The 72089-nt window shown below is 39.1% G+C and overlaps 4 protein-coding genes across 6 annotated transcripts; 3 read left to right on the forward strand and 1 right to left on the reverse strand.

The window, feature by feature from the left end:
* Nucleotides 1–18989: 18989 nt before the first annotated feature.
* Nucleotides 18990–29279, forward strand: cfap73 (cilia and flagella associated protein 73). Its single transcript, XM_035435855.1, has 8 exons — nucleotides 18990–19130; nucleotides 19390–19492; nucleotides 19773–19877; nucleotides 23217–23417; nucleotides 25577–25798; nucleotides 27176–27334; nucleotides 27719–27810; nucleotides 27929–29279. Exons 1-7 carry the CDS (start codon nucleotides 19075–19077, stop codon nucleotides 27806–27808), a joined length of 936 nt encoding a protein of 311 aa, XP_035291746.1. The 5' UTR covers nucleotides 18990–19074; the 3' UTR covers nucleotides 27809–27810; nucleotides 27929–29279.
* A 4869-nt stretch (nucleotides 29280–34148) lies between these two features.
* On the forward strand, nucleotides 34149–47744 carry LOC118206474 (taperin-like). Its single transcript, XM_035379247.1, has 4 exons — nucleotides 34149–36574; nucleotides 44157–44343; nucleotides 44732–44859; nucleotides 45640–47744. The coding sequence occupies exons 1-4, from the start codon at nucleotides 34442–34444 to the stop codon at nucleotides 45700–45702; spliced, it is 2511 nt and encodes an 836-aa protein (XP_035235138.1). The 5' UTR covers nucleotides 34149–34441; the 3' UTR covers nucleotides 45703–47744.
* Nucleotides 47745–49648: 1904 nt separating this feature from the next.
* LOC118206475 (Sjoegren syndrome nuclear autoantigen 1-like) lies at nucleotides 49649–56796 on the reverse strand. The gene is made up of 3 exons (XM_035379248.1): nucleotides 55369–56796; nucleotides 50399–50598; nucleotides 49649–49939 (listed from the first exon to the last, which is right to left on the reverse strand). Exons 1-3 carry the CDS (start codon nucleotides 55418–55420, stop codon nucleotides 49850–49852), a joined length of 342 nt encoding a protein of 113 aa, XP_035235139.1. The 5' UTR covers nucleotides 55421–56796; the 3' UTR covers nucleotides 49649–49849.
* Nucleotides 56797–64512: 7716 nt separating this feature from the next.
* hdhd3 (haloacid dehalogenase-like hydrolase domain containing 3) lies at nucleotides 64513–71509 on the forward strand. Of its 3 annotated transcripts, none has more exons than XM_035380446.1 (3): nucleotides 64513–64646; nucleotides 67564–67898; nucleotides 70213–71509. In XM_035380446.1, exons 2-3 carry the CDS (start codon nucleotides 67569–67571, stop codon nucleotides 70606–70608), a joined length of 726 nt encoding a protein of 241 aa, XP_035236337.1. In that variant the 5' UTR covers nucleotides 64513–64646; nucleotides 67564–67568; the 3' UTR covers nucleotides 70609–71509. The 3 variants fall into 3 exon arrangements, with proteins under 3 accessions (XP_035236337.1, XP_035236340.1, XP_035236338.1); XM_035380449.1 differs by lacking the exon at nucleotides 64513–64646 and adding an exon at nucleotides 64661–64804; XM_035380447.1 differs by lacking the exon at nucleotides 64513–64646 and adding an exon at nucleotides 66157–67293.
* Nucleotides 71510–72089: the final 580 nt, after the last annotated feature.

Consider the following 72089-nt stretch of genomic DNA (forward strand, 5'->3'; position numbering starts at 1 on the left):
AAGTTTTTGGCCAAAATGTCTTCGTACCTCCTGGACTTCATCCTTTGATTGACCACAACAAGAGCCACAGGATCAGTAAAGAACATCTCCAAAACATCCAAGATCCACCACTATATTTCAGTGTACATATTATGTCCTTTTCGACATAACCATCCTTCTTCCAACACCAAATCCACTGCTGGTTTACACATTTAAGCATTTGGCAGATATCCTTAACCAGAGAGACCTACACATCTTACATTCTTTACATACAGTTCATTTATACAGCTGAGTATTTACAGAAGCTATATGTTTAAGTGCTCAAGGGTACAACTGGAATTTGTACACCATGGAATCAAACCTACTACCTCAGAATTGCATGCCATTATGCTACACTGTAGCACACTGCTGTGTATGTGGCCAAAAGGTTTTTGCAAAATTGTGTATTGCATGCTATGATTTGCATACAAGCACCTGGTCAAGACAGAGTTCCTTGCCTATGTTCACTTTATTTGAATAATGTGTCTGCCTGTGGATTCATAGACCTGATAACAGTCCTCCAGTTTTCTGCAACATGATGGCTGGTCAGATATGAGGTCTTATAATCAGCCCTTATCTCTAGGCTCATACACTTCAAGGAACCACTGACAGCCATTTTAATTTGCACCTTTTCTCGTTTCTGAAGCCAGAGAAACTTACTTATGTCAACTTGAAAGTTTACCTTCATCTGAAAGTAGCCATGGGGATTTGAGCACCCTTCTCAATATCTTTCCATTACTGTTGATAGGCACTTGTTTAACCATGTCAAACCAGATTCCTCTGGCCCAGGGGATGGATAAAGGGGGTCTGGGCATACGTGTAATGTCAAGACTGACAGAATTCACTGAAAGGACTAGAAGGGCACTCACTCAAAATATAAAATTAGTCACCTACAAAAGAACAGATACATGCATAAATACATTAAAACCTGCGGTTCAATAATGATGTTGATCATGATACTGAAAAGGAGCCACTATATCCTCCATGTCATATTTTCTAAATGAGCAGAAGCTACACTAAATGCGCTGGTGTGTTGCAGTCAGTGTGCTTTTGCCATCATACTGTTTTTGCAGTCAGTAGCATATTGTAGCTTTGCAGTAGAAGTTATTATCCACTTCAAATGGTACAATAATAAATTCAGACGAAATGGGAAAATATATTAGTAACTTATGTCAGTGACTATAACTATAGCTATGGAACTATACACTTAGGGATTTCTGTCGCACTCTAGAGTCAGTTCTTTTTAAAGAGGTTTTGACTGTTCTCTATATCAGGGGCCGTGGTGCAAATGGTAAAAGGTAAATGGTTTTGCATTGATGTTTTTGCATTTATTTTTCTGTCAAGTGAGGGGCGTGTTTACATATTGCCCTACATTACTTACAGTAAATAAGATTGAAAAGAGGTAGGCTGAAAGGAAGAAAAGAGCATTTCTATATATTCTGTTTGGCATTAGAAGGACATTCTCCCCATAGCAGTGAGCAGTACCTAGGAGGAAGCTATGAACATTTTGTAAAGTAATTAAATGTAAGTAGTTCAGTGTGACTGAGAATGAGATTGGCTTTGACTTATTTGGTCTTTTGCTGTTCATCTAACCATGTCCACTGATCTATGTTGTATTTTATGCAGGATATGTACAGGGATTGGACAAAATCAGGGAAACAGCACATGAAAAGTTTGTGTCAGCTATGAAAGATATCTGACTATCAGAATTTTGATACCTAAGTTTCAAAGCACCGGAGTTCCAAATAGGGCAAATAGTCAATGCCTGAAATGCATGTACATCTGTCAAAAAACTGCTAGATTATTTAACAATGAAGGGGGCACTGTGTTGAAAATTATGGTAACATATGTCAAACACTATCAAACTACATCAGCAAAAAGGAACAGTGGTCGTAGGTCAAAGCTCACTGACCGGGACAGTAGGACACTTAACAAGATACTTCCTAAACACTCTGTAATTGCTAAACAGCTAAGCTAGTATTTATGACAGGGCTGCCATTCAGAAACTACTTGTATCTAAGCCTAATACACGTAGGTGCAAAACTTTGTGCAAGGAGAAAAAACCTGGACCCCTGAACAATGGGATAAGTAATATGGTCTGATGAGTCATATTTTACTCTTTTTATTTTATTTGCATGAATTTCCATTTAGAGAAAGCCAAAGGATGCATTCAGCCCACAATGTCTGTCGTTGATCTGTAATGGTATGGGTAGCCATATCATGGGAGTCACTGTGTCCAGTGATCCCTGTGCATGGTCATATAAAGGCCAAGGAATATGAAGCCATTTTACAAGATTAGGTGCACCCTAGGGTGTAAACACTGTTCCCTCATGATATCCCCATATTCCAACATGCAATCCCCATATTCTACAGCTAAGCAGACAAATTCAAGAGTGGTTTCATGAATACTAGAATTAAATACCTTCCATGGCCTCCAAAAACACCAGATCTACATTATCTTTTGTCTCTCAGCCTGCTATAACCTGCTCTTACATACCTGTGAGATTTTAATTACCTCATTTTACATGGGAGTTGGTGCATTCTAGGAAGGGCCTTTTATATGGGCTTTTTTAGTATCCCAAGGGTTGAAAGTTGATTGGAATTGCTGCAGATAACAGGTACTTTACAAAGCTATGCCAGTTCTGGGCCACGTCAACCAATTCTGGCTGGCACTTCTGGCTGGAAGGAAACAGCTGAGTTTGTTACCAAATACATTTTAGATTTTTGGGTGTACTTGGCCCCAGATCTGAGTCTGAGTAATTTTCTATTACTCATAGCATATGGAAAACATTACTACCTTTCATGAAAATTTTAGTTTTTTCCAATTATTAAGTGATTAAGTGAACAGGATTGAAAGGCAGCCCATCATGTTTCCAATCAAAAGTCACATATAACAATAAGAATGCTGAAATATATTTTTGGAATTTGTGATTCTAATTATCTCCTTCATAAGAGTCTTCTATTGATTGGAGAAATAAAGAGATCGGGTTAATCCACAAATCTTCTATTCCTTATCTAACTTACACTTTTATAGGTTGTACTTTTTGTTCTAAAAACAATAAAAACCACAGTAGGCTGCCTATGATGAAATATGTTTTTCTCTAAAGAAGACAAGCACATTTAGAAAAAAAAGTTTGCCCTCAAAAGCAGACGAATGTCAGACTCTGAAAGGGTTTACATTCATCTTGTAGATGTATGGCCTGCACCTAATCCCTTCTTCCCTTTTGAAGTTGTGGGGACCGTGGGCAGTAGGGTTTGATTGATGGCTCGTTGTCCTATCAGAAATAAGGCTCCCTGGGCCACGTCCTGTCTGCCCTCTCCCGACACACACTTCCACATCATGCTTCCAGGGGTGAAGACTGGCCAGGCCAGGGTAGTAGCAATGCCGACCCCCTGCCCCACCATCAGCACTTTTAACCAGAACCCCCTCGGCGCCATGCAGTGCTGGTGGTCAGCCACCTGGTCTTCTGGGGGAGCCCATCCTGCTGCCCATGACCTCTCTGATGTAAGCAGACTCCAGGCCTCCTGCTAAATCAAATCTGTTTCACAGTTCCCACAGCACAGTCATACAAGGGAAAGTGATATCACCTGTGAAAAAAGGGATGTTTTGGTGCAACCTTTAGGGTAAGGTTAAGCTGAAACTTGAGCCCAACCACTAGTGAACAGTAGGGCTGGGTATCATTTAGATTTTGCTGATGCTAAAATTATCATTTTAAAATGGTACCGGTGCCTAAATGCTGCCTGAACCAATACCTCCTTTAAAATAAAGAGCTAACAATGACAATAATATAATCTTTTTATTGCAAAAGCAAAGAGATCAAACTATTTAATAAAAAATAAAAAAATGTAATTATATACTTTTAATTATACTGTTTATACTTTTGGCATTTTGACCAAGTTTAACACTAGGTAGCTTGCTAACGGTATCTGCTGTTACTGATAAGTCGACAGAAAGTATAGCCAATGAAGGCGTGTGGCACCAAAATGAGACACCGAAATCTGGGTTGCGATTTGGCTCGGTACATACTGGTCGAATGGGAACCGGTACCATAGTAGTGTCAGCTTGCGGTACCCAGACTTAGTGAACAGTTATAATGCCACACCAGACAGAAAATCCATTTAGTAAGGCATGCCACTTGTGGGGTTGTAATCTCTAATTAGAGGGCAACCTAACCCTTCAAGCACTAACACGAGGTAGATCCAACTCTCCTGGATGTAGTTTGGACAGCTTACCTGGTAAATTGCATAGTGGAAGAGAAACAGACTGTACATACTTATACTGACCACCCCAAACAGTTGGAGGACATTACAGCTGTGAGATAAGCCTGCTGCTCTGATTGGGCATCAAGAGAAATGTGTGAGTAAAATAAGTATGGAAATACGAGAGGTAATGAAAAAGTAAAATAAATCTGATTGGCTCAAGTCCAGTTTTCTCATTAAGCTGAAAGTTAATCAAAGCTGTGGTCACTGAGTATTCTTTGATCATATAGTAATTTTGCATGACAAAATTTTAGGATTTTTCTGTAACTGATTAATTGCTCATTCTGTGAGTTTCGAAAAGCACACAATCTCCAAATAAATATTCTGGAGTGCCAGTACTTGTAATGCCAATATTCACAGAAAATTGAAGATAAAAATGTCCTTTATGCTCAGCATGAAATAAAATCTTGAGCTTATCTTTGAATGTATATTTAAGAATTTTACTACATGCTGTTGGTGAAGTATATAATTACATTATACATATACAACAGACAAAATATTTATGAGATAATGGCCAGAATTTATTAAAAGGCTAACTGTTTCTAAATGTTTTTACTTGTAGCTTACTGTATGTCTTTACATACCTATTAAAAGCAATATGAAAGAATTGCCCTGGCATCAGTCAGTCTGAAATATTAAATTTATATAAATATATAAGTTTATATCAAAATACAGAGAGCATTGAATGGAGTCTGGGTTTTTATTTTCTTATACTATACTATCAATGCACTTTCTCGCCTATGGGGTATTGTCTTCCTTTGTGGTTCCTGAACTGCTGTTAAAAATCTGATCTTTTGAACACATGGGATAGGTGTGAAATCATAATGAAAAATGGCACAGAGGTGACTGCTAACATAAGCCGCGTTTCCACCGCAGGAACTTTACCCCGGAACTAGGAACCTTTTGAGGAACTCAGTGCATTTCGACCGCAGGAACTAGGGTCTAAATTTAGTTCCGGGGGCTTTATTTTACCCCCAAAAAGTTCCTGCTCGAGAGGTACTTTCCAAAAGTACCGGAACCTTTGGGGTGGGGCGCAAGCGCTGAAAATTATTGATTGGTCGACTACTTGCAGTGTTTTATTTCAACCGCCATGTTTAAAAATCTGCAGCCGCAAACCGATTTATTTTCATAATAACTTCAAATCAAACTTGTATGTTATGCGGCGCAGTAGCCTAGTTTTGGTTATAGCCTGCCAACGTCTTGGAATTATAACGTGTGCTCTTCTGTTCTTTTCTTGATTTAGTATTCGTTTTATAAAATGCTAAGCATTTGTGCTGGGACAGCATATTACGTACCAAAACATTCAAACGGATTAATTCGGTTGCTGAATATTTTCTTCCGGATTTTCTTTGTTAGCCCATTGTAATTGACTCAAAACTTTGATACAGTTATGTGAGGTATGCTGCGTAATTCACATTGGTGATACAGTAAAAGCAAAATGGAAATCACCTTCCGCACTTTTTGTCAGGGTAAAATAACAGGTTAATTCTAGTAATCGTCCCTTTAGCTTTTTCAGACTGCTGTAATTTTACTCTGCCATTCTTCAATTCCACAAAAAGACCAGGAAGACTATGGACTAATTTATGGTGCATGGTTCGCATCTGGAGGGCACACTTCGCTGCTCGGCTAGCAGTAACTTCGAAGGAAAGCAAACAGTGGCTGTACCACTGCTAATTTAAATTTTCACGCAAGTCCGAGTTTTCGTTCTATTCTTGTCATTTTGCAATTAGCCTATATGGAATTGACGATGAGAAAGTAATCAAACAGCAAATTGTTTACAACGTGTGCATGTTTTCTGCTGTTGTTGCCAGTTATATTGGAAATGTGAATGCATTCTGTCGCCTCGGATGTCAAGACATGAAAGTGAATGTTCGCATAAAAACATAATGAATGTGTTTGAGAGGATATATAAAACAGTTACAATCTGACTATTGGCCTGTTATATCCTATTTGTTGCATAACAACGGTCCAAGTTCAACTACCAACGACAGTTTTGCTTGACAATGGTAAAATATGCCCAAACGGCTGCAGAAGAATATTTCAATTCCAGGTGATTAAATCGATAAAAATCAATAAATACAAAAGTAACCATATATAGTCATTGTTGGTAACCCGTTGTATATAAGTGGAATAAACCCCTCCGGGCTGTCCCGGTTATTAGAAAATAATGTAGGCTACTTCGGTGGTAGTATGGGGTTACAGAAGAAATCATAGGATAGATGGACCGACGACAACGTCGCTTTTTCATACGTCCGTGGGCTAATTTGCCTAATCTTCGCGGGACTTTAGACCGTGGTGGAAACGCAGACAACAATGGGCTGAAGGAACCTTTTAGTTCCTGGAAAAGTAGTTCCTAAAAGTTCCGGGTACTTTTGGTGGAAACGCGGCTATAGTGTGTAACTGTACTCCTTCACTGCAGCACAAAGTGGTCAAGCATAGATTCAGGGACTTTTAACATTTTAAAGTGCAAACATGTATGGTGGTGTAACCTTTCAAAGGTAAATCCAAGCCACAGACGTTTTAAGAGGTCAAATATCATAATATTACATTTAATAAGTTAATAAATAATTTATCTGGCATGATTTTGTAATGGTATTTCATTAAATACTGCATTATGAGTTAGAGATAATATGTAAAATTATTTCTTTGCTTGAAATTATTTTGTTCAACTTTTCTTATAAGAAAACATCATTTTAGATGATGGTACTCATTTCACATGACATGACCAAATACATGTAACTATGTCAGTAGGTATTAAATCACGACAGTTTTTATGTGTACAAGGAAACAAACCAGTTACTCCAAAGCAACTTGAACAGCAACATTACATGTAGGTCTCCTGAGATTGTGCATATATATTGTGCATATTGATATATTATGTTCTAAAATACAGTTGTGTGAATTTGTAATGCACAAAACACAAATTCATGTTTGACAAAGTGAGCATAAAATTGTTTTTGTTTTTTCTTTTCACAAATTATTGAACCTAATCTGTTATTCTCCCCAGAAACCAGATCTGCTTCTGATTAGATTAAATTTTAGTTTTTGCTCCCTGAAACAAAGATAATTAGAGATGTTAAAAAACACTTTTTTCTGACTCGAAAGCCACTTGAGTCACATTAAAGATTATAGCGCCACCCTATGGCGACAAAAAATTTGTTTTTGCTCAGAGCTCATAAATTCAAATGTAACATATTTGACACCAAAGCAAATCTGTTGATTATTTACTAAACCTTCCAACACATTTCGAACTCTGACAATGACTGGTGACTGAAGTCACTAATTTCTCTGAGTTAAATTTGTGCTTCTTGTGAATCTTCACAAAATAATGTAATTCACAGTCTTTTCAAATCACTTTTATATTTCTAAATCAATTTGTGGTTTGTATATCTTTAAATAGTATGAAACGTGCAGGGTACATTCAAGGAGGACATACATATATGTTTCCTGTATGTAAATTTGATACAAGCTTTTTACAAGAGTTCAAGATGGCTTCTTATAGCCCAACCAACACGACCACCGCCAGCACATGAGTGTCCTGCCTTCTCCTGTAAATCTTAGAAAGTGGGAATATAAACAGTGTAGGCCGAGTGTTTAGGCCTGCTTGGTGGCCCGGCTTGCCCCCAGTCAGCTGCGGCCTGTTTCAGAGCTGTCTAAATACACCCCACCAAGGTCAGGATGAGACTATAAGGGATTACGATCAAAGACACTTCAAAAATGCTTTCCGTAACTGCCTGCAGGTCCCTTCCCAGCCGTCCATGTGCGCTCTGCTCTTCCTCTTTACCAGTTGTATGAAAGGGCCACGTAAGCTCAGACCCATGTATAAATGAATAAGTGCAGACATAAAGTAAGATATTAAACAATAATTTTCTGTGAAAGTCAAGGAGTTCATGCATTTATAAGCTGCCCATTGTATTTAATGGCCAAAGTTGCAGAACCCAATGGCTGCAGTCACCAATTTTCACATATAGGTCTACACACTGAAAATGTATTGTCATATTTAGAGCCAAAATTAACTCAAATTTACACAAAACTATTTGACTTTTGGATTTTGGAGGCACAGTAGCACAGGTATAATTTAAGTCACCTTGTTATACTGGATCATTTTAACAGTTTATGGCAAATTTCATGAACTCAGAAGGAGCAATGTGAGGAAAAGAAGAAGGAAGAGTAGGGGAAAGCTGGAGTTTTTTTTTCATATCCACCACTTCGCTGCCCCTGAATATGATGAATGAAATGCCTGGCCACAGAGATGAAACGCTAAAGAGAGGGCTGAATATGAAAGCCTGCAAAAACACTCAGCAAAAGACAAGAATAAAAGTAGAAAAAGGGCAATTCTCATGTCTGTATAAGGGTCTGGGTGAAAGGTTCAGGATGAATGTCAAAAACAGGCTGAATGCTTTACAGGAAAGTGTACACAAACTCAGGGTTAAATGGAAGATCATCTCACTAAGGTTTATGACGAATGACTCGTTCATAAAAGGGAAAATAACAGTAATTTCTTACAGAGGGCTAGATACCAATAATAAATTATGACAAAAGAGTAAGGCTTGGTTTGGATTGAATGGTAGTGAAAATGTAAACACACAGCAGACTGGCTGATGGCCGTATGGAGCTTGATTTATTGTATTTAAAATGAATCGGCGGTGTCATAATTCACTGGACATTTTTTTCAGGTCAAGCTGCAACAGCACAACAAACTCAGTTGTCATGCTGCTATCGCAAGGTATATAAAATATCCTTTCCACACACGGATTTAGTTCCATTCTATACTGAAGTGACAGTCTGAAATGTTATCTCATTGTGCTCTCAGTTTAAAGATAATGGGTCTGAATTAAAAACCCTTAACACCCGGAGCAGCTCACGGTAAGTACTCCGACATTAACGTCCCATCAAGACTGAGCAACAGTCCAAGATTGAAGTGGTCGGGCCAAAAATACACCCTTAAATTCTAATACAAAAAAATGGGGTGCCTCGTTTCATACTCCGCAGTGGAATCCCATGCGTGGCGAGTGCATTATCGAAGAGCCGGTGGTTGGATTAGGGAGCTTTGCTTGGCAGCGTGAGAGGGGTGCAAGGTGCTGACTAGATACAAAAGAGTTGGCCTTGTGAAGTGCAACAATCTGGCTGATAAGCCTGCTTCCACCCCATTCAGGAGGATGTCTTTATAAGGCCTTGCCCTTCATAGTGCAGCCACCTGAGTCTCCAGAAATAAATGCACTGGCTCCCTGCCAGAACGTCGCTGACCATCCATGCTTCTAGGTTAGCCCATCGGTGTGTGTGAAATTCAGGACTCCTCCTTTCCCAGCGCTAGTACCAAATGTTTCCTGTCCTCAAAAGCCAATTTTCTTCTATCTCTGAAACACCATATCAATGATAGGAAAAATAGCCAAATAATAAAGCCAAATAATAAAGGCAAATAGTGTTGTCTTATGCATAAATAGGGTACAGTATATTTCTGATTCATTTTATCATTACATTCATATTCTTTATTTTGGTTTTCCACAAGTAACTAATGTACTGCCTGATTGTCATTTCATGAGTGTGAAATGCTTCTGTGCAAAATAATGAAAGGTGGTACAGTTGAGATTTATTGCTAGTGATAGCGATCATCACTAGTACAGGTAATTTTGTTATTCACATCGGTGGTGCAGAGGGTTAAGTTGTTTCTTCATGGTAAACTGTGCCATCTGAATACAGTCTCTTAACCCCAGTACAGTGGGTGGTGACTTCTCAACCATGAAAATGGTCACCCATGTAATCATGCTATAAATTAGATTATGCTGGACTTTGTATTTTGCAAAAACATATAGAGAATTAACTAAAGCATGCTGGCAGGACTCCAGCTTGCAGACTGCATGAGCCTTTTTGGACTGCAAAGTAACTAATTCCTCCTGCTAGAAACACACTGAATAGAACGAACCAAGATTTGATTCAAATGAAATAAAACTCCAGCAGACCATGGAGGTTGCAGTCTTGCTAGCCCATATTTAATTTGTCTCTGACAGTGGGTAGGAATGGCATAAGAAGGGATTCCAGTTCCTTGTTTTATTAAAATCAATGAGATTTAGTGCAGCACCCTTAAAAAAGGAATACTGCTGGCTCACACATGAAAACGCTGTGTCAGAATATAATGAATATATTTTAAACACATGTCAATATATGATGTATTTACTGGATAATATGCAAGTGATTGTTAATAAAACCAAATAAGCTGTACAGATTACTAAATTAAAATAAGAACAGTAGATCAAAGGAAGAAATAAGTCGCTATGGATAAGAGCTTCTGCTAAATGCCTGTAATGTAATGTAATGTAAGCAACACATAAACAGTGGGTGTATTACTGTACATAAATGTAGCCAAGAAACATTCAAGGGTTAGTTTGAAGCATTGACTTGAAGGTAAGACAACTTAGGTATTCCAGTACTGTGAGGCAGCCCTAGAAAAGGTGATCACTAAGGATGCAACAATGCAATGCTGGGTTTCGGGAGAGACTGACATTAGCAGTCATAAGACCTGAGCAAAGCTTTGTTAATAGAAAATATTCTATTACCTCTATTCTGAAAACATACATGGGAAACATCTATATCTTCTTTATCTATATTTTAACCTTTTTGCAAATTTTTGTGGGTACATCATTCCATACCATCAGCAGAGAAGGGAGAGGGGACTGGGGAGATGAAGCGGTAGAAACTTAATTTAACACCATTAATAGGGACAGTGACAGGCTGTTATAAATCTGCTAAGCCAATGCACAAGTATGTTTGAAATGAAAGTTAAAAAAAACTTTCACAGAACCAGCCTTCTAAGACACATTAAACATTACATTATGTCATAATTTCTTAATTTCATTCTCTTCATATATTTAATCAATAAAATGTTATATTTTTATGTAGAATTCAATTTAAATGATTTCATGATTGTTGTATTTTTAGTGCAATGTGTGCAATATGTGCATCGTGCATTAATGAGTGAAGGAGTTGCTTTATTGTATAGTTCTTTTTTTTATTGTGCATTTTGAGTTACCCATGCTAAACAGCAAAAACAACAATAAAGGATAATAGTATGACTATATATATATATATATATATATATATATATATATATATATAGTTGTTGTTATTAGTATTATTATTACTAGTAGTAGTAGTAGTACTAATCATTAATTATTATAATAATTATTATTATTATTATTATGTTATTTTTATATTGACCATTGTGAAGTCTCTGCACTCCCCAGTCATCCACTTCCAGCTAGCCTCCCCATAACTTTGCACACCAGTCATCAATATCACCATACAAGCCATTGGTTCTGGCAGCTGTCCAATCAACTCTGAGGCAACAAGCAGTGGAGGGGTCATAGGTCACATTTCCGGGGGGTTCATGTGGGGAAGTGTGTTGGAGCTGAAGTCTTGAAGCGCCAAAAGGAGCTTGGAGTCCCTATGGGAAAGTACGGTCAGATACTGAATGGCACTGGGGCAGCAAGTTAGGGACCTGCAGGGGGCCTGTACAAATTAATCGCAAGAGGTTGGGGAAGAAAAACACAAGCACTGCTTTTAATTGGCAGGAGAAGCAGCTCAAGCTACAGCAGGTCCTGTTGCTGTATTGGACCAGCAAGGATCAATCTTAGATCAAACAAAAATCTAAATTTGAAGTGGAGGTACACACTGGACTGGAAAGAATGTAGCATTGCCTGCTCTCCCATGCCACCTTGTGGTGGTCTCCCATAATAGTTACATCAACTCTGCAAGAAAAAAACTACTAAATGTATCAATATCCATTTATATCCTGCACATGTATTTTTGCATGAAAAAAATGTAAATTAACTTCTAATAGTTGTAGATGAGTCTTGAACTTCTTTACTGTTTTCCAGTGAAAGAGAGGGGGTTAAAGTTACCCACTCTCTGATTTCTGTGTTAGAAGTTAGAAGATTGAAGATTCTGAGCATCTGATGCATCTTTAAATGTACATTTTAAGTATGTACAATGCTTATAATTCCAAATATTACAAAAATTCCTAAGATACTTTATACATAGCACTCAACTATTCCAGCTTGAGACAAACAAAAGTCTGATTATGGTGCTCAATATGATTAAGGTCATTCCGACACAACACTGTCAGAACAGCAGCTGTACCCACCAATCCTCCACAAAGAACTTTGTACTTGAATGCAGTGAACTTCTCACCGATTACTATTTGTAACCCTGTATCCACAAATTCAATTGTGTCCCACCACTGTGAGTCCCTAGTTGGGCAGGGACATAGCCCAAACTCAAGCTAGTAGTGTCTAAGCTATATTAAGTGAACTCCTCTGGCACCCCTTTAGGCTGCTGTTTCTTCTTTTTTATTTTCATGGTTTGTTGCCATGTAAAGGTTGAGGGAAAAGTGGACATCAATCAAATATGTGTGCAGTGGAGTCCATGACCAAATCGGAGGCAGAGCACTCTTACTAACACAGTTACTTTAAAGGTATAAAACATAGACAAAATTCAAGAATTTATTGTGCCTCTATTGATATCAACCAGCAAAAAAAGTTAAATCTGCTTGCCTAGTACAGTACACCTAGTACACACATTTAGCACTTTGCATTAGGATATGGTTTCGCATAAATGTATCTGTCAGATTGGTGACAGAGTTTTGTGCTGATTGAGCAGGTAGTCCCACAGACGCTTGCAAAAGATTGCGGTGTGGGTCCCAAAGCACACAGGGATACAGTAATCCCAGTAATTCAGTTTCTCCACCTCAGGAGCACAAGTAATCTCTCTCTGTTCGTATAGCCGCAGCGCTGAGTCTGTTGGAAAGCTGCATAGTTGGTGTAGTCATAGCCCTGGTTCTGCTGGAAAGCTGTACAGTTGCAGGCACAGTGGCAGGCCTCGGTCTGTTTCCTCACTGGGGTTATCTGAAGTGGACGCTGTGTACACCACAAGACAGCAGATACGGTGCCCTTCTGGGAGCTGAGTCACTTCAGAGCTGCTGGATTCCTGAAGCACGGCAGCCTGGGGAAAGGGCAATCTGATTAAGTGCCTTATCGTTGCTGGGGGGACACTGTCGCTGCCGGATTAGTGCCCGTCAACCCAAGGCCCAACTTGGTCCTATCCTTCCTAACAGCACATCCTTGGACATTTAAAATGGGTCCAAATACGAATGAGGAGGCTAAATTCAGTTCAGTTCAGAATTGAAGGCCCACCCAGGTCCAACGGAGTTTCCCAGTGACAAGTGTGCAATAACACTTGTTTAAACATCCAAACTAACTCAAACATTCAGAACAGGAAGGATTTTTTTTTTCTTTGCAACACTGGCTGCATTCTTGCTGTTTGAGAATTATGATAACTTTCCATAGTGCTGGACATGCATCATTTCATATTGGCAAGGGAAATGAGCAGGTCAACTTGTTGGCCATTGCATACTTTAGCCTGTGTTCTTTTGGTGACAGGGGACTTTATGTCTGATAGCTACCCACTGCACATAGGTATTGAAAATAGAGTTGTATTCTTGAACATGATCGCACTTAAAACATGCACTTATATATTTATGTTCATTTGAAAATGCGGAACTTAAAACAAAGATTGGAATTCTCTAATTTAAGTTCTAAATTTGAAGGATGTATAAATATATTTTTCAAAAAATTTTGACCATCCTACAAGCAGGGCTGTCTCTAAGGGGGATCAAAAGCGGTGGTTGCCCAGGGCCCTGCCCTTTGGGGGGCCGCACACTTGGCAGAACACCCCCCTCCCCTGTTCGCTCCCAATCCTCCACATACACAAACAAGAAATACAGATATATACATGTGTTTAAAGTGGCATTCCTTTAATGTTGCATGCAGGATTTTAAACAAACTAAGAAAGAATTACTTCAGAACAACTATGTCCCAAGAGAGACTTTTCGGTCCTGCTATTCTGTCAATTGAGAAGGATATTGTGTTGAAAATGGACTTTCAAGATTTAATTTCCCAATTTGCAGTGAGAAATGTTAAGCTACCTTTCTGTGACTTCACATCATTGGTAAGTTTTCAATTAGGCAATAGCAAGGCTATTTGAATGGTAACTCTCTATTCTTGCTTTTCCATGCTTTGGTTAACAGTTTGCACAGGCTAGTTATGTTCAGTTCTGAATGTGTCTGTTTGTACAGGCCATTTACAGTAAGTATTTTATAACCTCAACACTGGTCCCTACCATGGTCCCCACATACAAACCCCACACCCCCCAAACCTCAGGCCCTGTGACACCAATCCAGCCCACCCCGTGAGACAGCTCCGCCTGCAAGGCACCCCTGGTGGGATCTAATGGCACTGATGTAAAAAATCTTTATTGTTCTGAATATGTATTGTTATGACAGTAGCATCTAATTTAACCAATGCTATTTATATGTCTTCATGTGCGCACAAAATGGCATATTGTGCGCTTATATAAACTTATATAAATTATATAAGCTTATATAAATATAGTGCAGATAGCCAACTACTAGCGTGAAAATGGCGCCGCTAAGATTTATAATTGGTAAATGGACTGCATTTATATAGCGCTCTTATCCAAAGGGCTTTACAATTGATGCCTCTCATTCACCAGAGCAGTTAGGGGTTAGGGGTTAGGTGTCTTGCTCAAGGACACTTCGACATGCCCAGGGCGGGGTTTGAACCGGCAACCCTCCGACTGCCAGACAATCGGTCTTACCTCCTGAGCTATGTCAATTGCATTGAAATAATCTTTAATGGGGGAAAGGCACAAATTTATGAAAGAGGTGCTATGCTGCTATGATCATGTTGTAATGTTACAACATTAATGATCAGTATCTGTGAGTTGCTAAACATTGTAATTCCTCCTTTGCCAAGCCATAAGGGCACTTATTGTTACTGTTTAAATAAGTTGGCTGAATAGTGTTATTAAAGTGCAGTTGTTATTTATTTGCATCTTCCATGTTCACCTAATTTAATTGTAATAACTATAAGTGTAACATTGTAAAGGTCTTAATGATTATGCTGAACTCATTGTGTTTTCATAGTATCATACATGTGCATTAGGAGACAATAAAGAGTGGATACCTGTGTTTGCATTCTTGTCAGACGCCCCAGAGTGGTTACAATTATCCCGAACCACATCATGTACCGTATAAACGTTTTTAATATTGTTGGTAGAGCAGATACAGATATAGTAGTGGGTAGTGTTGTCTCAGCACACCCCTAATACAATAATGCATATTCAATGTGATTAGCATCCACAAAGGATGGTCCTATATTGATGTCTACAACAAACCGTTTTATATTTTATTCTGAATTGTACTATTTTTTTGTCCTAATTCCACATTTACTAATCAACAGAACTGATTTAGCACTGCAAGACAATGTACTATGAGGGAGGTTGGAAACATAAAGAGAGAGTCAGAGTCCCTTCCTAACATCATCTGACTAACATTCTGTACAATGGAATACAGTGGCATCTACTGGCAGGACTGCAGACAATGTATGTACCTTTCCACCCACAACAATTTTCTATAATTTCAACACATTTTCAGTGAAATTACCAAAAATTCACCCCTGTAACACTGATAAACTACAAAGAAAATATTATTCCTATAGCCAGCTCATGGATTTTTCAATGCATTAAGGTTTTTTGACCACAAGCACATATACAGTATTTCCTCTCAATTGTAATTTGATGCAATGTCTGTCTGTACTCTTAAGTAGTAAGTGTCAATGATAAAGTGTCAGGACAAATGTACCTCAGAGTCAAACTACATGGTTAGAAGCTTCACTCTTGTGGTAATTAGGGGATTCATTGAAATGAAAGAGAAGGAGCTTGAGAAGAGACTATTGTGACAAAATGGGTCCTATTTATGAGCTACCTATCCATTAGACTCGCAAGCTCGTCTCTTTTTTCACTTCGTTCAACAGACCTATCCATAAATAATGACTTATTTATAGCTATCAATAAAGTGACATTTTTTGAATATTTAGTATGTGTTGTGGTGTGCTCCCAGTTACACATGTTTGAATCCTGATTTTGCCTGAGGAAACAGGAGAACTTGCTGCAAGGGTGACACTTGGAACACAACTATAACGGTGCAAAGACACTGGCTAAAATTCAATCAAAATGTGACCTTGACTGTGATTTAAGATTAAATGCATGTGTTAGTTTTGGTATTCATAAACATGGTTTGACAGGTTAATTTTGGTGGCTGATGAAGAAAGTTATATAATAAATTAACTGACACATCCATTAAACTGTGACTGAAAGCAATGAAAATTTTTAGATTCCATTCAGGCCACTGCAATTATCAAATTCTGTTGGTCCACGGAATTTGGAATTTTCAACCAGTGTAGAAAAATGTTACAAATGTTCATGCTGTTCAAAGAACATTGGGCCTCATTCACCAACCGTTCTTAAAGGAGTAACATGATGGTTGAACGTGACACTTCCCAGTTGTCTTTAGGCAACAACAAAACACATGTGCATAATTTTTTTTATTATTCAGTCATTTCAATGTACTTTAAAACGTATTTTTCTAAGCCTAAATTTCCCACTATAAAAGTTCACCCGAACCGTCTGGGCGTGGTAATAAGAACTGTCAATTAGCTATGATTGACAGACCGTGCCCCGTTACCATAGCTACCCCCATGATACGCGTTCTTTTTGGGAGACTTTTCACAAGCTAGCTAGCTTAGTAGTATATCAAGTATCGATAGATAGCTAAGGTAAGGACGTTGACTTATATCCAGTTATAATTTTTGCTATCTAGTGACCTTTAATTTTTTTTGGGGGGGGGGGGTTCAATTGTGTAATGTTTGGTCTATACTGCAAAAGCAAATTTTAAAATTTTGAATACAAACTAAGCACTTAAGTAACACTTTTTAAACTCAGAAGAGAACACTTATTCAGAGGCGTCACTAGGGGGGTGAGGACCGCACCGGGTGACACCATCAGAGGGGGGTGACCACCAAAATGACTGGCAAAAAAAATTTTGTGCAGTGTTTTGTGCAGCGACGGGTTTACTCCGATGCAGTTTACTGCCGGTTGATTTAATTAGCGGTATTTATGTGACGAGAAGCGCTTTGTCGTTTGAATGCACGGCCGCGAAAACTCACTCAACATGAGACACAGCGAAAGAATATTTGAGGGGTGAACAACATCGCTGCTCAGTTCGCTGTCGCTCGCGGCAGGTCAGGATAGTCTGATTGAAACGAATGCCTTTTAATCACTTTTTCTCGCTCGCTCACTCGCGTCGCTGTATGTCAGGAACGGGTGTTGCACGCAATTCCTTGCGCCCACTCACACCAGCATTTTTTTATTTTTTATTTTTTGCCTCAGATTTGACATCAAACTATTTTATTTACTTTATCAGTTGTGCCCCCTTCTCCGGGTGCAGCGTTTACTGAACGAGTAATAGCATCCCATGCATCTTTTTTTGTGTTATTTTATATCCACTACTGACGCTACTAAATATGACAGGTCGTTTGCTGTTCACTTCCTGCAGCAATACCTCCACTTCAGAACTACTTAAGTTTTTCTTACGTTTGGAGTCCGGTGCTCCACCGTCTTTAGATTTTCGTTTGGGCATTATTGACTTCGCTCTCAACTTTTCTTTTCGATTTGTGTGTGTGCACACGGCCCTGCAGTCTCATGCCCTTTTATGGGGATTGGTGGGGCGTTTACATATGCTAATTAGGAACATCTGGCGGCGCTTTCCATTTATGATGACAATGGGATTCATCATTTTAAGAACATGTGCGAACAATTCTGCGGTTTAAGAACACGTCATGAATCTGACGTAGACTTTTCTTAGGACCTTTCTAAAGAACAAATTTAAGAAAAAACTTAGGAAGATATTGGTGAATGAGACCCATTGTTTTAATATTCTTAACATTGAAAACAAAGTTGAAAAATTAAGGAATCTAGAAACTGGGTTTTTCAGAATCGTGTGAAATCAGAACAAAAATGTATATTGCACTTGTTTTTACATATCTGTGAAAAAGGACACTATCAGATACTTGAGGACTTTAAACCCCTTTTGGATTGAACAGATTAGAATAACACATTTTTTATTGTGTCTGGTGGAGTTGACACAAATTAAGTTATTATGATATTGTGTTGCAATGATAAACCCGTTCCTTTATATGGTTTGATAGCAGAGACCTTTGTCTACAAACAAGTATTAGTATTAGTATTAGTATTAGTATTAGTATTTTAAAAAATGAATATCTAAAACTTGTTTTGTCCCTTATCTGAAAAATCAGTGACTTGTATGTGTACAGTAGGCTATCTAGTATTTTACTATCACAAATGTAGGCTACAATAGATTGTAAGATGAGGCCATTTTTATTATATTTTGATGTGACACAAAGCTGGAATAACCATGTGGTAAAATGAAAAAAGAAAAACACAGCCAAGTTACTTTAAATAATTTAGGAAACATTGGGTAGCAGCATTGCTTTGGAATACGGCTTGTTTAATTTGTGTCACCAAAGATAGCCAAGTGTTTCTTGTAACTTGGCCCAGTTTTGTTAGCAGTAGCTACAGTCAGTGTCAAGCCTGTATTTTGCAAGTTTGATTTAATGACATATAGGCAGTGCTTTGAATTTGTGAGTAACTTAGCATTTTTGTACGTTAGAATTCAGATTTATTATTGTTATTGGCGCTGCATTGCAATCTTGAAGCCCAAACAGATCAACAAACAGGCTGGCAACAGGGGCGCCATTGAAACAGTTACAACACACTTGTTTGTTACCTTGGTAACGAGAATCGTGTCCGGAGCGGACGCAGCAAGTTAACTAATTGTCCCGTAGTTCGAGAAGCGCAAAGAAAATGGCTTTGGATTTAAAGGATTACTTCCGAACGTTCTATGAAGATCAACTGACAGTGTGAGTGTGAATGTTTTTTCCCCATATAGTCCATAGCCAACTATTTAGCCCACTGGTGTAGAGAGTGTAGCCTAAATTCCTTCGCAAAAGTTGGCTAGTTATTGTTGTGAGTGACCTAACGTACATAGTCTACATAAAATGCAGAACTCCAGTGTCGAAATTGGTTCGCACGAGTGAAAAACGTTTGTGCTTACGCGCAGCTTAATATTTATTTTTTAATGGCCTGTTTAATTTGTTTTTACTTTGTAATACTGTGAAGTCTGCCAGTACCGATTGAAGCGCACGTGACGGGGGCAACTCGGCTGTTGGACAAGAGGAATGAGATGAAGGAGGTGGAACAAGCGCTCGCAGCACAGAAGGAGGTTCTCAAAATTAAAATTACACGCTGCTCGCCTGTTGAAATATCCAGAAATCGTAGCCAGTTATTTAAATACCAGTAAATTAGCTCAAACTTTCCTACCAAGACGCACGCCAAAGCTACATTTACCCAATATAAACACAACGCTATGATGAGTGGGTTTATGGGGATTCTGGGGAAGGGAAGTAAACTGAGTATACCCTTCATTGCTATTTGTTGCATCGTCATAATCCTAACGCATTTTCAGTTATTACATTTAATTCCGTGCCTGCTGTGTTCTTCAGGAGTTCCAAATAAGGATGGAGGGTGCTCGACAGCGCGAGGACAGCCTGACAGGAAAAAAGGAGCAAATGAAAGAGCAACTTATTAAATTCGACACAATTCTCAAGGTGGGAATCACAACACCAGTGGTTGAAGGTTAACCTGCGCCTCTCAGAGAATGCAATAATGTTGTCGATGCAGAATTTGCAATCATACAACATTATTATTATTATTATCATTATTATATTTAGGCCTAAATATTTGTATTTTTTATCTGCATTTATTTGTTCATTTCCCCCCTTTCTCTAGTGTAATTATATGATTCTTGGTATAAATGTCTGTTTGTAAATGTGAATGTTATATGCTGCTAGAGAAATTTCCCCATGGGGATAGTAAATTATTCTACCCATCCATTTACCTACCTACAGTATTTATTTTACAATTAACACTTATTTTAAGTTGCAAATATAAAAAACGTGTTCATTTTTGTACTTGACAAGGAGCTATAAACATACAGTGGGCTCCAGAATTATTGGCACCCTTAATAAAAATGAAGAAAAAAGGCTGCATATAATAAATGATACAGATAATAATCTATATGTTATGTTCAAACATATGGGAAAGCTATATACTTTTACTTCAATACATTTACTCTCATGCTTCAATGTTTTTTTAAGTAATCAATTTTTTTCTGAAAACCATAGGTGCCATAATTATTGGTACCCTAACAATTATTATAAGTAAAATCAAACAAAATGAAATTGGCAATACAATTTTACTTAATTTAGTTCATCTCAGTCCAAAGGAACTATATTGTGTCATTCCATCACTTCCAGATTCACTAGATAATAAAACAGAGGTAACAAGCATACAAAATCCCTTTGTCAACCATCAGCATGGGAAAAGCCAAATAACTGTCAATTCAGAAGAGACCGATGGTAGTTTACCATCACAAGTCTGGTAATGGGTACAAAAAAAGACATAAACGGTTAAACATACCACTTAGCACTGTAAGAGCAATAATAAAAAGGTGTAAAACATATGAAATGGTTGCAAATTTTCCAGGAAGAGGAAGCAAGTGCATGGTGTCCCCATGGATGGTGAGGGAGGCCATTAATAACCCAAGGATCACTGTTTAAGAATTGCAGAGATTGGTTTGTTTATTGCGGTCAACAAGTCTAAAAAAAAACATAAAATGGCACCTCCATACCAACTAAATCTTTGGAAGGGTGGCACGAAGACAGCCCTTACTGAACACAATAAACAAAACCAAGGATCTGGAGCTTGCGAAACCTCATTGGAATTATGACTGGAAGAGAGTGCTATTGTCAGATGAGACCAAAATTGAACATTTTGGCCATACACACCATCGACATGTTTGGTGGCAAAAGAGGAATGCATACAGGAGAAGCACCTCATACCTACTGTCAAATATGGAGATGGATCATTGATATTTTGTCAAGTCAATTCACGTTTATTTATATAGCACATTTAAAAACAACAGGAGTTGCGCCAAAGTGCTTTGCAGTCACTACAATACAACACAACAAACCACAACAAAATTACATCACAATACAATACATGTATTAACGATATAACACAATAAAATAAATAGAATAAGGAGTAAGAGGATAAAAGTACAGGATAAAATCAATTTAAGAAAGACTGAATAAGACCAACAACAGATTAAAAACGCAGTGAGAGGATGTTAAAAAATAACTAAATAAATTAAGAGTGGAGAAAACGATAGGGCAACTTCAAACTGCACTAAAAGCAAGAGGAAAAAGGTGGGTCTTTAAATGTGATTTAAAATTATAAGAGATGTTTTGCTGGCAGTGGTCCCGGGGCACTATTTTAGATCAATGGCACAATGAATTCTGGCATAAAATTTGGTTGTCTCTGCTAAGAAGCTAGGACTTGGTCATAGGTAGATTGTCCAGCAGGACAGTAACTCCAAGCATACATCAAAATCTAAACATAAATGCTAAAGTGACATCAACATCTGTGTTTTCCAATCCAAAAGACTCATGGCTGTCATCTTTGCCAGGGGTGTTTTCACAAAGTATTAAACCAGGGGTGCCAATAACTGTGGAACCTGTTTTTTGGGGAAATATTTTTTTTATTTAAAAAATTAAAGACTTTGGTTGATTCCAATGAATCATTAATCAAGCACACTAGTTTACACATGTTGTAAAATAAAGCTTATGTCATTTACTGTAATACTTTTTAGTTTAGCTTTTTGTTTTGTTTAGCATTTTTTTGTGCATATTTATCAAAGGTGTCAATAATTCTGGAGCCCACTGTATCTTTTCATCTGCTTAAAAAATTAATTTAGGTCAAATTTGTCTTATACTTTTTGTTATACTTTCATTGTGTTTGTGGAATTACTCATTATTAATACATAACAGGTGTTTTTGATGTACAATAATAACTGATAGTTAATAGTTTACATTTCAATTGCTATACATTTCTATAGTTAGTTAGCTAAGATGACCTTTTGGCCTTTTTCAACAAATTTCCATATTTGTGTACAGTTGTCTATGGTGTGTTACAGTGTCTAGGGTATGTTACTGATCACCTTAGACACAAAAGTTTTTAAAAAATAGAATAACTATTAAATAATGTTTTAGTAGTACTTTGGAATCTGACAATATAACTTTATCACATGTTAGGGATGGGGTTAACTCCAGGTGAAAAGCAGTGGCTTTGTAGGTGGAGACGTGATGCAGCTTCTGTTCGCAGAGCAGAGTTCTTGAAGAAAAGGCAGGACAAATATGTAGTAAGAGTAGTGACTACCCCCTAGATTTGCTTTGTGCATTAAAAAGCCTAATAATTTTTTAGCACCTAAGTGGTTTCCAAACTTTAAATTACATTAGAATTTAACGTGCTTTTTGAAAGTACTTCTTATCAGTAGATGTTTTCTACCTACCTACCTACATTGCATTGATGTTTCAGTGGAGACTAGCTCCCCCTTTTGGAGAATCTTCAGCCTGCTAAACAGTGAGTCAGTCTGTCAGTTAGTTAGTCAGTCAGTAAAAGTAAGTGTAAGTAAAAGTAAGTACAGACAGACCAGTGTCTCACTGGTCTACAAAAAAAGAAGGGTATAAAAAGAACATGCCAAAATGTAGCATGTTAAATAACAGTTATTGATAAAAGATGCAACAGTAAAATTATCTTAAAGTCAACATTAACAGTAAAGATCTAGTTGAGTCGCAAAAATTCTAATTCTGGATTTAGCCTCTCTGGTCTCCTGTTGGACGAAGTTCCATATCAAAGGTGCATAAAATGGAAACAAGCCTCTCCACTCTTTTTGTGCTTTACCTTTGGAACTTGAAGCTAGCCAGGTACGGTAAATCTGAGGACAAGACATTATGAACTTGCAGTAGTCTCATCTACTGGTAGTGCAAGCATGTACTCATTTTTCTACTTGAACCCTGACAGGAAAGACCTTACTTTTGCCTTTGTAGGAGAATGATTCAAAGTGCAGTCGAGCCAAGAAAAAAGCGAGCACTGATAAGGAGCTTGTTCGCCAGAAGGGCTTGGAGATTGAGCGTTTGGAAAAGGAGATCACCACTCTGCAGGCCAGGAAAGAAGTGCTGGAAGAAAGAGTGCAGAGGAATGCTATCTACTGGAATTTCTTAGACAAAGTCATTAAGAGATCGAAGAAGGTGACAATATTTATGCACATTTCTTTTCCCAAATATTCTAAAAAAAAGTGATTTGTCTTCTACTTTGCCTGTTCTGGTGTTTTTGTTAATAAAGTGTTAATAAAAAAAACACCTCACTTAACCTTAGCCTTAGCCTTACAGCCTATTTCAGGCACACTGTTGTATCCAGCAGGAACTGGATATAGGATACACATGGTAAACATCTTTGTGGTTGAGGTTGCATGTGTCTAATCCCAAAATAATATTATTATTATTATTATTATTATTATTATTATTATTATTATTATTATTAATAATAATAATAATAATAATAATAATAATAATAATAATAATATGGTGACAGTGCACATGAGGCCAGCATCAGTGTATTGTCTTTCCTTTTGTAGTGTCTCTTCAAAAATTTCAGTATAATATATACATATACAGTATGTAAAGCCATGTTACTGACAGATATAATGAATATTATGTATACATTGGTAAAAACATATTTTATAAAATCTCTTTGCTTAGCAAATTATTGATATCAGGTTACAGCTAAACTTTTCACACAAACTAAACAAACAATTCCATTGGAAGGGTATCCATATTTGACTCAGGTTCTTCATCATGCCATCACCTCACATATCAGGGCTATAGCCTGATGGTTTGATGAGAATGACCAGGATGGCACTGATGTGATAAGTCCACCCAACTTCTGGGGCTGTGCTTGGCTTAGGCTTGTGCTTAGTCCTTCAGATAAATGGTCCTTTTGGCGGAGATCCAGTGATGCAACCCATATAGCATGTACAATGTGAATTAACTGATTAACCAAAGCTAGCTTACTTAAACAAGAAATCATAACATTTTTGTTGGTCTTACCACCTACCAAAGAGTGGTTGGCATGGTGTTATCAGCACCATTGTCCAAAAGATAACTTACTGCAGTTTTATGTGGGAATGAAACAAAAGAAAATAATTATTCCTTTGTTCCCTTCCAGATCATAAAATGTCTTGGATATGTCACCTTTAAATACTGAGCTTTGGCTCGGAATCAAAATATTTATTCTTAATGTTCCCCATGAATTTGTTTTGATATTGTCAGTAGTATTATCAAGTAGTGGTTGAACTTAATGTAATGTGATCTAAGTTGTGCTGCTTTAATGAGAATGCACATCCTTGCTGGGAATACAGTACAATGCGCTCTGTAATGTTTGGGACCAAGACATTTTGTTTTCTTGATTTGGCTCTGTACTCCACAATGTTAGATTTGTAATCAAACAATTCACATAGTTAAGCATATTTTATACATTTTGTAGGAATTACAGCACTTTTTATACTTACACCACCCCATTTCAGGGTACCATAATGTTTGCGACATACAGTATTACGTCATGTAAATGAAAGTTGTCATGTTTAATACTTGCTCACGTATCCTTTGCATGCAATGACTGCTTGAAAAGATGCTTCTGTACAGTTAAGAATGCATTCCGCTGGTGCTGTCAGCAGTTACATCATCAGTGAAGACAAGTGGGCAAGCACCTGTGGCCGCCATACAGGCCCGAATCAAAACACCCCCATCACCATGTTTCATGGATTTGGGGGGGGGGGGGGGGGGATGCTTTGAATCTTGGGCAGTTCCTTTTAGCCTTCATGTTTTGCTCTTGAAATCTCTGGGACACTCAAGTGACTCTTGGTCTCATCTGTCCACAAGACCTTTTTCCAGAACTCTGCAGGCTCTTTTAGGTACTTCTTAGGAAACTAATTTGCCAATCTTGTTTTTTCCCAACATGGAGCTCACTCAGCTGAAACATGAGCTCCAAACATGAAGCTCACTGTCCAGTATGATCATAACCAGGTATAAATTCAGGAAGTTCTGTTATGGCTTGACAGGCAGGCTGTAGAAAAGTCACTTCTTGGCGCAAAAAGCCTTTTTCCATGGCCACCTGGGGAATAATTTTAGAATTATCATCATTTATTCATAGTTGAAAAATGTATTCCTGTCTTTAACACTTCTTTTTTTAAATCCAAAAGTACCATGTATTGTATTGGATTGTTATATATCTTTTGCTCTTGGAATTTATTCATATTTCATCCCTGCAGTCTCATTTGCTGATATTCTTGTTGTGTTTCATCAACCGCTACATGTTGCCTGAGGATTAATGCTCTCTCTTTTGTCTGCAGTTTGAGGAAATCCGGGAGCTCCTGGGCCGCACTGACACCCTGGTGCTCACGAGGGCCCAGCTGCTGCAGAAGGACAGTGAGGGGCAGGAGCGCAGGGAAGCCCTGCGGCTGGAGCTGCGCCGCTTTGTGGAGGAACAGGGCAATCTGGTCCTGCATCACAATAACCAGCTGTCAGCTTTACAGACCCAGCTGGACCGCACCCGGATGCTGGCTTTCAAATGGGTAAGTCCTAACCCTCCCCACCCACCCCCACCCCCCCCCACCCCCAAGAAAACAGCTGCTGTCCCATACTCATTCTACAGATGCCATAGACCCCCTTCTTATGATTCATAATTAGTCCACAGAACATTGAAGTGGGTCGTAGTTTCTGTGCTCCAAATGGCCAATTGTACTCACCATTTCCTGGTTACCAGAGTTGCCTGAGCTTGAATCCTCACTGTATCATGACTATACAGAACAAGAGATGAGCAATACTGTGCAATGATTCTACTTTTATGTCAGCCTTTCTCCTCCAGTTGTCTTTGGCGGGGTCTCTTCCCTGCAGGCCACATGCCAGGAAACATACTGCACTGTAATTGAATGGCTTATACTTGTAAAGTTGGTTTTTATTTTACATATAAGTGTCCTTGTTTTCAGTTTTTAATTTCCAAAAAAATATTAAAAATCCTGGAATTTATCAGTGTTTATTTTGAATATTAAAAACACTTGAAAATCAGTTGACAAAAAAGCAAAAAAATTGCAAAAAAAAAAAAAAGCAGCAAAAATCTGGGTGAAAATCAGATCATAAAAATGACAATGCAAAGATCTGGGTGAAAATTTGATTTTAATTCCTAACATTGATAACTTCATGGCATAATCAGCATCTCATTTGCACTTCCTTCCCATTTTTCTCGGCACTTTCTATTTCTGGAAGCGTGTTCCGAGCCATCCTGCAGCTTGCCGAATCACCAGAGTCTAACCACTACAGAGTCTGTCAAGCTTTTGTTTGAAATCATTACCTTCTATGAGGATTGTAACAAAGATGAGTAGTTGTTGCTGTATATTAAAACAAAAATTAAAAAATGGTTGAACAGTACACACAGGGAGCAAAGATTAGCAAATCAATTTTCCATGAGGCATAGATAGATAAAGAATAAATATTAAAATTATGTTCAACAAAATTATTCAGATTATTAGCTAGTTAGTCTACCCAGTAATGCACAGTCAATTCTGCCCCGTCATGAGTACCACTCACTTCCACTGACAGCAGAAGTGGCTTCTCTAATTTACATTGAGAGCAATAACATTATCAGCGAATATTTTCTTTATTATTCATTATATCATTAATATAACCTATAGGTCATGTGGGGGAGATAGACTGGTCGCCCTTGTGACCTTCAGACATTCATAAAATGCTCTTAGACCTAGGTAACATTAGGGGACATTCCGTCAAGGTCCCTGTTTGATTATGATGTAATTTTTATAAATGATTTGAACCCCTGCAACTCCTGAGTGACTTTCACTCCACTTTTTTAACACTTCCTACTTTGCATTTTATGTAGGCTACGCATGCCTGTCTGAAAGCTAGTGAAATGATCCTGTCTTTCTTTGGGTAAACAGGAAAGCACCTGGAACCACATCCAGTCCACTGCAGCTAAGGAGACCCTCCTGCTGGGACAGATAAAAGTGGTGACCCTTAATCTCTTCCACATGATGGGTGGGAAGACAGGCCAGGACAAGGCAGTAGCCATTGAGGACACTGTGCAGCAGCTGGAACAGGTGAGTGGAACATTAAAACAAACCACACTGCATGGGACTTCACTGGCTGAGTGCAGTGGCATGCCATGCAGTCTAGTTTTAATTCAGACTTTGCCAGAGCCAGCTGTGGCCAGATTTTCAGCCAGACAGCAGAGAAGTTGTCAGGATAACTCTTGGCTAACTTGTTCCAAGTAAGTCCCCTGTTTGTCTGGGTGTCTAAAATCTAAATGCACCAGATGCACTACCATGCCAGCCTCCCAAACCGATGAAAATTTTGCAGTTGGCCATTCAAAATGGAACACATTGCATGGTTCAAATAGTATTGAGCAAACGGTTTCAATAAATACTTGATTAACGTTGAACAACAATGGGTTAAAAAAACTTACACTGTAGTACTCTTACTAGATCCAGCTCTTCATCCAGGACAAGGCTGACATTGTTAATGATCTGAGGAGGGCTAGCTCTGACTCAAATGGCAACAGCGACAACAAATAGAGGTAAGAGTCAAGCATACAGCACACTTGCAACTGAATACCATCACAGTTCAGATAGAGAAACTGAATCCATTCTAGTGCAAATGTTTTCCATGGTGTAATTTTTTATTTGCAATTACAGCAAGTTGACCACCCTGTACATGGCTACTGGACTTTGGCAACAGTACAGCATCTGAAAATACAAAGCTGACACTCTGTGGAGGTATTTTTGTAGCAAAAGTCACAAATATGTAAATGGTTTCACAAATCTGTAAATGGGGTTTCACAAATTTGCAAATGGTTTCACTAATATGTTAACGATTTCACAAATACGTAAATGGTTTCACAAATATGTAAATGGAGTTTCACAAATATGTAAATGGTTTCACAAACATGTAAAATGGATTTACAAATATGTCAAATGTGAGTCGCAAATATGTAGACTGGCGTCGCAAATATGTAGAATGGGTTCACAAATATGTAAAACACAAGTTTCAGTTGTGCTAATGGGCTAATGCAAACGATTTGGTGATAACTTTTCTCCACTTATCTCAGGGATATTCTTTCACCAGGTTTACAGTGTTCTATATTGAACTTCATGCGTGGAGAACTGATTTTAAATGAAATACTGTACAGTGCTGTGTATTTACAAGGGACTGATACTTTTTAGGCTGAATGTATGAGAATGTCACACAGTCAACACCCATCAGAATCAGCACCCCTCCATTACTGAGGCTCTTAGTGCAGGCACCCTGTTACTTACCAGCTATATTTATGTTATTCATATTTTTGTCATATCTATATTTAAAATATAACACAAAACAGGTAATGTTTTGAATCAGTTGATACTGTTTAAGCACATTTTCTTTTAGCAATGTGTATCTTGTATACCCTCCCTATAGTGCCATCTGCTTATTGGCAATTTCATCCTTTGGTTTTAATTTGGAGGAAGGAGCAATGTATTGTCATTTACTAAAGTTCCAGAACACTGACCACACTAAAGCATTGGGTTAAATAGATTTGGCAGAGAAGTAAACCCTCTGTTTTGGGGCAAAAAAACATTAAAAGTTTGGAAAATTTAAGAGTGGGATGATTCTAAATGGAAAATAATCTAAGTCAAATGAAATGGAGCATTGTCTGAATGAAGTGGTGCATTGTAATGGCTCAGTTGTTGAACATTAGAGGCACATTCGCGATTACCAAAGACATTACAACTCTGTTCATAAAAATGTGCAGTTCTGTCCCTAGCTTATTTGAAAATAAGTAATAGTGGAAGTGCCAATGCTGTTTCCATACATCCTGTCTTAGTGCACTCAACGGAACCAAAGTACATGTTGGCCTGTTAATTCTTCACTGGGAGAGTTGGTACTTAATGCATCACTTGATCCTTGTCAGTGCACCCAGAAAACGCCATCATATTTTCTTCTAAGGGATGGTGAAAAAATATATATTTATTGTACAAAACAAATAAAAATGGGCAACCAAGAAAATTAGCAGTTGTGTCACTTTCTGTGCATTTACTTTCTGTGTTTTTTTAATTGAACCCCGAAAAGGTGAAAAACAGAACAATTGCAAGACCATTTTATAATGTCCATAGCTACAGTCTCTGGTCTATAGTGAATTTACATTTTTACTAATAATTGCAGATAAAATAATTTTGTCAGTCTTCAAGGACACCAATTTCTCTTTTGCTCTGGAGAGCTGCATGCCATAGCCACAGTTAGCCAAGAGGTGGAGCCATTCAGTTGCCATGTATCAGATCAGCCCTCAACCAGTTGGCTCCTCAAGCTGCTGCAAAGTAGGTGAAGTGCTAGCAGCTGAGAAGCAGTTTACTAAAACTGATGAGTTCTTAATTTTGTGCTCGGTGTGATCAGGAGTGTACAATCTACAGATAAAGCACAACAACATTAGTTATTCAACTGGCCTTATTCAGGAAATGTAATGCATCAGTATCCTTTTCTTTCACACAGTCAAAGAACAACACAGGTGTACATAGTATCTGTAACATGAATACCCATTAAGTAAGGTTAGTACATCTATGTAATAATTAGGGTTTGAATATATTAACCCCTATATAAGTGTAGATGGTAAATATGGCCAATCCTCACTTTTGAAGGTAGTGTTCTATTTAAGGCTTTATAACTCCAGATGTGAGCATCACAGAGACATTATGAGATTTTGAAAATGGCTTAAATGAAACAAGACACTTGTGCCGTTTACAGTACTAACTTATATTGGTTAATATTCATAAAATAGGTAGAAATGAAGTGCCACAAATGCAATTACATTTGAGGCCAAAAGTTTACATACACCTAGGCTAAAGACATTCAAATTCAATTTTTCACAACTCCACACATTTCATGTTACCATAGATCGCATCATGAAGAAGGAGTATTATATAGAAATACTGAAGCAGCACCACAAGACATCAGCTAGAAAGTTAAAACTTGGGCGCAACTGGGTCTTCCAGGAGGACAATGATCCTAAGCATACCTCCAAAGTTGTAACAAAATGGCTTAAAGACAACAATGTGAAAGTATTGGAGTGGCCATCACAAAGCCCTGACCTGAATCCCATAGAAAATTTGTGGACTGAACTAAATAAGCATGGAGGCCCACAAACCCGACTGAGTTACACCAGTTCAGGAGGAATGGGCAAAAATTCCGGCAAAGTATTGTGAGAAGCTTGTGGAAGGCTACCCCAAGTGTTTGATTCAAGTTAAGCAATTAAAAGGCAATGCCACCAAATACTAACAGTGTATGTAAACTTTTGACCCACTGAAAATCTGATATGCTAAATAAAAGCTGAAATAGATCTGTCTTTTAGCTATTATTTTGAAATGACCTCTTATGGAAATAAAGTAGATACCCTAATTGACTTAACACATGAAATGTGTGAAACATGAAATGTGTGGAGTTGTGAAAAATTGAGTTTGAATGTCTTTAGCCTAGGTGTATATAAACTTTTGGCCTCAACTGTACCAGTTTAACAAGATGAAAATGTGAGTTTCATGTGTCAAAACAGTTGATTTGTAGTGAAATATATGATTGTGTTATGATTTACAGCAAAACCCAATTTAGAAATTTTGGATATATTTGGAGACACTAAGGGACACCAGGATACACTGCTTACTTTTTGCTCCATAGATCTTTAGTAGTTCTGCACATCACCACAGATTTTCACACTTGTGGTCTAGTTTATGATCCAGGACATGCATGGTTTTATCTGTTTTAGGTATTTATTATGGGCTATACATTTTCGTAACCTTCTGCCATAGAAGGGGAGTTCAGCTTGCTTTCTCAACCCTGCACTGTATGTTGAGGTAATACTATCTAAATACTCAAGTCCCAGGTCCTAATTCACCTCCTAATCACTCCGCCTATACACTAACACTCATTTAGCACGTTCACAAGAGTCACCATCTTGTACAAAAGATAATCCTGAACTGAGTGAGACAAATTTCAGCAACAGGTAGTGACTATTTGGGCCTCCGATTCTCCCTCAATAATGAGGAAATTAGTGCTGGCTTAAAAGTCAGTGCTGACCCAGCAGGCATTACATTGTGTAATGCCATTACCAGAGTTGTAAAACATGGCAGAGCTAGCCACATTCAAATGTATTTCGACTGCCATGTCATACCTTTTCAAAGGACAGTTATCATGGTCATCGCAGTATTGTCTTGTTTGCAAACAAGTTTTGTCTCAAATGATGCAAATTCTATTATTAAAGTGTATTAACAATAATCTAAATTGTGTTAATCGTTATTTGTATTGCAAATGTGGCTGTTCAAAGTAACCAACTATACCCAACTGTTAAGTGATGTTCTTTTAAGCGATGATGATTTATTGATAATTCATTAGTAAATTCTGATCAGGGTCGCCAGACCACAAGTGCATCCCTCACCTGCTGCTTTTTATGCTCTCAGCTGCCTGCTTGTGAGTGGCCCTTACGTTGCACTTATATGTTACGCAAAACAGAAGGGGAAAAGTGTGATTTCCATGCTTTCATTTGTCACCTCCGTGCATGTGTTTAGAAAAGGCCAAAAAAGCCTTAGTAAACAGCCCTTAAAGCTCACAATTCCTTTCTCAACACATGCGCAGTTACGAGGGTGCAAAGATATGACAGCATTTTTTGGGAAAGGACGGAGGGGCTGGACGGAGGACTCTTTTTTGGGACTCAGGACGGAGTGTAGCACAGTGGGTAAGGAACTGGGCTTGTAACCGAAAGGTCGTAAGTTCGATTCCCGGGTAGGACACTGCCGTTGTACCCTTGAGCAAGGTACTTAACCTGCATTGCTCCAGTATATATCCAGCTGTATAAATGGATACAATGTAAAATGCTATGTAAAAAAAAAAAAAAAAAAGAAAAGTTGTGTAAGTCGCTCTGGATAAGAGCATCTACTAAATGCCTGTAATGTAATAATGTAATGAAATCAAAACATCAATAATTTTCTGTGCTCGGGGGAAAAATTGGACCTTAAAATAATGAAAAGAAAATTTAAAATAGCATAGATTGGACTATGAGTGGAAACATGTTCAATTTTCTGTCAAACATGAATGGAGTCTAATAGGAAAACAGGCTTTTTGTTTTTTGTAGGTATCAAAAGGGGGCAACTTCATATCCGGTGGCGAGCCTGAGGGCTTGAAAGCTGGCGCCTTGGGTTAGAAACTGAGAGGCTGCACTCACAGAAAACCCTGTCGTGAACAAAGCGGGGGACATTTTGCAATACATTTATGTTGCATTCATTAATTCGTTCATTCATTCATCACCTATAGTTATTATCACTGCAAATTGAATAAATGAAAACAGTTCGCTCACTCACTAGTTCAAAATAAAAATGAAAATGATGATGTTTGTTATAGGAAGCTAGATGTAGATGTTTTTTTTTTTGTTTTTTTTTTGTTTTTTTGTTAAAAAATTTGGGAATGTGGGGTCAGGGGGTGGTTGCAGACTTTTACTTTACCACTGTGTGCTGAATTACCATATTAGCTCTAGAAATAATGCTCAAAATGAATCCTGCTTGAATGTGTCTAGCTCTGAAATGGTTATTTAAAACTAATGGTACACTAGGCCAATCAGACAGGGACATCAAGTGCATAGCCCTGCAAAAAAAGATTATTATTATTATTATTATTATTATTATTATTATAACAACAACAAAAACAAATGGTGTAGCAATATACACAATTATTTAAAGAAATTACATATAAATTAAGCCCATATGAAATTGCTTTAAACTGTATGTGAGAGCTTCTAGCACTGTAAAGGTTATATTTATCCCAAAATTTCACACATTGTGGGTGAGGCTGTGAGGGTGTGAATTTTTATTAAAATAGGATTGTGTATTTATAATCGATATTCTAAACCTCTTGACAAAAATGAAGAATGTTAAACTATCCGTCCTGTTTGTAGCTATGCAAAAATAACCTAATTTCCTGATGAACATGGTATGCTGGTTACATTTTGATAACCGGGCTTACAGGTCTGCTTTAAAAAATTCCCCTGTAGATAAGTAGTAGCAATTAAGGCAGCAGGTCAATATGATGAGATATACATATTAGAGTGGGAGCGTTTCCTTTATTCCGCTTTGGTCATTAATTACTGACATGGTGTTGCTCAGTCCTGTCATACATACGTTGCGGCATCTTCTTTCTAGTCACTTCCGAAAGAACTACACGCGAAAGACCCAGCTTGAAAAGGCCACCAGATGTTCGTTGAGTGCTGTAGTTTTCTACTGAGAATACCTTTGCACGTGTGTGCAGTTTGTGGAAAGAAACAACAACGCATGAGTCATCGTGTGCTGCGATAGGATAAATGCCTAACCGACAGAAGCAATCACTCAGGGCCGCCAGAAATATTAATAGCCCTACCACTGGAGGATAAACCAGCTTTTGGCGGTACGTCATTTTATATGATTATGATTAAACTCGTAGGCGTATCCGCTGTAGACGTATCGTCACCTGTTGATGTCCCGAGTTGCTATAGTATGTCGCAAGATAGAAAGGGAACAGCGATGGTGTTTTCATTCAAGCCTTCCACATCTAGCCCATGCCTGCTCTGGATTCAAGTTTGTCCTGAACATTGACTTGCAATTAAATGTAAACTTGCTTTTTTGCACATAATTTTGCGAGAAATCGCTTAATCGCTTAACTCTATGAAGAGGTGTGCTGCTTGCATTTCCATGGCCTGTCAAAGTGGATTGTCCCCACTCTTACTCCCTTATTTATTTTGTTACAAGCACAATTTATATTATTCTTAGTTACTCCATAGGCTAATAGCCTATTCAAATTTTATGCGTTATATTGTTCATGATTTGATTAATCACTATGTTAAAAATGAGCGCAGTCGTTAGTCTTGCCCTAGGGGTGCATTAAAGAAGGTACCCCTAGGGCAACACAAAAAATCGCACCGATAGTCCATGATATTCCAAAACGGTTTACCTACTGTTGAGTATACAACTTGTATAGGCCTACACAATAGTAGTCAATTAAGCCGTTTCTGACACGGCCCTTCCAATATAAGGTGACTAGGTGTTTACTGAAAAGGTTGGTCATTTTTATGAGTGTGAAGGCTTTAGACTTACAGTGACGTTTAAGGGTGACAGGTGCAGAGGGCGGAGTCGGAGAAGCACTCCTAGGAAGTCGCTGGAACAGCGATGGTGAGATGCGTGCGTGCGCGCTGTGAGCAGTCAATTGTTGAGTCGCTGCAAAGAAAACAACCTCTATTCCGGTTACGGCGACAGCGTCTTTTCTACAAAATGTCTAGTGATGAAATAAACGTGTTCCGCTGTGAGACAGAATTGGACAGCTCGGTGCCGGTCTGGAAGAAAGACATTCTGGAACGGAGAAAAGCAAAGAGCAGAGGTACATTCGATTCTTTCTCCAGTGCTTTCGCAGCGCGGATTAACGACGAGATACATGGGGAGAATGGCAGGTCTGAAAAGTCCAGTCCTACTTTTAATGGGAACTTTACATTTACTTCTACTAGCCGGCACTTTGCAGGTAAGCGTGCTTTCACTCCAGACTTACTCTCACCGCTTAAAACAAACAAACCCTGGTCGGCTTTCGATCACTGTGACATTACTACACCGGACAAGAATGTTTGTTGCCATGGAGAACAAGAGAGTTTGGTTTTGTCGGACAGTCTGGGCCCGTTACACGATAATCCCTTCATTAAAATGGAAAGGCAGCGTAAAAAGCACCGGGACCAAGAGAACGCTGCTCGGTCAATTCAACACATACTAGAGGTGTATGGCAGTGTGCCTGGCGTCCGTACTATACGCGCTGAGAACATTATAATAATAGAATCGGACCCGGACTATTTACTAGAGCCTCCAGATTTTAAGACTGGTGCTAAACTGCAACATAACGGCAGATACAGCTCCATAAAAGACCTATTGGATCAGAACTGTACTGCAGTGACTGAGATACATGCAAAAGAAGTTGTAATCTACAATTCTAAACTGAGCAGAAGTGAGGAGAACCTCAGTACATTAGGCCATTATGGTACTGATGGGGAACTAGTACACATGCAGGGCAAGGGCAGGGTCAACCGCATGCTGCAGAAGTTTGACTGTAATTATGACAAACTCCAGCCTAGGTCCCGCAGCAGTGAAAACCTGCTGGATGCAGACACCAGCTCAAATAGGCTGAGACTTCATCCCAAGCCACAGGTTGATCCAGTGCCAAAGTGTGTGACACCTCCAAGGTCCACCTCGCCTGCTTTAAGTCCAGAACCGGCACCTATACATTTAGTCTTCCAGAGCTCAAAGCCTTCCCAACGCATGCCTCAAACCCTGTCTTTTGTTGAAAAGCAGGAGAGTGGCATACCCTTTTCTGTATCCCTCCAATCTGAGGAGAAAGGGGAATACAAAACACCTGTAAATCTGAGGTCTCAGACCAAACCCCTAAGTGAGAAGGGCTGGGATGCTCCAGAAGAGTCTTCCAAACCAAAAGTGCCAAGTTATTTGGAGAGACGCAGAGATGTTCCAGAAGGTCCATCTTGTCGCCCGTCGCTCCGCTCCTCTACCTTTGAAATCCGCCCCTCTCCTCGCCCGGACCTGTCTACGCTGCCAGTCGACGACGTCCAGGCACGTGCCCTTGCCAACCTGCGCCTGCAGTCCCGCAACTCCTTCACCGTCATACCAAAGCGCAGGATGCCCACAGTGTCCTCGGTCAGAGCTGTGCCCTCAAGCCCCATCAAACCCACATGTGACTCTCCATGCCCACACCCCAGTGCACCTGAGCCACAGACCACTACAGTGCCAAAGCCCACACCCCCTGCCTTGCCTCCACCCTCACCTAGGCCCCCCGTAATACAAGAGGAAATAGTTCCCGGGCATGCTATAGCAGAGCCCCCTGAACCACATGTCCCAGTGAATCCTTGCACCTCCCCCTCACCATCCACAGTGGACCTCATGTCGGACCCCCCTATGCAGGTGATGCTGCCAGAAGAGCCCCTGTGTATAGACCAGCTGCCAGTCACTAATATAGATGATGTGGTTGTGGAGCCAGTGCGTGGTGCCACAAGCTCTTTGGTTCTACAACGGAAGGGAAACACCTTCACGGTGGTGCCTAAACGTAGGCCTGACCCCCAGGCCTGGTCTCCAGAGCCCCAAGGGCCTGCAGCTGACCAGCTTCATCCTACCCAGGTGCCCAAGCAACCTCCCTATGCAGAGCTGGGGTCTCTCCTGAAGAAGCGCTATCCTAAAGCAGAAGAGATAGAGGTAATCGGTGGATATCTCTCTCTTAGCCGCTCCTGCCTTTCCAAAACTCCTACCCGCAAGAAGGTAAGCCTCTTTAACATATGCGTAAACTATAGTGCCGAACTAGTGTTATATTAATTCTAGAACAGAGTGTTAAGCACACAAGACATCTGTAAAGATTGTTGTTTTTAACTGAGAAGCCTGTTGAATTTTTACCTTATCTTTTTAAAGGTACACATTGTATACTTATTTGGGATCTGGGTGTGCATTGAAAGATTTAACTGAATCATAGTATCACTTATCTTAATGTTGTTATTTTTGGCTGGACCACAACAACGGGGCCAGCCCTACAAACGCGAATGTCTGCGACTGAGTGAGCGACTGAGTGAGTGAGTGATGAAGTTACACCATTGGTCGGCCGGATCACGTGTTAGGTCCAGCCATTTACTAGGTTTTAACCTGGTCTTGTTTAACAAATAAATACATCATTAAGACACAAAATGCCTCAACACAGTGATGTCAGACATGTAAGCTGGTGCTATTGATCTGTCGTTTTGTGTGGGTGTAGCAGATCTTAGTTTACATTCAAAGGCAGGTAATTTAGCAGGTTTTCTGACACAGTGGCTGGGATTCAATCAATAACTATCCTTAGGTTTAATTTACAATTTAAAAAAAATTATTTTCTGTTCTTCACAAACACACTTTGTTGAGTTCAGCAATTTCAGTCAAACTGAGTTTAGAATGAAAAGTTCTAATGGTTGTTTCTACATGCAAGTCAATGTTGAGGGGGAAAAGTTGACTGAATATAGGCTAGTTTCAACAGTGCGGGGATAAACTGCACTAGCTTTATTGGCTTTCATCAAGCTGTGACTATATTGCAGGGATTTGGTTCAGAACTATTCTGGAACAATTCAAGGCTCTTAACTAATCCCTAATGCTTGCTGAAATCTGGCCCACTGACTCATTATAAACACAACATTGATTAAGGCATGTATGGTAAACAAAGTCAAAATTCAGATTATTGTTGGTCTGACTGAATTGGCCTAAACTAAAATAGTTGCATATGAAATTTATACATAGTTTTTGTAGGGAGTGTGGACAGTCCACCTTACTTGTGTAGTTTTTTCTGACGGGAAATGCAGAGAGGGTTACAGGTAAAGATTTGATCAGAGTCCAGAAAGTGTCGTTGCGAAGAATTAAAGGGGATTCATATATGGAATGAAAGTCTCCTTCCCAACAGGCTGCACCACACAATCTGACTATTTTTCATATATCTTAACAATGCTATATGCAATGCTGATGAAAACTAGTCTCAGTGAAACAGTCATTTCAAGTGCAAACAGATGGGAGAGGATTTAGAACAGCTGTCTCATATTGCATTTTTTTTTTGGCTGCATAATTTCCTAAAATACTTTAAAGCAGGCTTCCAAATAGATTATGCATGCCATAGAAAGCCAGGTTTATCTCGTAAGTTTACCTATTTCATAATTTTGTAATTATTATATATTTGGTAGAAATTAGTGTTATTTAAAAATAGCTTATATGTAATGATGTAATGTGAATTTCTAATTTACTATTGAAAGTCGACTCATGAGTGTTTTCTTCCAAACACTCGGAATGTTCTCCTAAACATTCTTTATTTGCCCTGTTTTGCAATTTTATGCCTAACGTCTTGTGGGACTCATGATCCCACGAGACGTTGTGTCATTTTGGTTATCACTGCTTGAAAGCCTTACTCGCATGTCCAAAGATTCAATACGCAAACGCGTTACTAGTCAGCTGAAGGTGAAATTGACACAAGCAACGTCATAAATATTTTTAATTTGAGGGTTGTGTCATCAGAGTGTTGTCATGGTAACCTGCTACGAGACCTTTGCTTCACTGTGCTTCACTAGCAAACTAGCCAAGCTACACCCGCTACACCTGTTGATGTAAGAGGCTTATAATTTACTTATGTGAATTATATCAATAAATAGTTCTGAAAATCAGAGTACATTTACATTTTATGCATATTTTACACATTTGACAGATGCTCTTACACAGCTTGAATTTTTTTTACATATAATCCATGTATACAGCTAGATATTTGCTGGAGCAATTTCACTGCTTTGCTCAAGGGTATATAGCAGCAGTGCCAAACCTTGGAAGCAAACCTACAATGTTAGCTGTAAGTTTGCTTCCCAAATTTCCTGGCCATTATGCTACAGCTGCCATTCTGCAAGAAGGATATACAGCATGAAGGCAAAAGGGCATGAGCTCACTTTGCTTTACTTCTCCAACATGGGACATTGCATATGAATTTGGACACATAATGCCCTTGAAGTCTTAGATTTTCTGTGAACATGTCTAAAAAGAAGCTCACTATGAAGTACAGATAGCTAATGTTAATGTGCTGTGATTTACATACATCATACCAATAATATCTTGGTACCATTATAATCCTGATAGGTTGTTCTAAATTGTGCTGGTAAACAGTGATTTTCTGTGTTATTTTTGTACATTAATATATTCATTTTGAAAAAGATAAGTACAATTTTTGATGTTGCTCGTCTTTTTCCACGGATGTTAGAACAGACAAACAGCAAACACAGACAAGCAAATATCAAAATAATATTTTCTGCAATACTCAATAGTAGCACAATGTAGGGCTCTATCTTACACCTGGCGCCAAGCGCAATGCAAGTGTCTTTGCTAGTTTTAGACCGACGCAGTTGTCATCTTCCCATCCAGCACCCACGTTGTTTAAATAGCAAATGTACTTGCGCCCATCTGAGTGCCCATGGTCTAAAAAAGAGGTGTGGTCAGACGCATTGTTGGCGCATTGCTATCTTGAGGCAGCGGAAAGCGATTGCGCAATTGACCAACAAAAACCTGGTCTTAAGTCAATGGCGCAGTATTTTACTGTTATTTTAAGGGTGCATTATTAAGATAAATACACGTCATAATGGTTAGTCATAATATTTATCAGAATTAGCTTGGCAAATCCGCCATTATAATAGCAATCCGCCAAGGTGCAAGCGCACCTGGCTTTTAAAGGGAATGGGAGATGACACTCTGATTGGTTTATTTCATGTTACACCCAAAATACAGCTATGATTAATTAAGAGACTAAATACAACCCCTTTGAACCATGCGCCTTACTTCGCGCACAGATTATCCACCATTAAACTAGCAAAAGTGGATTTGAACATGCCCTAAATGCACTTGTGCCATGCGCCTTAGACCATGAGCTTAGATCGTTAAAATATAGCCCGTAAGCATCTCAACCTTGTACTACATGTTATAGGGAAAACATGTCCTACGGAGCTTTTTTCAGATGCTGTGATTTGAGCTAAACAAGAACAGCAGTGGTCATATTCCTTCTTGCATCCTATTCGGAATATGGAAACTAGAATAACATCATTCTGTATACTGTGTGCTTGTAAATACAGTTTATATTTGTGTTTTTCAGCAAAAAATATAGATGTTTCCAACATGCTTTTGCTATAAAACCAGTCTGTGCTGTTCCCTCTCAGACTCCTACAGTGGAATGTTATTTTCAGTTTAGTTACTGTGGTGGGCTTAATTACTAGCACTGCGGCTATCTTGTTCTGTTATAGATTGTGGACCTGAGAGAGCTTCAATCATGTTAAATGATAAAATAACTCATGTGCTGTATGTTATCAAGTGTATTTCCCTGGTTACGCCCCTGGTTTCATACTTCTGGTTGAGCAATCTATTATTTGAACTATCTGCCCACATTGCATAGCAAGGTAGGAACCAAGTAGTAGTACTTGTCCGTATTGAGCCATTAGCTTTCATTTGACCAGTGCAAATGAAAGTGATGTTTGTGTCACAGTAGCCTGTAAGAGGAGCCAGCCCCACTGCTGTGAAGCGTCCCTGTCTTGGTGCCCAAAAAGCAGATGGTGTGCCTGAAATACCCCCACCCCCAGTGCGCGTGCAGCTTCTGTGTTACAGGAGACCTGTGGCTGTGGCTCCAACTGCTCCGCTAGTGGAGATCTGAGTTGTTCCTCAGTGGATGCCATGTGTCATAAGGAAGCTGGAACATTTCACTGTGGGGGTGGCGTCAGTTTCGCTGGCTGCCCTTCTGGTTCTCTTCCACTCCCACTTCACCCTTTCCACTTGGGTTTCTACACCCACCTCTCCTTTTTGTGTACTTGTTTGCTCATTTGACTACAGTAGGGCCACATCTTTTTCTTTACAATAAGGAAGCCATGGACATTTGACCTGAGTTTAGACTTGTGTGTTTGGTTATCCTGCTGCAGAACTGAACCTAATTTGTTTGCAGAAAGCATTTTCCCCCCTAAAAAAAGAAAAAAGAAAACTGGTCTGTTCTCAGATAACTCCCGATAATATTCAGGTCACCTTGGATGAGGCATTTCCAAAGCAAATAATTGGCTGTACTTCATGTTGTGTCAAGTGTTCTTTCTTAAAACGGAACGGGCTTGTTTTGTAAAGACATTAAGATATGTATTTGATTACTCAGTTAACTATGTTTAAACTGACTGGATATGTAAAACAATAGTTTCATACTGACCCCATTTCTTTACTTAAGAGGAAATACAGAAGATATTGCACATTTTTTGGTCCTCGGCTGCGTGTAAAAGTCCACCATACCTTTCAATAATTTACTTCCTCGGTACTTGAACTGTGCTCCATTCCTCAGTCTTTACAACCCCTGCTGTATGACTCCTTGAGTCTCTCCCCTGTTCTTTGCTCTTTGATCCTACTTTGTCTCCTGTTTTTACTCCCTTTTCTTCCTGCTGTTCTCCCTTTGTCCTCTCTCACGAGGCTGTCTCCACCAGTGCCACATTTTTCATGCCAATTTTAGAGGTTCTAGCAGGTGGAATTGTGTTTCTTCCACCGTCTTGTCTTCACGTCATCACATGATGGAATAAATGTGCATAACTTTAATTTGGTGTTGACAGCTAATTCATTCCAGTTGGTTGGAGCCTTTATCATGTTGGACATTTCACAACTTGCAGAAATCAAGAATCCCTATTGAGATCCTTTGCTTTGATGAGGAGTTACAGGTTTCAACTGTTTCTTTATAGATAGAATTATAAATCAGATGACTCCAGAACATTCTTTGCGGCATGGATTCAACAGAGTGCTGGAAACATTCCTTAAAGATTCTGGTCCATGCTGACTCTACAGCATCACGCAGTTCCTGAAGATTTTTTGGCTACTCATTCATGTTGCGAACTTCCAGTTTCACCTTATCCCAAAGATTCTCTGTTGGATTGAGATCTGGGGACTGTGCAGGAAAAGGGTAGACTGTGGTCATAAAGGGATGCACATGGTCAGCATTTTATACTTACAGCCACACAACAGTTTTACTGTCATAGTCTCATTCCCTTTCGCAGTCAGCCCCCCCCCCCTCTCCCACCGCTCTCCTTTCATTTTTACATATTTCTAATATATGCAGGGTGCATGTTACTGGGAATCCCAGGCCATTTGGTTGTGTGTGCATTTGGCATTCTCTCCTTGTTCCATGATTCCTTTTCACTCTCTCTATTGGGTACTGTATTTTTTACATATATAAATGTCACAATTAGACACTCAACTGTATAATTAGTAATCCAGGGGAATAATTGAAATGCAAGTTTAAATACCCGTGGGTCACAAAACAGATACCTATGACATTAGCCATACTCTACAACTCCTCCCAGAGTAATCTACAAATAACAAGACCTACCCTGTTGTAACATCTTTACTAACCTGTGCATATTCTTACCATTGCCCACCACATTGTATAGTATCTTTCCAGTTCTACCTAAATATTACAGTGCAAAATGCATTCCATAGTATCATACTGACCTTATACCTGTATGTATTTTTCAGTTGTCCAATCATACCATATTATTCTATTATACATTGTAAGGCCATGAAGGGAGCTGTAGTGGAAGGCCGGTATTTTCCATTCCGGCAGCTCCACCCCCTTCCAACTGCCAGCTCCGCCCCCTTGTTAAACCCACCTGAAAGCCGTTCTACCTAATGAAGCTCAGTATAAGTAGGAGCCCATACAGCTGTCAAGGTGTGGGAGTTTGGAGTTTTCTTTGTGAAAAGACTGTGTGAGTGCTACAGATATTGTGTTGGAACCTGTGAATTACCTGTTTTCTGTCTGAGTGCCCGATTACCTTTTGACCCATTTTCTGTGTGAGGAACTGAACCGTGTACCGAACTGTGCTTGTTTTTTGACCACTCTTTTGTCTACAATTTGTCTTGTCGGTAAGCAGCTTAGCTGCCCGACTTTAGACAGGGCCCAAAAGACCCGTATAGTTAGGCTCACTTGGAGCTAGTGTTTTGTTTGTATTAATTTGCTTGTTTTCCTGTTTTCAAAATAAAAGTCCCGGTTACGTTGACGAAGACAACCATATCCGTTCTGGTGTTTGTGTTAAATTATTGCACCCGTCACCCCTCCCCGGTGGCGCCTCCTATCGTTGGGTTACAACATTAATAAGGAGAATGCATGTATTAAGTGTGGTGAAGATCAACAACTCGGAGGCATCTGTTTGACCTCAGTCTTACCATATGATATACTTTGTAGTCTGTTAGTCTTGTCACTTCTGTACAACAGCAGATTTTTGCTTAAGATTCTCAAGATGGGAAAGCAATTGTCCGCAGGCAAGCCCATAGTTACCCAGGGGGCATGCTTTACTGCATGGACCTAGAGCCGACATTTATATCTAAGGCCTTTTCAGTGTTTATTGATTTTTTTGCCTTATTTTATAGCAAACATCAGCAAACAGAATTTAAATATACACTGTAACTTCTGTCCAAATACTACTTTGAATGGAAAGTTTAATTGCCCAGGAAATATACCATGCTTTACAGTTTGCTTCTAAATGTCAGAGACAGAGTTGTGTATATTTAATTGTTGCATTTATGTGTTTTAAATATGTTGTGTAGCATTAATGGGCAGGGCAAATAATGGTACATGGCAGCAGTACATTAAGAACAGTCACATTATGCATTATAAATCGGTAGAAATAGCAGTACAGTAAATCCTGTGTTTCTCCAGTGCTCAGTAACTTTCTCACAGTGATGTAGGAGCTCTCCTGCTCCTTAAATGGTAGCATACTGCCACTGGAATATGTAGGGTTAGGACCTTGTGATGGAGATTACTACAGATTAACAGCACGCCCCCCCCCCCCCCCCCCCCCCCCCCCCCCCCCCCCTTGGGAGTACTGGGTCCAGAGTAGGGCAGAATTACCCAGTAGCTATTAACAAAATAAATTGAATCACCTTTACTCTCTTTATTAGTTCAAACACAGCTCTATGTTCAGGACTGAAGCAGATAACGTAAGCGCTAGTGGATAGTGTAAATATGCCATGCTGTAATAAAGGTTGCAAAAGGCTTACACAGCGCAGATTCTCATAATTTGCACTTTTCACAATCTTAAGGTGTCTCCCTTTTTGTTTAGAGATATTACATTCCATTTCATTTGTTAAGAATCTGTTCTTAATTCACTTGTCTGGTTTAAAAAAGGTTAATAAAAATGATCACCATTTTAACAATTCCTGTAATTTTCTTATATTCTTTTTATGATATGCTGCTCTTCAGACCCATATAACCCATAATGCTGGCTACCAGCAGAAAAGGGTAGCAAAGAAAGGAACTGTCCAGTGCTTAGGCTAACTCCTCTCTCTCTTTTGCCCACAGCTGAAGATTTCCTTCAATGAGTCAAGCCTCCACAGTACCTTTGAGTACCCATCAGAGAGCAGTCTGGTGGATGGAGGCGAGATTGAGAATGAAGGAGAAGTGGAGGAGGGGGGCCCTGCCATCAAGAGATTCCTGATCCCCCGTCCCAGTTATATAAGCTCCCCCAGCAACACCACCAGTAGCATTGGTGAGAGAGAGAGAGAGAAGGAAGGAAAGTGTACTAGGAGAGTGAAGTTAGCGAGGGCAATGATGTAGTGGGTGGTGGCAGATAGAGTTTTTAGTACCAGTTTTGGTGCATATTTGCAATGGGTCTGGAAACTCACAAGTAGGATGTGGTTGGTTGTACAGTAGACGCAGTACGGATCATAGAAGTAGCTTTGCAAGAGCAGTACATAGAAAATGTGACATTGAAGTTTTTATTCAGTGGACTGCTGTGACACCTGTTGGTCAGAGTAGGGGACTCTATCCTTTTCTGACATTCTGTTTTAATAGGCTTTTTATTGGGTGCTTATTTGTTTTTAAGTCAATGTAAGAGACTGATCTATCAAATCTCCTTCTTCCATGTCTAATTACAGATCTCTCCAGTTATACTCCAAAGCACTCTGTGGATTTCAGTGCTTGGCAGGAAGATAAGCATGATGTCCATGTATTTTCTGGAGATTGCAATGCTGAATGTACAGAGCAGTCTCTAGAGGAAGTCATGGTAAGATTTGCGGTTTTGTTAGTAAATGAGTGCAGTTCCTTGGCCCTTTTTATAAATACATCTATTTTGACAAAGGAATAATTTCAGAAACATGCTCTTAAATACAAAGTCAAGGTCAGGTCAGTATTATACACTCCACAGTCTGGTCATATAATTATGAATTTGATCCTGTACCATGTATTTTGAGCAGTCAAGCACCAGCCAGAATGGCATGGTATTTCCTCTTTCCGCAACAGAAACTTTAAACTTTTTCCATGTCAAAAATTTAGATGTCCAATTAAATTAAATTAGGCAATACCTCTGTTTTTCCCTATTTTTATACTTGCAGTCGGATTTGGCTTATCCTTATTTTACAGGATTCACAACTTCCGTGGCAGAATAACGTATAATCAGTTTGTGCAATTGGTTATTTACTGAAGCTATTCAGGTTGAGTACTTAGTTCAGTTTCTTATCACCACATCATACCCCAAATAGATTTATAGCTTCTTGGGTCTGCAATCCTCCGTGTCATAATGGAACTCTAACCAGAAACATTGCTTTAAGTTCTATTAAAGTTTGTAGGTGAAGTTAGTGTTTAATTAATTTGCCAGTACAATATTTTTATAACCAAAGTGCTCTGGGGTCAAGTTCAAAAGTAAACACCTTTACCACCATGAAAAACAGAATTTTATTTTGCCACAAATAAGAATGGAAATTTAACAAATAAAAATTATAATTAATGCCTTGAACAAGTGATGTAAATGTTGATTTATTTAACTCAAGCTTGCTTTCTTTCTCAGCTCATTCCAGGTGATAGGCCCACCCTCTCAGACTTCCACAGTGATCCCGCACTCTACTTCTAACATAACTAGAGCGCATGGTGAAAGCTGCAGCCAGGTGGCACCAACCCGGTCAGCCATGAGCCACGGAGTGCCACAGGACCAACTCTACACACGGCAGCCTCTCAGAAATGACTGCCCAGAACGAACTGTCAGAACTGGACACACAACGTCTCCATTGAATCTTTTCACTATCCTAGAAAGCACCTGCATGTAGTCCGAACAGTCTGTCTGAACAGGTTCAAGTTCAGGGCAGACCAAATTGATAGTTTTATGTATGACTTCCGAAGCTGGTGATGTTTAACCAGGTTAATTTGTCAGCCACAAAGCACTGAACTCTGAATGAAATATGCATCACGAAGTGGAAATGGTGACTTGGAGCTGGGGAAATGTCAAACTCAAACTGGTTATGCCAATAATTGTAGATACCAACAAAGAGACTTTTCAAAACTTTCAAGTACCGCCAGAAAACTGTTCTTACAGAAAAGAAACTACTTTGTGGCAGGTACAGAAAAACAAGGAACAGTGGAATTATTATTTTTTTTTAGATTTTTATGAATTACCAGTGACTTTAATAGTGAAGGGTGCCATGATCCTTACTCTTAAGTCTGTATTTGTGCATATTAATCCTCTTTGACCTTCAACCATGAACATATGCTTACAGTATATACCTTTCTTTTTTTTGCATGCTTGCATGTGTATGCTGTGCTATACCAGTTACCATTCTGGCCATTCAAAATTTAAATAGATTCACAAGTTTCTGATGTATTACACACCTTGTGTTTTGTATTTCAAGTAACATGAAAACAACTTCACTTGATTCTTCAACCAAACATTTTATATATTAACTATATATATGTTTAGCAATTAGGGCTGTCTAAATTAATGGGTAAAGTCTTGAAATTATGCGATATTAATATCTGCTTGATGATTTCCATACGTTACTCTATTTTGACCATTTCTACTTAAAACCCTGGGCAGTTTGCTTTCTTTCGTTTGATTGATTTATTTCTTGGCTAACATAGACAGCTCAAGTATGGCTTCTGCAGGGTGGAACTGGAGCTGAAGCTCTCATCATTGGCTTCATGGGCCACAGACAGTTGTACATAGGTGTTTTATTTAATTAAATCACTGTGTACACATTGAGATCATCTGAGTGGACAAAATAAGTTGGTCAGGGATCTTCAGCTGATCTGAACACACAGGACCTATTACCATAAGCTGCATATACATTTGCCAGATATGAAAGACAAAAGCACTGAATGTGCAGGGCCTGTGACTAATTTTTTTTTTTTTTTTACTTTCAAATGGTGCAAAAATAAGTATTCCTACATTAGCCATTGTTTCAGCTATTAAATCTACGGTATAAAGCTTTTAATTTCCCCTCCTAATGGACATTATTATTTGTACTGAATTTCAGAGTTATCTCTGTTTAGTGCTGGACAGACTTTTTCCACATCCATTAGTTTTTCCATTTGTTGAAGAAGAGCAAATCTCTTTTCCTACTCTTATTTGTTTACATTAGATGAAAGCAAACCTTGGTACGCTGTGACTTTAATTTATAAGTGTTGTATATTTAGAGGAAGTGAAATGTATGGTAAGAGTTTGTGTGCTATGTTAAAACAGAAATTTTTAACTTGATGAAAGTGATCTCAAAATCCTAAAAGCCAAAATCTTATATTAGATTAAATTGATTTGGATCCAGGTCATTATAGTTGGTTTGTTATTTCATAAAGAACTTACAAGAAAATAATTTTCTTTAGAGGTTTATTTAAAAGTGTTTTTATTATGTCAATGTAAATTCATATATATAGCACCATTTACAAATGTAAATTATAATTAATCTTATTTTATCTGCAAATGTGATCATTTTGTCATTTGACAGCCCTAATAAAACATGTTCAAGAAATATATTTTAGTATACTAAGGAATTACAGCCATATTCTATATTTGTTCCAGAACTGTTTACACACACACTCACAAAATCATATTTGAAGCAAAATATGAATTTTGGAGTCTTTGCAGTCTGATACACAACAATAAATAAATTGTGAAACATACACAAAGGAAAGTTTCAGTTTCTTCTTTTATGTCATGCTACTGTGGAGACAAGCTGTCATTAGCCGTATATAGATAACCCCAATAAGAACTCAACTTCTGGTGGAATTTCCTGAATACATTATTTTATGGACTATTGGGTACCAGTCTTTTACTTTTTAGCATAGAAAACCAACATAATTTCATTTTAACTTCCCTGATGTCATCATGATAAAATGTTATGCCATGTTATACCATGCTTGTGGAAATATTATGCGATGCCAATGATGTCCATTTCTAGTTTTTAAATGCATGATTTTAGATACATGATTTTGGACAACAGTGGCATGGGATGCTACTTCAGCATGGAAAACAGCATGATTTCATATTAACTTCCCTGATGTTTCATGTAATAGAAAGTCCCATGACATCAACAAGCACATGCTGCAATTAGTGAAGAGCGAATGACCTGACAAGTTCTCTATTTACTTTCAAGCATGGTGCATTTTGCCTTGAATGTAGACTTTTGGCCTGTACCCATCTCTCTCTGCTACAGGGAGACTCACCGCAACTATATGTGTTTTTTTTTTCTTGGGCTTTTGGGGTTCCATTTCATCCCTATGTTCAAATGGAAGCCCAAAAGTCCATGCAAACAGGTGTAGCTGAGTTGGTTTTTCCTGGAGAGATGGGTACAGGCCAAAAGTTCACATTTATTGGAGAATGTGCCATCATTTAAAGTAAAGCACTGGTCATGTTATTTCCTCTTTCCAAATAATTAAAGTAGTCTGTCAGGCTCTGAAATTACTGTAATTCATTGGAACTGATACAAAAATTGTATAAATGGCAAAGCCTCCCCCTCCTTCTATATCAGTGTATAAATATTCTCAGTTTGGTTCCTGAACTCTAATACAATGAGGAATTGGGAAGTAGGGAGGGATTGTCAAAGACTGACAATTAAAGATTGACAATCTATACTGACAACCTAGAACCAATGATAAATCAGTAAAACATAACTGGAGGTTACAAATGACCAAAATAAGGCAAAAAGTAATTTTGAACAGTAATGTGACTGGACAGTTGATTACATTTATTTTAGTTTTTTGCATGATTCAGACAAGAGTTATTTAAATAAGAGGGTGCAGAAGTTAATGTCTTGAATCATTGTTAGTGGTCATCCATCCATCCATTCGCTAACCGCTTAGTCCAGGTCAGGGTCGCAGTGGCAAAGGGGCGAGCAGAGCAGCCCAGACATGTCTCTTCCCAGCGACTTCCACCAACTCATCCCGGTGGATCCCAAGGTGATCTCAGGCCAGCCTTTGGAAATAATCCCTCCAGCATGTCCTAGGTCTGCCCCTGGGTCTCCTCCCTGGTGACCATGCCCAGAACACCTCCAGAGGGTTAGTGGGTCCGTTTTTTCTAAACCCCAAAAGGTGGCAAACTCTTAGTCCTGCATAGGTATGCCCCACCAACCCCTAACTTGCCAGACAGCATACTTGCTATTGTGCCAGTAACTTACATTAGAACTGCACTGGTCTCTGGCATTCCAGTTTAGATATTTACTGTTTAACTGGAGCCTATTATTAAGTTGTAAGGTTGTTGCAGTGGCCAAACGTGGACAGCACTGGTATACATTAAGTGGTCTTTAACTAATACCTAATTTGGAGGTGTCAGTGCAATGAAATGACCACATGTACATAAAGCAGTGGAACTGGAGAAATTGAAATTCTAGTACATTTCTGTTATTTGTCCTTATTTACATATGAGTTGGAAGTCTGCATGGGGGTTTTTATTTCCCTCCAAGCTCTAGCTGATCTCTGTAACGCCCATCTTTGTCATTTCTTGCCCATGTAATGTATCTAAGTATTTTTTTTAATTTTACAGCACACTTCAATCTAGTAACAACACATGAAGACAGAAAAAACATGGCTGCTGCTACAAAATGCATGTATTAGTTTATTAAAATACAAAGTATATCAAAGACTAGTTACAATCTCGTGCACAAAGCATGAAAATCATGATCCCCCATGCGTTAATAAATCTTTACTCATATTCTTGAATACATAAATGTCACAAACTGTCTCTGTCTGTGGGAATACACGTGAGAGGAGGCAGTCCATACGGGGTTCTGTCAGTTTTAGTTGTATCCTTGGGGATTGGTGACCATGCTGAGGTTCCCTGTCTCCTGCTTCAGCACAGTGAGCAGAGACTGTGAGCTCTCCAGGATCTGCGGGAGATTTGGTGTATTTTTTATCAATATCAAAAAAAAAGCTGGACACAATTTTAAAAAATAATTTGTTAATTTGTTGTTTTTTTCCATTTTGTTGTAATGCACAGCCTGTCAGGACAATATAGCTGGACTAAATTTGCTACGGCTACGCTACTCTCTCTCCCTCCCTCCCTCCCTCCCTCCCTCCTAATAGGTCCATTCAGCTGGTGCTGTTACTCTTGCTTTTTAATTTGCACATGCAGCTCCCACAGTTAGTGCTCATTAGATCCAATACACCAGGCAAGCTGTAGCAACAAAGCGACCTGAGCCTGTATGTATGGATTCATAGTGTAACTGAGGGTACAGAATAATATAAAGAGGCATGGCAGGCACTGACACTGCTGTATAACAAACGCATAGCTAATACTGCATTATAAGTGCAACTTTAAAATGCTCTCTGTGCCGTGGTTTAGTGACCTTCATGTAGGCGGCCTCGGTCTCTGCAATGGTGCGTTCGAAGTCTTCTCGGGCAGCCAGCCGGCGAGCCAGGCTCTCATTGACGCGGCTGAGCTTCTCCGTCAGGACGCGGATGTCATGCTGCAAGCGCCCCTTCTCATCCTCCTCCTGCTGGATCTGCCGATTCAACAGTTCACGCTTGGAGCACAGCTCTTCGATACCTACGAAAAAAATTGGTCGCACCTTGGTGCTCAGTTGCACACGCATATAGAAAATGTGGTTCTTGTAGACAGTTGTGGGACTTGCAGTAACTATTACCAGTCTACTGTCCAAAATCAAACTGCTTTGTTAAATCAAATTTTTTTTACTGCCATTAGCCGCGTTTCCACCGCAGGAACTATACCCCGGAACTAGGAACCTTTTGAGGAACTCAGTGCGTTTCCACCGCAGGAACTAGGGTCTAAATTTAGTTCTGGGGGCTTTGTTTTACCCCCCAAAACGTTCCTGCTCGGGGGGTAGTACTTTCCGAAAGTACAGGAACCTTTTGGGTGGAGCTTGCAGCGCTGAACTTTTCTGATTGGTCGAGTACTCGTAGCATTTGTGTTGTATTTATTTTCCGCCATTACCCGCCATGTTTGAAAATATGCAGCGGCAAACCAATTTATTTTCATAATAACTTAAAATCAAACTTGTATGTTATGCGGCGCAGTAGCCTACTTTTGGTTATAGCCTGTCAACGTCTTGGAATTATAACGTGTGCTCTTCTGTTCTTTTCTTGCTTTAGTATTCGTTTTATAAAATGCTAAGCATTCGTGCTGGGACAGCATATTACGTAGGCTACCAAAACATTCAAACGGATTAATTCGGTTGCTGAATATTTTCTTCCGGATTTTCTTAGTTAGCCCGTTGTAATTGACTCAAAACGTTTGATACAGTTATATGAGGTATGCGGTAGTTCTGCATAATTAACATTGGTGATACAGTAAAAGCAAACTGGAAATCACCGCACTTTTTATCCGGGTAAAATAACAGGTTAATTATAGTAATCTTCCCTTTAGCTTTTTCAGACTGCTGTAATTTTACTCAATTTTACTGCCATTTTTCAATTCCACGAAAAGACCAGGAAGACTATGGACTCATTTATGGTGCATGGTTCGCATCTGGAGGGCACACTTCGCTGCTCGGCTAGCAGTAACTTCGAAGGAAAGCAAACGGTGGCTGTACCACTACTAATTTACATTTTCACGCAAGTCCGAGTTTTCGTTCTATTCTTGTCATTTTGCGATTAGCCTATATGGAATTGACGTCGAGAAAGTAATAAAACAGCAAATTGTTTACAACGTGTGCATGTTTTCTGCTGTTAATTAATGTGTTTGAGAGGATATATGAAAATCAATAAATACAAAAGTAACCATATATAGTCATTGTTGGTAACCCGTTGTATATAAGTGGAATAAACCCCTCCGGGCTGTCCCGGTTATTAGAAAATAATGTAGGCTACTTCGGTGGTAGTATGGGGTTACAGAAGAAATCATATGACAGATGGACCGACGACAACGTCAGTGGGCTAATTTGCCTAATCTTCGCGGTACTTTAGACCCCGGTGGAAACGCAGACAACCATTGGCTGAAGGAACCTTTTAGTTCCTGGTAAAGTAGTTCCTGGGACTGAAAGTTCCGGGTAATTTTGGTGGAAACGCGGCTTTAGTGGTAAATAGCACTTCTTTACATTGCACTGCATTACATTGCTGCGATTCAGCACAAGCTCTTATCCAGAGCAACTTATACAACTTTTTACACTTTTACATAGAATCAATTTTTACCGCTGGATATATACTGAAGTACATAGTATATACAGCACAACAGTGTCCTACCTTGGAATCAAACCTGCAACCTTTGGGTTACAACCACAGTTCCCTACCCATTGTACAACACTGTTGCCAATGGAGTTCCTTTCATTGACAGCCATGTCTTTCAAAAGACAGCAATGCATCTCTCCCCAGAGTACATATACAATGGACTGAAGAGCATGACTTATACAGTTAAGGCCAAAGACTAAAGGCATTCAAATAGTGAATTAAAGCTGAAATAAATCTGTCTCTAATCGATTGTTTTAAAATTACCTCTGACATGAACAAAGTAGATGCCTTAATTGACTTGCCAAAATAAATGTATGGTAACATGAAATGTGCGGAGTTGTGAAAAACTGATTTTGAATATCTTTAGCCTAGGTGTATGTAAACTATCGGCCTCAATTATACGCCCTGCACACCCACAGGAACAGGCAATATATTGCGGAATTTATATTGCTGCTGACAGGACTAAAAGTGTTTTCCTTTAAATTAATAATAATATTAAAACTGTTGACTTTCTGGAAGGTGTGCGCTAGTCATAATAATTAGCCTACATGCTTACTAAATCACAGCCACTCCAGACAGTGCTCTGTCAAAAATGTACTGCAGCAAAGAAAATGGCATTCACAAATCAACCAATGCAGATGTTGTAAATGCAGAGAATCACTAAAACTGTACTTCCATATACCGTAACACACAATCTGCATAATAGTCACTGTGGGGAAAATATTAAGATTATAGTATTTTGGGTGAGTGTGGGTGAAAGCTTGCAGGAGTGGGATTAGTAAAACACTCCACACAGACTTCTACGCAACTGATGTTTTTCAAGTGTCTAGGCCTTCTCAATCAAGTTTTTTTTTTTGTTTGTTTGAGCAAGTTTCTTCAGGTGACAGGTCAGGACGCAAATGGGAAAAATAACAATTAAAATGTTTGTTTTTTTGGGGGCGGTTTTTTCAATCAGTAAATTCAAAAGTCCATTGGTGAATTTTTCAACAAAATCTGGAAGGGTTAGGCAACAACATCTCATTTCAGTCATGGCATGGACTGACCCAATCAGAGGCCAAATATTTAGTTAAACCACAATAATCAGTATCTGCTGGCCTTGCTGTTGCAGAGGATTGCCTGTGGAAATTTACCACGTGTATACAATCACATGCAAGTCTACAGGACAGTGTAGGACACCCATACTCTCTAGTCTAGCCCACTGTCAAATAGAATCCTCCACTCCCCCACATATACAAGGACAGCCAAGTTTTTGTTGCTATGAATAATGAAGTAATGGAATGTTAATGAGTAACTGCTTTACCTCCCATTACTCCCGTTGCTAATAAAATAAACATGTATCCCTTTCCTCAGTAAACAACCATCAGCAGGTTTTTCAGATATTGTGCTCTTTTCACAAACCATTGTTTCTTACTAATATTTGTAGACTCTGCATAGAGGTGAGATTTAATGTGTGATTTACCTAGAAGATGGTGGCACAAGAGTGTAGAGAGCCCGAAAGTGGAAAGAAGAAGGACTTGAGGGCATATCAAGAAAAACAAGTGACACAAAATGGCGATCTCCAAAAGCAACTGCTAGACAACCAAAGCCAATTCAGCTTGCAGTATACATAATCTGCAAATTGACTTCAGATTGAAGCACCACTGGCATACATCTCTCTTCCTACCAAAACACAGGCCCATCAACAGGTCTCTCACATGCCCAGGTCACTAGAACAAATGCAGGAAAGCATGGACAGCACTGCTTTGCAAAATGGTTCAGTTAATTTCTGTGAAACTAAGGTGAAATTTTAGTTGCAACTTCAATAATTTGGTATGACACAAAATTTAAGGAATTTTTTTTTACAGATTTAGAGTGCATGCTTTGTGTATGAAACTTGGCTTTTTATACTGAAGACATTTTTGTTCAGATAACACGAAGTGTAGCCTACATTACATGTATGAATTTCAGAAGTCAGAATACAACTGAGTCACTGCACTATTTCATGCAATAAATAATCAGGGCATTCCACAGTTTTCAATAATTTAAAAAAGCAGTGAAACCCTCCCATTCTACCTCATCCAAAATGTGCTCTGTTGGATTGAGATCTGGGGGATGTGCAGGAGTAAACTCAAATCACTGCCATTTTTGTGGAACCAGCTTGAGATGATGAATACATTTTGTCATGGTGCATTTTCCTCCTGGGAGTATTCATTTGAAAAAGAGTAGACAGTGGCCATAAAGGGATGTACATGGTCAGAAACAAGTATAAGGTCAGACATGCAAATGGAATTGAAATGATGCTCAATTGGTATTAAGGGGCCTAATGTGTGCCAAGAAAACATTCCCCACACCACCACGACCCACAGCCAGCACCATTAACACAACAAGATGCATCCATGGATTTGGGCTGTTTATTCCTAATTCTGAGTAATCTCCCTTTCCCATGTCAGAAATTGAGATTTGTCAGACCAGGCTACGCGTTTCCAGGCTTGAATCATCCAGATTTGGTCATTACTTGCCCACTGTAGCTTCATCGTCCTGTTCTATACTGAAAGGAGTGAAACCCGATGTGGTCTTCTGCTGCTGTAGCCCATCTGCTTCAAGGCTCGACACACTGCGTGTTCAAAGATGCCCCTCACACCACTGTTTAGGACAGCTGTTAGTTCAACATTTCCATGGGTAAAACCTTTCTATATGACCCTGGTCAAAGAAACATTAGTCTCAATTGGCAGTGGTACATTTTTAGTGTTGCACTGTATCATTGTTTTTTAATCTGTAAGTAGCTAGCCTACACAAAGTGCAGTTACATTGGCTCCACAGAAAATTACAGTAGGCTGCACATGAAATATGAAATGAATGACGGTTTACAATATGGGTACGAAACTATCACTTTAAATAAAAAAAATGAAACATTGCGATCCAAATCATTCATGGCTAGATAATCTATACACTTGACATAACATGATTAAAATTCACGATTGTGAAAAAACAATGTTAGCTGGCAACCTAAGCGTGGTTAGTCAACATAGCTAGCCTGAGAAAGAACGGTAAGTTACTTTGCTAACGCCAGATAAGTTAAACGTATTCATAATGTTTTCGCGTTACGTAGAGAACAACAAAACCGATATAGACTATCAATAAGTCGTTAACTTACACGTCACTAGTTCATTGTTGTATGTCTGCAATGCAGCTCCTTGTTTCGTCATGGTACGGAGTCACAACCCGGGACCAGAATTTTCTTCCGTTATTTTCTTTACCGAGGAAATTGTGCTCCCAGTAGCAAAGCAACAATTTATGTTTCTTTTTCACACTCTTACTAGTTTTGTGCTGGAACTGACATCTGTGATTTTCTGCAACTTGCACAAACACCACATCCCTTTCTTTCTAACGTTTACTTATTTTGGTTTCCAGGGGTAACAGAATTGTTTTATGGGTGGGGACACGGAACGGAACTGGGCTGGACCTTACAGTCTCTGGGCTGGGCCAACGGCTGAAGTAAAATGGGAACCACCACTGAACTTGTAGTGGACTCAATGGGAACCACCCATAGACCGTACCAACCCTGAGGTTCTTGTCTTCTTCAGTTTTATATTTATTTTAGGATTTGGCTACAGACTTCTTTAAAGTAATTGCATTAGAGTCATTCCGAATCCGCTCGTCTGATTGGTTGGAAGAACAAGCATTGACCCTCCCCATCATAACGTCATAACGTCATATTAGATAATTAGCCCAACAGCGAATTCGATTTCACAAGTTAGAAAATCGAGGTACTCTACAAAATTTGGTGCAAAAGTCGAGAGGTTGTAAGATGTTGTAATTACTGAGTTGTCTTTGTAATCACTAAGTTGTCTTTGCACTAGTTGGTTCGAGAGTTTCTATTTACTGAGTTGTCTTTGCTCAAGTTTGAAATTGCTATTGCGTGTATTCTCACATTAATTTACAGATTTATGAATGAAATCTACAGATTTGTGAAACCCCACTTATAGATGTAAACCTACAGATATGTATCTATTCTGTGAATCTCAGAGTGTAAATCTATTCTATTCTATTCCACATAGACTTGCAAAAATACCTCCATATGCTTGCCTGTCTAAAATATGCATGTTTATGCTAGAGGCTTACTAAACTGCAATACTTCGAGTAACCACTGGAGTTTGCAATCTTCACGGAGAAAGACTATTCCTGGACCCTTGATCCATTTACGTATGGCTTGATTTTGATGTTGTATACGCTCTATGTCTAATGCAATTAAATGTTCCTTCGTATAATGGAACCGCCATGGGGGCTGGAACTCAAAAGAAACAGATCTGTTCACTGTGAGAGCTGCGGAACCCTTTACGGTGCCGTTGCTTGTTTGTGACAGGATCCTTTTACGTGATACACCATGCAAACCATTATGCAAGCGTAGCCCCGTGAAGCTAGCAACAATAGTGGGTATTCGCTGACGTCACTTTCCCACCGGAATACGCCCCCTCAGTCGGACTGAGTGGCAAAACATGCTGCAACATGGCTGCCTTTAGTAGGGGAAACTGCGAAACCGGGAGTAAAAACAAATGATTATCTGCTTAAATTAAAGGCAGTTGGACTCGACAGTGATCATTACAACTTACCAAATTTCATTTTGCTGTCATCAAATTGTGAAGTGTCAAGAGTACGATGTATCAACTCACTTTCTAATTTGTGAACTTTATTCCTCAGCGATTGACATTCAGTGTTTAAATATTTAATCTGTTCCTGTAATGAGGCGATGTCATTGTGTTTCTCTTCTGGCTGGACCTCAGTGCCTTGGACGACAACAGTCTGTACCTCTGCTTCTGATGCAGGACTTTGATGCAGGTTCAGAATAGCTCTGGCAGCCAGCTCTCTACTTGTGTTTCCAAGTTCTTTCTTAGAAACTTCTTGAGATCGTCGATGTCTTCGGTTGTTGATAGCCCGAGTTCGATCAGTGGTGGAGGTGAAACTGAATACACTTGGCACGTAGTCAGGGTGTAGGGGATCATCGCTCTTTTTTCCTGAAACAAACAAAAAGTTTTACTAGTAATGTAAGATTAATTTATTTACATCTCTGCACAGGAAATATACATGGTTTCATCATTACTTTTGACTCGTGTACCTGGGGGGGGGGGGGGTGTATTCCACAAAGCAGGATTACAAAAGTGGCCTAGGAGTGTGATTCAGCCACCCATAAGGATGCTAATAATAAACAAAATTTCAACATATTTTGTAGAAACATTTAAAGTTATCTGGCTAACTGTCTAAACTTGCTTTGTGGAGTACCCCCTTATAAGGAAAACTGGGTTTGTCTTGGCTAGCTAACACTATCTAACCATCCCCCCTTTGTTTGTAGAACACAAGGCTCATCATGGATGTTTTTTAATAAATTCTGACAAAAACTTTACAGTTACATAGAATATAAATGAAAGATGCTAAATGTTTAATTGATGAGTAGTCAATACAGTATATAACTCAAGGTATGATTTTACCCAAAAATCCAACATACCTGACACAAAATGGCAACCGCAAATCCACATTTCGGTGCTTGGATTCCAGTTGTCACTGCGAATTGCAGCAATCCATTTGCTTCTCTTTTCTTTAGCTTTCGGCAGTCTGTAAAAAGATAGTTCCGATTTCTTGTTGAATCTATTTTTACAGCCAAGCGCACAACAGCTCTTTCCCATTTTAGATGTGTTTTTTGTGTTTTTGCAGCATTCAAGCTGAACGCTAATGCTGCCACTCAGTAAGTTACTCTTTCTGACAGTTCCGGTGAAAACTTCCGGTGAGTTTCTATCAAAATACAAGCACAGAATTAACGTTAATAGCGTTAAATAGTCCCGAAAATAACATTACAGTAACCACGGTTTCTGAGCTTTGATAGAGACTTACCTTTATTTTAAAACATTTCAGATATAATTTGTACACAATCGCTAGCTACTAGCTTCTATTTTGCTATTTGGCTGGTTTAAATGATTAGCTTGCTGTTTGGATGGTTTTTAAGACTGGAATATTACTTTGTATGTATATTTTTTAAATTATGCAATGGTTTCTTTGAAATCACGATCCCAGCTATTGTTGTTGGTGTTTTAGTGTAGCCCGGCCATGCATTGCCATACATTCTCAGTTCAGTACTAGCTCATTGTTTACCAGATTACTGCCAAAACTAAAAATTGTTACCAAATGAAAGGGGTATACATTTACGCTACAGACCCATACCTATAACTTTATGTAGTCATTTCTGTGAAACCACGTTCCTAGCAATTCTTGCTGGTGTTTTAGTGTAGCCCGGACATGCATTTCTATATACTGTCAGTTAAGTACATTACATTCTGGAAGTTCACTGAAGGCCAGGCCATTCAAAGGCGAAAAGAGAGAACAGTTAGGTGAGCAATTACAACATGTGAAGTCATACCAATTTATATAATTAAGTATTGGGCAAGTCAAACCTAAATAGTTTAGTGGCATTTAACAGAACTGGTGTTGGCGTCAGTACATCTGTATTAAGAAAAATTAAATGACATTATAAAAAGAAATATTGGTAAATAAAGATGAAATTACAGCACTACAAAAATTAAGAAATAAATTTGAAATAGAACATAACGCAAGCCCAAATTTAAAGGGATTTATTCGTGTTATTCAGGCAGTACCACTTATAAAGTATAATTTGTTTTACAGAGGGTGGGGTAAGACTGTGGCATGAACTAACGCGTAGTAGTCCAGATTTTTGAAAATTACAGATTATGAAAAAAAGATTTCAATACTTTCAATACAATTCAAATGAATAGTGATTGATCTTTAGTTCTCCTTCCGGCGTCCATGCGAATATTTAATTATGAAACCATGGAACGTTATTTGCAACGCTGCTGGAAATTATTAAACGGTATAGCTGATATTAAAGATGATTTTTTTTTAAACTGCGTTATGAGGTCGTGTAAGTCCCATCTAATAAAACAGGCAAGTGGAGTTTGCACAAAGCAATATAGTGGGAAAAATGAAAAATATAAATTGACAATGTACATGTTTAGCCTTCTTGTGAATTCGTTAACGCTAGAAGAGGTCAATGGCATTTTTTATGTGTGCGTCATTTTAGGAAATAAATTCAACACAGGTTTGCTTTCAAAATGTCTTGTTCAGATACAATAGAGAATAAAAAATCTGAACAAATACAACAGGAGACGAGCATATTGATGCATCAAATTTAAATGGCAGTCCACAGGTTGATTACTTTGAAAGCATATCTACGGTTAAATCACCCTTTTTAACGCATTTTCAAAAAATTAAAGCAAATTCAATGTCAACAGGACAAATCTACAAAGACCTGTGTTGCAATGAATACTATAGCCCAATGTTATTAGATAAACTATTAGATTACTTTGTCCCTGTAATTCCAGTGTGGTCCGATTTAATGACAGCATATTTGGATAAACAGAACAAACTAAATGCAATTCTCCATCTTCTTGATAAGACAACATCACTATGTGAAGCCAGTTTTAAAAACACTAAAGTCCTTTTTTTTCAACAATGAAAAATACAGAATCGATGCATGTCTAGATAAATTATATACATTGTAGCTAGAGAGAGAGAACTTTGTGATGAAGTAAGATTGAGTGTTCTAAAAGAGAAAAGAAAATTTCAACAACCAGAGGAACAAGGTGGAACAAAAAGAAAAGAAAATGCTTATAAAGGTCAGAAAGCACCAATTAAAAATGACACAATGTTTTCACTAAATGAGGAGTCTCCAAAAAAAACAATCAAAAAAAAAATAGGCTTTAATGAATTACAGTTCCAATTTTCCATCTAATTTTGGCAAGTGTGGGACATCTGATGCAGTTGCATTTGTGAAAACTTAATGGAACGCATTGCTTCCAGAGCAAAAAAAATTATTTCTGAAGTAAAACACATTGACTATCAACAAACGGCTCAAGTTCAATTCTAAAATATACATTGATTTTTTTTTTTTCCTTTCAGTTCTAGTTGTGACAAGCCGTTCTTAATGCTAATGTCAGAAAATTGAAGCATTGAGGCATTTAAGCTTTAGTGGATGCATACTAGTGTTTATATGTAAGCACATCCCTTTTGTTTTGTTCAAATTGGTGTTAATGTAGAAGCGCATCTGTTGGTCTGATTTGTATAGCTGTCTGTGTGTGTGGAGGTGGAGGTGTGGGGGGTGGCAGCAGTGGGGTGGAGGGGATCTGTGGCTGAGGCAGAGAAGGCAATGGTGGTGTCGTGTGCCAAAGACACCGCTGCCTCTAGGCAACCCCCCATGCACTTTCCATGGAGGTTACCTCACAGGTAGAAGTGAGTCTCTGTGCGAACCACCTACAGTGTTGTTACCTAGACCTGTGTGTTCAGGTGAAAAACATTTGGCTGAAAAGTCTTCTAGCTGACATAGGACACAGGCAGGCTGCATCCGGGTAAAAACCTGACCTATGTAGGAGCTTAAATCTTGGGGCCTTCTGTACTGTATGTGCACTGTCTGGTTTGCATGAATGCAGTTACCCTTGTGTGTGTGTGTGGTGACTGAAAAACTAGAAACTTTTAAACATATTAAGAGCACCTACAGTAGAGTGAGAGAACTGCACCGTGTTTAGTACAGATCGGCAGGATGGGACTTAATCCCCAGAGAACACTACCCAGGCTCTACATTATAGTCGTATACTATAACCCTCATCCTGAACTATTCTAAATTACTATATGTATTTATTTATTTATATTGGTATTATTTTAAAAATATAATTTTCTAAAATAGATTTTTATTATGGTTTGGGTTTTATCAAGTTTATATTATTTCAACTAATTATTTTTATTAGATTTTTAAATTATTTTTTAAATTATTTATTATTTTTTTAATGATTTCAGGGTCAGGGTAACAGTATGTGACTATACTACAAAACAGTAGAGGCTGGGGGTGTGCAGTAACAGGGTGCATAGTGTCCATCATAGCTGCTCTCTACATCCTTGTGGACTCTGCTGAAAGACCAAGCAGAGGGCCCAAGACAAAATCCAAGGTATAGCAACCACTGACATGAACCTTCACAGAGAGCATGACCACCACTACACAGTCAGCAAAAGAGGAAAGATGGATGTCTGAAGACCAGAACAGATCCAGTGCCTAAGCAAGAGTGAGCTTCAGACCCAGAAATTCAAGGAGGCTGGTACTGAAGAGAGGAAAGGACAAGACATAACAATCACTCAGTTCGAAGTGGATGGAGAGCGGGCTCCAGCACAAACAGAGAAGCCAGTCAGAAGCCTGAGGAGGTGGTTCAACTGCTTACCCTGTGACACAATGACTGAAAAGGTCAAGACATCACTCAGATGACTAGATACAGAAAGTGGAGAAAGGTGTTGTACCTGAGACCCTGGTGCCTGGTGCTGTCAGCCCATAGTCTTCTCCAAATTCGTTTAGCCCCTTCCGGTGTCCTTCCAGTCTCAATGAGAGACCCAGGGCTGGGAGGAGGTGGAGGCTATGGTCTGGGAGAGGTTAGCAGCAGCCATGATCTGTCCCTCTTCTGGCACCAGCTCCTCCCAAGGCATGTAACTAAAGGGAAGTAACATAAGAAGTTAAAAGTGGCTAGTTTTGCAAAGTACAGGAGAGTAGTTTTATTTACAAAATGGTGCCAAAAGGAGAATTTTTAAAAAGACCAGTATGAGCCCCGGCCAAAACAACAAACAAAACCAGGACCATCTTAAAAAAAATTAAACTTAAATAATCTGCCACAAAAGAAAAAAATATATGATCAAAATCTTACTCATGAAACCAACATAAACAGGTGAAAATGTGACATAAATCAAAATAGCTCATGCAAATAATAAAAGCTAGACCAGGCACAAACTCACACAACTCAAGTCAATGGCAAAGATGGCCAACAGGCTCCAAGGTGGGTCTTTACACAGGCTGCTGGGCTGTAATTGGCTGCAGGAATTTGGTAAATGGTAAATGGACTGCATTTATATAGTACTTTTATCCAAAGCGCTTTACAATTGATGCCTCTCATTCACCCATTCACACACACACTCACACACCAATGGTGAAAGGCTGCCATGCAAGATACCAATCAACTCATTGGGAGCAATTAGGGGTTAGGTGTCTTGCTCAGGGACACTTCGACACGCCCAGGGCGGGGGATCGAACCAGCAATCCTCCGACTGCCAGACAACCGCTCTTACATTCTGAGCCATGTCGCCCCACAATTTGAATTTGAATCAGCCAATCAAGAATCACAAGTGGCAGTCAGTGGGTGGATACCTCACCGAGAATGGGAAGTGGATAAAACGGAGGCTGTCAAAGAACCTACAGTCTGGTATGTTTTCAAAAAGTTAATCAGGTGATTTTGATTTACTACCTTAAATCAAAATCAACTGATTAAGTCTGTACTTGTCTGCAGACTATGTACTGACTGCAAGTCTAATATAACCTTTTTATTCATTAGAGTGCAATTGTAGTCAGCACATCAAAACAATTATTTCTTTTTTCAAAAGGTTTTTCTTCCTACACAGTAAAATGTTCAGTGGTAAATCAGCTCCCCTATTGGGCCCCCAGTAACAGCGGTTAATGTAATAAAAAGAGTTAATGTAATAACTTTGTCCTTTATGATGTGATAACTGTTAATGTAATAACTGAATGGATAACGCAATAAATGTTGCCGGTACATCAACCGGGGGTTACATCTTTTTATATGAATGATGTAATACTTCAACCTTTAATATAATAACATGTCAAATGACCTGCGATAGATTGGTGCCCTGTCCAGGGTGTAATCCTGCCTCTCGCCCAATGCACGCCAGGATAGACTCCAGCACCCCCTGTGACTCTGACCAGGATAGGCAGGTATAGATAATGAATGAATGGATGTATGTCAAATTACTTTCAGAATTAAAATTAAACTTGCCATAATGTGAGTTAGGAACATTTCAGTGGTGAGCAGGTGCCCACATATTCAGCAGTTGGGACCACACATATCTCCCCCCCCCCCCCCCCCCCCTCCCCCCGCAAGTTGTGACTGCTTATAACAGCTGTTATGTCATGCTTATGATGATGTAATGCAGGCGTATATTTCAACTGAGAGTACATTTAAATTAAAGAGCTACTTTAGCAGTAAGACTGGACCCGAGAGCCACGTGTTTGTTTGAATTCCAGAACGGGGTGTTGCTGCAGAAGATGTCAGCAGGCTACTTTACTGATATGCATCTGCATAGATGTTTGGTCGTTGACAAGGTCATCCGCTGAAAACATTTGTAATGCGACAATGTCTTTCTTTCAGAACTGCTTTCAACACAGCCGTCAGTTTGAGAGTTCAGCCCCTGGATTCCAAAACCTTGTAGAACCGGCAGTGCTGTGTTAGTGGAACACATTTATCAAAGGTCCTCCAACGCCTTCTGCACTGGTTGTCTGAAAACAACCATCTAATTTCCACAGCCGACTTATTCTGAAATGGCCCGTCAGTGGAAAAGTCCATTTCCTGACTGAATCGCAGCAGAGAAGACCCTGGTCCCATTTTTACTCAATGAACTCAAACGCTCATTGATCATTTCATCTTGTGTCTTGCAGGGAACAAAATGACTTCTTCCACATTTTGTTTCTGGACTGGAGATCTGTTCTAAATGTTAACATGACTAATTTAGCAGATGCCCAGTCTCCCAGCAAACTGCACAAATGTTATGTATTCATAGAGCTCGGAAATTTCCAGAAGCCATTTAGTAGAGCTACTGCGCCCTGCTATAGGACACACCAGCAGAGCCACACCAGAGAAGTGGGGAAAATCTCAATGGGAGAGGCCTCAGATACTTAATGGCAGAGGATGCAGGACAGAGTGGATAAGCAGATGTTGCCTTGGTGATGCAAAGTTCTAAGCTATGCTCAAACACCAATTACATGCCAGCAGCTACAGCAAGCTCCGCCTTCCCCACAGCAAGCTTACTTAACTGACAGTGTATAGAAATGCATGGCCGGGCTACACTAAAACACCAGCAACAATTGCTAGGAACATGATTTCACAGAAATGACTACATAATGTTATAGGTATGGGTCTGTAGAGTAAATGTTTACCCCCATTCATTTGGTAACAATTTTTAGTTTTAGCAGTAATCTGGTATGCAAATGAGTCAGTACTGAACTGACAGTGTATAGCAATGCATGGCCGGGCTGCACTTGAGCACCAGCAATTGCTGGGAACGTGATTTTCCAGAAAGGATTGCATAACGTTAAAGGTGTGGGTTTAAATATGAGTATACAATGTGTAATTATATCCAACTGTATCGCTCTTAAGAAATCATTGCATTTATCGAGTTTTTAGTTTGAAATCCTCTAACCGGAAGTCTCCAATTGTTGCCAGCAACGGATCTTGCAAGCGTAGAGCGTATTTGAGAGGTTATTTTACTTGCTCGGCTAGCAAAATAACCAACTCCCAGTCGTGAAAACTGCAGCTGAGTCGACGTCAGGTATAGCACATATAGCTAGCTATTGCTAGATATTGATATTGAATTTATATTATTACCAATAGATTAACTTATTTGCACTGACACACGTTAGCTGACATAACCTCTACAGTAGGGGAGGGCAAAATGGAGCTTTAGAACGTTGACAGCAGTGTGTGCCCGTGAGCTCGACAATACTTTTCTCATACAAATTGTAGTTTGTTGACTTTTAAATTCAGTGCACTGGTGATCAAATTTACAGGAAGTGCTAGTGTGTTGTTAGCCGTTATTGATCGCAATTTTATGTGGCTAGCATAAGCGAACCGCGCGCTACTCATCATTGATGGAATAAAATGCACAAAAATGTCTGTCGCACTAAAATTGCATTTAAGAACATCGTCCACGTTATGTTTATTTAAGGTTAAACAATATTCATGTTTATTTCCTGAAATATATTTTTGGCTGTCCTGCCTACCTTCAGCTATCAGCCACAGCAGACAACTAGCTGTATTGCAGTCGGCTAGTGTACATTTAATTAGCGCTAGCTGTTTTTAATGCTGCTAGGCAGCTGAGGTTGAGTGTCCTAACTCTGCGTTCGCACAGCGAGCAACTCGGTTGAGGGGTTGCTCAAGTGTACTCTTAAAGAGTGTAATACGCTCAGTTTGGAGCTTCCCGTTGTATCCTCTTAGTGGTCTCGTGCAACTACATATTATTGAAGAGAAATAATCTACGCCTGCCAATAATGATATCAAAATTACGCCAAGTTATAAAAAACAATATTGGCTATCTTACCTCACACAAGTTAAAAAAAGCTGTATTCTCCAAAGCGTTGCTACCAAATATTTCCTAAATTGTTTAAAGTGACTATTGACCGTGTGTTTTTAATCTTACTATCTGAAGACAATGTGGTCATTCAAACTAGTGTCACACCAAAGTGTCAAATAACGAAAATTGCTTCATGCAAGACATTTTTATGAATGTATAAAACTCCTGGTCAATACCTACAGAAAGCATATTCCTCTTTAAAGGATATGTGAATACTTGGTTGTCAAGTTCATTTAGCTAAATGTGCAAGTTCTTGTATATTTGAAACTTCAAATTAATGCTGATTGTGAAATAAATACTGTACATACTCACACATATATAAATACTTCATTATCCCCATGGGGGCATGTCCCTAGCTGCATGCAACATTCACATGTCCAAACACATATATACCAAGAAACATACAATCATTCACGTTACAGAAAGGCCGGGCGGATAAATACACATACAGATACATTTTTCTTTACATATTCAGGTCTATTAAATCAATCTTGACTCTTGCAAACCTATCCACACATGTTTTCCCCATGTATGCTTGTACACACAGGGCCAAGTTACTTGAAGCTATTTAGGAAACATTGGGTAGCATTGCTTTGGAATACAGCTTGTTTACTTTGTTTGGGTTAAGATAGCCAATATTGTTTCTTGTAACTTGATAATTTTGATATCAGTACTTTTAATGGCAGGCCTAGATTTAGCCAGTTTGAGTTAATGACTTATAGACAGTGGTTTGTATGTGTGAGTAACTTGCCATTTTTATAAGGTGAAAACATGTTTATTATCAGATAAATCAGTGTTTAACAAGTGTCTCGAATGCAATTAAGGGCCCGTGCATAAACATACTTTTTCATGTACTGCTTATGAAAGTGTTTGTCATGTTTTTAAATGGATGAGTTTTTAATGGGGTACTGTAAACATGACAGACGTACAAATTGTTTATATGTCGGTAGAGAATAGGGCTAGCTAACATTAATTTAGAAACATTGCGTTTGCAGCTAATGTGAGCTACAGTAGCCTAGTAAAAAAGTAGTTAAATAGTAGAAACGCCACAGTGGTCAGCTGTTGACACTTAAGAAAATCAATAAACCTGCCATCATGAAATGCAGATGGCTCCTCGTTTGTGACTTCTGCTAAACATTGTGATATAATTTGAATGATATTGTATTAGGGAATGAAGTTATGAACACCTGCTTGTTAAATGGCCATTAATGCTCTTGCTTTTAAAGAAGGTAGCCCAGTGAGCACAAGCCCGAATATAGATGCAGTCTAGACGTCAAAAGGGGTGGAAATCTAGGTTGACATGTTTTGACATAAAGGAATAGGTTAGCTCAGTTTAACCCTGATTCAGTTCAGGTTTTACTTTCATATGGCCTTGATATGGAAGCTGGCTAACACTTTCACATTGCAATCAAATCTAGCCGGTTAACTGAACATCTAGATGGTATAACATAATACAGTCTATACATTTGTGATAGACCAGCTAGATTTGGTTGAAATGTGATAGTTTTCTAGCCGGCTAGGACATAGGCAGGTTACAACAAGGTAAAAAATGAGCGAAATCGAGCTAACCTAGTCTGTTTATGTGAAAACATCTGTCAACTTAAATTTCCATTCCTCCAGTTAGATACCATCTGCATTTGGTCTTGTGCTCACTGGCAGACAAACAATACTCATGCTTAATCATGAAACGATACTATGTGGAGTTTGCATATGAAATGATAGTGAATGGATTTCAGGAATATAAATGAGTTCCCAGAAGTATGATACAGTTGCAAAAGCAATAGTTTTAAAGTAGTAGGAACCCCCTCGAAACCAGGCTGGCTAACCACAACCATATGGCAGTCAAGTAAGAAAATATGACATTATTAATAAATTCAAGGCAATAAATTATTTTTAAAAATTTTATTTTGCCCTTAGTTGCCCTGTGCCAGGGAGCTAAGTAGCTGAATACACCAGCACTGGTTTGACTGTAGATTAGACAACAGTGAAATGTTTCATAGGGATACAGGAACAGCTTCAGCTGTCATTTTCATGTTCATCAAGACATTTAGATAAAATATCAATAGATGAATGAGATCATTAAACACCTCTTGTCCTTGTGAACTTACCATGACAGGTGCTATGTATGGGAGGTTGCGGTGGGTGCTGTGGGATGTGAAGGACACCCTATTGCGCGTCCGGAAGTCTGTGGGGGAGCAGTACTGCCAGGAAGCAAGGCGGGTGGGGCTCGCTGTCCCTGCCGCTGAGATTGAAGCTGCCTTCCGCCGTGCCTATCGCCAACATTCTTGCCTCTACCCAAACTATGGAATGGCTCAGGGACTTGGCGGGCAGGCCTGGTGGGCAAGGGTGGTACAGAACACCTTCTCCCAGTGTGGGGTGAGGGACCAAGTCCTGCTTGAGAGATTGGCTCAAAATCTCTACCATGGCTTCAGTGGGCCAGAGAACTGGGAGGTAAGGAAGGCCATGTGTATGATGATTATGACACACTCAAAAGAGGGATAATGACTATACAGTGAAACGGAACACCTTATTTGAAATGTTCTATGCCGTATTATTTGTCTAGCACACGCAACTCTAAGCTTAGTTGTGTCCGTTCCAATTAAAGGCTATATTTAGTAAGGATTTGTGTGGCTTTTATAGACGCCAATGAGAAAATAGCATTTGTCCATATTTACTAAGGTGGTGCATGGGAGATTTGCGCTGGTAAAATGATAGAAAAGCAGCATCCCTAAAATGAGTGTCTTTGGGTTAATGCATATGTATTTTAGGGATTTCTGATGTTGGACCACTAAAATATGGGAGGAAAGAATGGAAATGTATGCATATGACCCACTAACGCTGATTTATTATGGTACCTGGTGGCCGTTGTGGCAAAGGTAATTGCGTCTGTTATTTAACGGCAGGTGTTCATTTCTGAAACATGATCGGTATGGCCATTCGTAGGAGGAGACATCGTCAGCGTGGTAGAGTGTGTTTGCAAAAGCTTTTTGGCATGTTGGAGGAGAATGTGAGAACAACTTTCAGGCTCCCAAGTCGTGCCATGATGTTTTAGTTACTGAATTAGCTGGAAATGTTCTGGACCCAACAGCAATACAAAGCCATGCCTTCCCTGTAGTGACAAAACTCCTTTCCATGCTGCATTTCCTGGCTTCTGGCTCATTCCAGCACACAGTCGCCACATTGCATTACATTTATTTGGCAGACGCTTTTATCCAAAGCAACATACAATGTGCATAAAAACTGCATACCAAAGGTGATTGGACAACTGCAAGACATTACATTTCCGAACAATTGAGAGAAACCAAATGGCGATTTATTACCATCGCTAATTTCCCAAATATGCTAGATTCAACTGATTGGACACATGTTCAACTGATACCCCTATTAGCAAAAGAGCATGTGTACAAAGACAGAAACCACACGCATTCTGACAGTATCCATGTTGTGTGTGACTAGAATAGAACAGAATAGAAAACTTTATTGTCCATTAAATATAAAATAAAATAAAAAATTTCCTTCAGCTCAATGCTCATTGCAAGTGACACAGACAAAGGTATACACAGATTAAAAAACATAACAGCAAACATTGGACAAAAATAAGGTCACTATAATGTCCTTCAAGTCCTTCAAAGCTACATCCACATGCCCAAGTCTTTGGTTGGTCCATTATTGAGGATAGTGATTGCAGAGGGGACAAATTATTTTCTGTAGACATTTTTCCTTGCCCTTGGGACCCTTAGTCTCCTACCAGAGGGTAGTTTTTGGAATGACAAGTGAAGTGGATGGGAGCAGTCACCCACGATATGTAGGGCTTTCCTTTTCATGGCAAGACCATATAGGTGTTGCAGTGGTGCTTGCTTAATGCCAATTATTTTACTGGCTTGGTTTATTATTTGTGCTAGTTTTGATTTATTGCACACAGTGAGATTTCCGTACCAGGACACTATATTAAAGGTCATTGCACTTTTAATGAGATCTGTACACCAAGACCAATGTAGGGGTAGCAACATTAAATTTCCGGGGTCTCCTAAGAAGGACAATCCGCTGTCTGGCTTTTTTTGTAGAGTCACAATTCTCAGTGAAGGTAAGTTTCTCATCCAGGACGGTACCCAGGTATTTAAAACTAGAGACCTGCTCTACTTGTTGCCCTTTTATGTTGATGGCATCAGTGGTGATTCCTCCAAGACATAGTTCTTTGGTTTTCTTTGGACTACTAGAACATCATCACAAATGTGTTTACAAATACCTGGGGTGCACACATGACTCCTCCATCTTTAGGAACAGTCACCTGTTAGAGATGTTGAGAGATTGTTATTGGGGTATGTAATTAAACAACTTTAAAACTTTAAAAAACTCTTTGCACATTTAAAGGCGACAGTGCCTATCCATTGCATCCATGGATCCGGGCACCAATACGCATCTTAAATACTGGCAATTACATAACCAGTCTTAGTAAATACCCTGCTAAATTTAAAACATGCGGCGATGCAGAATTTTGCGGCCCTGCAGGTAATTTGTGGCATGTTTAACAGTCTAAACTGATGATTGAGACTTGGGGGGGGTGGATCCAAGCCTGACAAATGGTGTATTCCACCCCTAATTTCAGTGGGAAATCTTTCATCATGGGTTCAGCGTTGCATGTGTTATAGAATCATAATTGAATCAATTTTTTAATTATCAGTAGTGCATGGCAAGTTAGGTGGCATGGTCACACTGATTGATAGGGAAAATAGACTACAACTGTAATGACTGTTCTTTCATTTAGGTGTTCCCAGACTCAGAGAAGGCTCTGCGGGGCTGTGTGTCCTTAGGCTTGCAGCTTGGCGTCGTGTCCAACTTCGACAACCGCCTAGAAGGGATTTTGCGTGGCTGCGGACTCCTGTCTTATTTCAGCTTCCTGTTGACCTCTGAGATGGCAGGGGTGGCCAAGCCTGACCCAGCAATCTTTCGGCAGGCACTGCAGAGATGTGGGGTGACAGCTACAAGTGTGGCACACGTTGGGGACCATTATATCAATGACTACCGCACTGCACAGTCCTTGGGCATCCACGGATACCTGATTGACAGGAGCGATGGAACTAGCCAAACAGAGGTTCCCGCTCAGTACCGACTGTGCTCCCTGGATGAACTACCAATGCGACTTCAGCAAGATACACATTGAAAAGTCCTCCTCCAGGGTCTGCAGTGGGCTGTAATGGGAATTTTTTAAAGTTACTTAATTTTTGAAAACATTGTGAAAGATTATTTCATGGCCTCAATTGAAATTACTGTTCAGTGGAAGAACTCTGACCCAGTATTGGGAGGAGTTTACTTTTGTCAGACATAAATATGTGCATATTTTACATATACCTGCAGCATTTGAGAGCATCATAGAACAGCGCATTCCTCAGAATAGCCACACTCAAAAACTAAGTAGCAGAATTTGAACATATCTGGACCTCATTTCCTTAAATTCATAAAACCCTTTTGCCTGAGTACCAACTAGCTCCAGTATGCATACCACCAGTCATATAATTGTTTTTTAACCTAGCCTAACCTAGCACTACACACTTATTCATGCACAAACACCTTTTACCTTTTATCACATACACATTTTTTCTTTTACCACTTCCCCGTTTCCCCTTCAATGTGTGTCCTTTCCATGTCTATCTATGTCTGTCTTTTCTGGTTGTTCAGTCTGTGTATGTCTGTCTGTGATTGTGCCCCCACCCCCCTCCAATATTAATTTACTTTTCTTCTTTTTTTTCCTTTTCTTTTTTTTGTGTTGTTTCATCAGTTTCATAATTTCGTTTGCTAACTTCAGTTTTTGTTATACCTTTCTGTCTGAGGCCTCTGCACATCATTTTGTAAATTATAATTGTATATAAAAATAAAGTTGTCCTTCGAAGAGGAGGGGATGGTGGCAAGGGATTTTTTTAAAAGAATATTGCATCAAGTGTGTCTAAATGAAACAGTGATTCAGCACAAGTCTGCTTCTACATATCCTATATTACTGGACATAATTTATTCATAACAGCAGCGCAACGGATGTCGACTGAGAAAATAAACCTTCTATTACTATATTTGGACTGGATGTATTTTTGTTTGGGTAAGTTTTTTTATTTTTTATTTTTCCGAGAACCCAAAGCACCTATCCCTTTTCCAGACATCGGTGTTTTTCAAGATTACAAACTTACCTTTTTGTCATACTAAGTATTTGAGGTGGGGAACAACATCACAAAGGGATTACATATTAAATGACAACAAAAGGTGTTTTTAGAAATTAGTTTTGTCGGACACAGAAATTATAGGTATATATCTGCTTAATGAGCTAGTTGGGGTAATTGTGTTTTTGGATATATTCTATTAACTGAAATAGCATCATTTGTAGGGAAGTCCCGATCCAGGTTTTTTGTTTCCCGCTTCGATCTGAGCACAGTAACATTCAGTATCTGCCCATAACGATGTAATACCAATATTTTTGTGATCTGTCGTTTTTGAAATTATTCAACAGCTAGTCTCCACAGAAGAATACCCATCTTGGCTTAAAATTAGTAAAACAATTCCAGAGTGGGCAAGATAAGCTTAAACATGTTATACAGAAAATAAATAATTGTTTGAAGGGGTATTTCACTTTGGTAGAGTAGCCTAACACTGTGTAGC

The sequence above is a fragment of the Anguilla anguilla genome, chromosome 10, assembly GCF_013347855.1.
Source record: "Anguilla anguilla isolate fAngAng1 chromosome 10, fAngAng1.pri, whole genome shotgun sequence".
Classification (NCBI taxonomy): Eukaryota; Metazoa; Chordata; class Actinopteri; order Anguilliformes; family Anguillidae; genus Anguilla; species Anguilla anguilla.

What these genes read in the sequence shown, in the direction of transcription:
- hdhd3 (XM_035380446.1), top strand. Translation starts at nt 67,569, where the DNA reads ATGTATGGGAGGTTGCGGTGGGTGCTGTGGGATGTGAAGGACACCCTA. An exon ending in GTGGGCCAGAGAACTGGGAG is followed by an intron (nt 67,899 to 70,212) that starts GTAAGGAAGGCC and finishes TCTTTCATTTAG; the next exon opens with GTGTTCCCAGACTCAGAGAA.
- LOC118206474 (XM_035379247.1), top strand. Translation starts at nt 34,442, where the DNA reads ATGGTGAGATGCGTGCGTGCGCGCTGTGAGCAGTCAATTGTTGAGTCG. An exon ending in CAACACCACCAGTAGCATTG is followed by an intron (nt 44,344 to 44,731) that starts GTGAGAGAGAGA and finishes GTCTAATTACAG; the next exon opens with ATCTCTCCAGTTATACTCCA. An exon ending in AGTCTCTAGAGGAAGTCATG is followed by an intron (nt 44,860 to 45,639) that starts GTAAGATTTGCG and finishes TTTCTTTCTCAG; the next exon opens with CTCATTCCAGGTGATAGGCC.
- cfap73 (XM_035435855.1), top strand. Translation starts at nt 19,075, where the DNA reads ATGGCTTTGGATTTAAAGGATTACTTCCGAACGTTCTATGAAGATCAA. An exon ending in TATGAAGATCAACTGACAGT is followed by an intron (nt 19,131 to 19,389) that starts GTGAGTGTGAAT and finishes AATACTGTGAAG; the next exon opens with TCTGCCAGTACCGATTGAAG. An exon ending in CGCTCGCAGCACAGAAGGAG is followed by an intron (nt 19,493 to 19,772) that starts GTTCTCAAAATT and finishes TGTGTTCTTCAG; the next exon opens with GAGTTCCAAATAAGGATGGA.
- LOC118206475 (XM_035379248.1), bottom strand. Translation starts at nt 55,420, where the DNA reads ATGACGAAACAAGGAGCTGCATTGCAGACATACAACAATGAACTAGTG. An exon ending in CAACAATGAACTAGTGACGT is followed by an intron (nt 50,599 to 55,368) that starts GTAAGTTAACGA and finishes TTTTTTTCGTAG; the next exon opens with GTATCGAAGAGCTGTGCTCC. An exon ending in CCGAGGCCGCCTACATGAAG is followed by an intron (nt 49,940 to 50,398) that starts GTCACTAAACCA and finishes AATCTCCCGCAG; the next exon opens with ATCCTGGAGAGCTCACAGTC.